Here is a 72,089-nt window from a genome sequence, read left to right as displayed (position 1 = left end):
GTAACTAAATATGTAGGTTCTAAAGTTCATTTGGAAGATCAAACAGGATCAAAAAGCAAAGCAACAACACAGAGGAGACAGCCATGAGAAGGCTTGTTATAAAGATCTGTAAAACAACGTAACACCAGCACGTAGATGGACCCGTGTAAATGTACAAAACATCTTTCAACAGACCCATCTCCAAGCAGAAAATTAGTTTATACAGTCAGGAACTATCTTAAGGGAGAAGGATGTCTTAAACTTTTAAATACTTTTTACCCTGGGGTAACTGGAAATCCATATGGAAAAAAATAAAGTTAAGTCCATTCATCACAGTGCACACCAGATAAGCTCCAAATAGATCAGAATTTACAAATAAACTATAAAACCATGTGGAAATGAGATAAAATGATTTAGGCCAAATTTGCCGAGGCTGGTGAAATGAGTAAATGAGTTAAGGCCCTTGTCATTGAGACTGACCGTCTGAGTTCATTCCCCGGTATACACAAACTGCAAGAAGAGAACCAACTTCTGTGAGCTGTCCTCTGACCTCCAAACTCATGTCATGAAACACACACACACACACACACACACACACACACACACACGATAAATAAAATGTTGTTTAATTTTAAAGTACCCTAAAATGAAAGCTCCCAATGTTGTGAACTACTTTACTAGAAACAAAACTATCACTCACTGCTGTGGTAAATGAAATAGATAATCCCAACAGAAAGAAATTTGCCAATTCTACCAAAATGATAGCTGTACTTACCCTTGAACCCATGCATGACTCTTCTCAAGACCTGTTCTCAAGGCAATTTACAAAACTAAGAAGATGTGCACTGAAGGCAATTCAATGAAGCACTGTCCCTAATAGCTGAGCCAGGAACCACCAGCAAGCAGGGCCTGGCTGGTTTACCCCTATAAAGCAGCACTGAGCAGCTCTTAGGGGAAGAAAACTATATTGCTCTGGCATGTCTGCCGGAGCACATAAATGTAAGGTGAGACAAGAAAGTGTGGAGTCTAGTCTTGTCTCTCAGGTTTGCCATTTGTGAAAACAGAAAACTCAGCCATACACACACTCATCTGTAACAGGACAAACCATAGACCAAGGTAATTGTTTACCTAGAGAGGAGGGAGAGATCAGGACAACGAGACAAGGTTAGAAGCTGGACCTTTTCAGTACCCTTTGTTGTGTAGATTACAGTTGGAATCCTGTAAGAACTTTACACAGTGAAGCACCACTAAACCTGAGAGCAGAAAGGGACCCACAAACGCAAGTGTGTGCATGTTGTGTTCCACAGCATGACGACTCTCCTTTTCAGACAGACTAAACAGCCTCATGGATTACCAGGGATCCTCCTAGTGTCCAGTTCCATGGCAAGGACCCTTGACAGGACTCACAGCTTTCTGGGAGGGCAGCAGCATGCAGCCATGCCCAGGAGACAGTGGATCAGCAACCAGGAGGTGATTCCTAGAGCTGACTGAATCTTGACTCCCAAGGACAGTCCAGATGTTAGGAATGTCTCACCAGGTCTGGGTGCTGGAGGACTCACAGCCAGTCTCCAATCCAGTTTTGCCTGCCCTTGATATGATCCACAGACACTCAAATATATGACATTTACAGTTGCCTAAGGTCAAGTTCATACCTCCTATCTCTTTTACCCTAATCATGGGTCAGTCAGCTACAACAGGGAGAGCAACCAGGTTCAGGGGGCAGAGTCCTGACAAAGCTAGCAAGGACTGGCTAACATCAGGGTCTTGTGTTAGGCAGTGGCATCCACATGAGCCAAGAAGGAGTTAGGGGAGGCAGTGAGAGATGCAGATTAACTAGTCAGTGTATATAAGGAGCAGGGAAGTAATATGGACACATACCCTCAGCTCCGGGGATGGAGCAGCAGTGCTTCCAAAGCATGCGGCACTCCAGCAAGCAGTTCAGATTCCACTTTCTTTGCCTTTGAGACAGGGTCTCATTGTGTTACACAGAATGGTGCAATCTTTCAAGAAGCTAGGTTACAGTCATGTGCTACTCGGCCCAGCTTAAGTCTTTTCTACACAGCATCTTTCACTGAAAGAAGCCTAGACTCTAGGAGGACTTCCTCCAGGACTGTCTCCAGTCCATGATGAGCTTAGACTATCCTGTTATGTAAGGAGATACTCACAAAACAGTGAGGATATGTCCAAAGGACACAAAGCTGGCTTAAAGCAGCTTTATGAGACCAAGTAATCATTGAAGTGAGTAGTGGTGGATGTGACTCCACCTGAACAAATAAGAAACCCTAAGTCTACACTGACAAATAAAACTGGAGATAGGGTATATACATGTGCAAAGTGCCTCCCCACAAAACACTAACTACAGAGAGAAGGGCACCTTTACAGTGCAAACCCTGGCAAACACCACTGTCACCAAAGGGTCAGAGTGAAAATCAGCAGTAACTGGATAAATGAAAGCAAGACTCACTTCTGCCCCCTAGATCCTCGAGTAGGTAGCACAATGGTCTGCCACCTGTGTACTTAACTCTTCTCTGGACCAGGTAGTTCTGTGAAGTCTCACAAACTGTGTCATCACTGGAGTAATTACCTTGAAACAGGAAGTGACGGCACACAGGAAACAATGATGAGGGCATTAAACAAGTGGGGACCTGATAATATTCAGGGATCAGAGAGGATGGACTCACACCATGTCCCTGCCTAGACAACACATGGCAACAGTCTCAGCCAGCAGTCCTGCCTCATAACAATCTCTAGCACTTCAGGTGTCCAGAGGAACTTGAAATCAAAAGTGCTTCCTTTGGACAGCACAGGCCTGAGGACCCCACAAGGCCACTGTCCTTCACTAGCACCTCCCCTCCCTTTGAGACTGTGAGTGAGAGAGCGCTCACAAGCAGAAAACCTGTGCTCCACTTCCCTCCCTGAACTTCTAACTAACAACAGGAAAAGTCCATTTCACACAGGAATTATTCACTCCATCCTCATTGGAGACATGTCTTCCAAACTGTTTATAATCTTAAACAGTATGATAATCTGATACTGACCGAACTGTATGGAAGACAGCTTTTGAAACTCATAAAGAGATCCTAGATGAGATCTGGTCCATTTTAATCATGAATATTCTAAATTTTTGTACTGCTTTTATTATCTCTACAAGGAACCCAAATAGCTCAACAAATCAATATAACCACTGAACACACGGAAACATCACCTCTTACCTTCCATCCTAAAACATCAGCAGGGTAGAGCAGGAGAGTTTATCAACCACGGGAGGGGGGGGGTGTTCCTTACTGGGAGCCAGGGAATTGTAATAATGAGAGATAAGAGGCATATCTACAGGAAATATGAGCCAGGCAGGCAGGCAGTCTAGTGGATGTCATCTAAATATGACACAAAGGGCAGATTTGGGTCATATTTAGATGACATTACCAGTTTAGCAATTTAACAGTATCATTTCCATGTTCCTTCTTTTGTTTTTGGCTTCTCTCTCTTTTTAGACGAGGTCTCACCATGTACCCTGACTGGCTAGAACTTGCTAGTAGACCAGTCTGGCTTCAAACTCACAGAACTCTACCTGCCCCGCCTCTGCAGTGCTAGTAAAAAGCCATGTCTTAAACACATAGAAAATATAGGCACAGAAACAAGGGGAAATGCACATGACCCTGGCAATACTGACCTGATAAGAGCCTTCAGGATGTCATCCCTACCCACACGAGAGGCATGGTACACAGGAGTGCTGCGGTGGTGCCGGCTGCCGTTGGGGTCAGCACCAGCTTCCAAAAGGATCTCAGTACTCTCCAGGTGCCCGTTCACTACAGCCACATACAGGGCAGTCTGCCCCTTGACATCCACCAGGTCCACCTCCGCCCCTTTGCGTATGAGGAAGTCCACACAGTTCCCATGGCCCGCGGTGGCTGCAATTCTCAGTGGTGTGCAGGGGAGCCAGCCACAGCACCAGACAGACTTCTCATTGATGCGGCTATATGGGAACACAGGGAGCTTGTGAGAGTCACCCCAGGCAGACGAGCTGTTCTCCCTCCTCCTGTCTCTCACAGAGGCTCCCAAGAAAGAGAGTCATTTAGGTAGCTAACCCTGAGGTTTAAAATGCCTTCACTGTGTTCTGTTTTCCATATCATGGTGCTGAGGATCAGACCCAGGACCTTGTACATGCTAAATATTCTATTCCTGAGCTACATTTCCAGATGTTTGTGTTCTGTGTCCTGAAGTGTTCACAATTGTCCCTGCTGAGCAGAAATGACAGGCATTCAGGGGCCATTGTCAGAAAAAGAAAAAACAAATAAACAAACAAACAAAAAACCTTGAGGCTTCCACAGAATAATCAGAACTAACACTGAGATTTCTGGTTCTTGGATTCCTAACCCACATTCCACAGACTCTACCAATCACATATAGATCTATTGGAGGCACGTGCCAGGACAGGCAGGATCATGCATGCTCTCTTACTAGTGACTACCTATAAACACCCAAGGCTGGGATCCTCTCCTGATAAAGATGATTAGTAATAATAATCTATGTCCTCCTACCCTGACCCATGATAAGTGAGAGCCTAGGAGATCAGTAAGGTTACAGGGGCTGCATTCTTAGTCAGAAGTGGTGGCAAACTCTCTAGATTCAGCTCTCAGACAGTATGACCACCAGTAACTATCTGTGCTGAGCACTGACCCTTCAGGTCAGCAACCAAAGTATTCTTCACCTCAGCTTCTGCCCTGAGGATGAACCTAAGAGCATGCAATGAGCAGTGTCTCACTAACCAGTCTCTGATGTCCCTCCTCCAGTCACACATGGGCTGATATGGGCCAATAAAGTCCAGACCCACCACCAGAGCGATGAACAGCAGTAGAAAATATTAAAAAAACTATCTATCTATCTATCTATCTATCTATCTATCTTTCTTTCTTTCTTTCTATCTATCTTTCTATCTATCTACCTATCTATCTATCTATCTTTCTATCTATCTATCTATCTATCTATCTTTCTTTCTTTCTATCTATCTATCTACCTTTCTATCTATCTATCTATCTATCTATCTATCTATCTATCTTTCTATCTATCTATCTTTCTGTCTGTCTATCTACCTTTCTATCTATCTATCTATCTATCTATCTTTCTATTTATAAATCCATCTATCTATATCTCCTTTATCATCTATGTATCTCTATCTGTATGTCTGTCTCTCTGTCTATCTCATTTATCTATCTATCTACCTACCAACCTACCTACTTACCTATATCTTGTCAACTTGGCTCAAGCCAGGTTATCCAGAAAAAGGAAACTTCATTTGAGAAAGTGTCATTGTTGTGTTTTATAAAAAGACCAAGATTTGTTTTGTAGAGGGTGCATAAACCTCCAGTTTAAGAAAAAAGGAACTGCCAGGCAGTGGTGGTTTATGCCTTTAATCCTAGCACTAGGGAAGCAGAGGTAGGTAGATCTCCGTAAATTTGAGGTTAGCCTGGTCTTCAGAGCTAGTCCCAGGATAACCAAGGCTACACAAAAAAACCTTGTTTCAAAACAACAAGAAAAGAAGAAAGGAAGGAAGAAAAGATATGAAGAAAGAAGGGAAGGAGGGAGGGAAGGAAGGAAGGAAGGAAGGAAGGAAGGAAGGAAGGAAGGAAGGAAGGAAAAGAAGCTAGTGTGGTAGCATGAGACAATAATCTAGTATTCTCAGGAGATGGAGGCAGCCTGGGTTTCAAAGTTGCATGAGGCCCAAATCTAGAGGAAAAAGTAAGCAAAGGGAGAGGGGAGGAGAAGAGAGAAGAAACAGAGAAGGAAGAGAGAGGAGGGACAGGGAGAAGGAGTGGGGCACAACAGGAACTACACTGAACTCACTCCACTGCTGTGTCCATATGCTTAAGGCTTTTAGGGGCTTGAGTCACATTAAATAAACTAAGGTTTCTGTTTGGTTTTATTGGATTTATTCATTTTGTCTCATGTATGAATGTTTTGCCTGCATGTATGTTTTTGAACCACATGCATGCTTGGTATCTACAGAGAGAGTGTCTCATGTGAGTGCTGGGAGTTGAATCTGGGTCCTCTGTGAGAACAACAAGCACTCTTTAAGGGCTGACTTATGTCTCCGGCCCTATGTTTTGTTTTTTAAATACTGACATGTGCTCTGGGGGGAATACTGCTAAGACACCAGAGTGATAAGAAGGGAACAAACTCCTGCTGGACTCCTGCTGGGAACTGTCTACCCTCTGGTATGGAGCTCATTTCTGCAGAGACCCACAGGCACTTCATCAGTTCACTGTGGCTTCTCCTCAAGCAAAGTAGAAACACAGAAGTATAAAGAAGTACCAGTTCCAGTTGTGTTCAATATTTAATTGGGACTGCAGGGTCATTTATACCAAAGGAACCTCAAGAGAAATAGATGCTCTCCTAGCACCCTGCATAGGGAGACACACACAAGACTTTCTGCTATCAAGGAAGAGTCAGGACTCAATGACCAAAAGGACTTGGCAATCAAGAGGCAAGAAGCTATGAGTAGGAAAACAAAGAGATGGAAGCTACCACATCCCTACAGTGGGAAGTCTGACCACTACAGACCTGAGACATGAGGAAGAGAACATCAAATGACTGTCAATAAAGAGGCTGTAGACAAAGAACTAGGGTAAAGAGTCACAGGCAATGGGCTGGAGAGACGGCTCAGCAGTTAAGAGCAAGTACCACCCTCCTAGGGGACCAGAATACAATTCAAGCACCAACATCAGGTGACTCACAACCACCTGTAACCCCAGTTCCAAGGGGTGACCTCTTCTAGTCTCTGTGGCCTATATTCACATGCTCATACCCACCCGATACCCCATATACACACAACTAAAATAAATAAAATGGCCAGGCATGGTGGAGCACTTTAATCCTAGCACTCAGGAGACAGAGGCAGGAAGACCTCTGTGACTTTGAGGTCAGCCTGGTCTATAGTAATGAGTTCTGGTCCAGCCAAGGCTACATAATGAGACCCTGTTTCAAATAAAATAAATAAGTAAATAAATCTTTTTCAAAGAGTATTGGAGGACTTGGAGCGACCTCTCTAACAACACTGCCTTCAGAACAAACACCGAGGAAACAATTTGCCAGGACAATCCCAGGCCAACTTGGCCTCAAGAACCCCTGCCCACTGTATCTGGCCATCTATAATTCTTCCTTTTGTTCTTCCCCTAAAAGCAGATTGCAGTCCTGCAGCATCAGAGTCCTGCTCTGCAATCCAAAGCACAAACCTCAGCCTCCTGCAGGTCCACTGGCCAACACCTATTACCAGCCCAAGCAGGAATGCTCACCTTAGGTAGCTCTCCTCTTGCAGCAGGTTCCTGAGGGTCTGGAGGTCTCCTACATAGGCTGCATCATGGAGTCTCGTATCCTCACAGTGCTCCAGTGGATGGTCACAGAACTGCTCCCTCAGCCACTCCTTCAGATTAGGACCTGCACTGAAGAGAGGGGCTCCTGTCAGCGTGTGGAAAGATTAGCAAGGCCAACCAAACGGGACGGCTTCTACAGTGGCTCCTTCCTGCTAGCCACACAGGAACTTCAAATTCCCAGGAAATCATTTATAAGAGAAAGCTGGAAAGTTTCCCATTTTAAACTAGCACATTCCTGACACCAAACCCAATAAGACTATTTTCCCCCTAAAAATAGAAAAGAATAAAAGTGTGATGGTCTATTTAACAAAAGAACAAGACAGTAGTACAAACAAAAAGTTTGAGATATTATGCCAAAAAAAAAAAAATCAGCGTAAAATTATTCTAATGTATCCAGTGGATGTAAGATCTTTAAACTGGGGCATTTGAGAGGAGAACGGTAGTCATCTCCTTTACAACAAAGACAGCTGGTCAGCCAAAAGCCAAAGAGCCAAACAAGGGTTGCTTGTCTGGAAGGTGGATGAATTCCATACCATGCTGCTCTGAAAAATAGTCACAAGGGTGTCTTGATAAGAGACAGTTCAGCAGAGCACCCTGACCCCACAGGTGTTCATGAGGTAGAGGTACAGTCCCAGTATGCTGCTGCTGGGACAAGGCTAAGACCTTTAATCAGTGTGGCATCCCAGGCAGCCACATGGTCAGTGGGAAAACATCTTCCTGCAAGACTGAAGAATTTTGCCTAGTACACTGGCTAGTTCTTATCAGAGGGTCATTATAAGAGCAGAGACCAACCCCACCTAGTCTCTGGCTTCCTGTTTAGCCAGGAGGTCACAGCTCCTACTACTTCGGTCAACCTTGAGGAGTCACAAATAAGGTGAGGCCTATATTCGGACCTGCACCATGCATGATATTCCACCTCCAACACTGTGAACTAAATATATCTCTTTCCTTTACACTTAGACTAGCTCATGGATTTTAATGTATCAATGAAAATAAAATAGCGAGAAATAAGCCTCAAATGTACACTTTTTTGGTATGGAAATTACTCTTCAAGCTCAGCTCTCCAACACTCACATAAAAAGCCAAGACCACATTCTTACAAGTCTACTGGGGCCAGGAGAGGCAGACTGGAGGATACTTAGGATTATGGATCCCTGGTCAGGCTGTCAGCTAGTTTAGCTAAATGTAAATACGTAAGCTCCATGTACAGTAATAGATAGCCCTTGATTCAAAAACAAGGTGGAAAAACACTAAATATTGACCTCTGAGCTCCATATATATATATATATATATATATATATATATATATATATATATATATATATACATATGTATATATATATATATATATATATATTCACACAGAGAGAAAGAGAAATCACACCTCAGTATAACAGAAAACTAAAATATGTGTGCATAAATTAAAAATCCAGTCTATATAACAAAAACAAAGAGAAAAGAATAGAAAGACTATACCATGTACTAAGATGAAATTCAATATTAGAGAAATTCTCAGGGTTCCCCATAAATAAAATGTAGCTTAAGAAATTCGATATCAAATATACCGAAATGATTTCAAAATGTATTTGTAGATATACATAAGGGAAAATAGCTTTTGTTGCTTTAGTAAGAATAACATGTGGGAGGAAAACCCCATCATACTAGAAAGAAAACAAAAACTAACTCCAGGAGACTGAAAAAGTTTATAAAATATTTCACCAACAGGTGATATGAAGACAGCACAAATTCTAGCTGCTTAGATTCTCGTCTCCCACCCTATAGTGATATCCTAGCATGTTACCAAGCATAGTGCAAAAGCATATCCCTTCACACACAGGCTTTTTCTAGATGCTAAGGTGTTTCCTGTTCGAACATCCTTTGAGTTCCTACAGACTCTCCTATAGGTACAGGGTGGTAATGACCAAGCATCCTTGCCCTCCAGGGTCTGAAAGCCATTGCCTGGTTTAAACCAAGGCTGGAGGCAGCACCACATTCACAAACACCTATGTGGTTCACTCTGATCCCATAACCAGCTGCACAGCAGACCAACAGACAAGCATCAAGCCTGGAAATAGCTCTGTAAGGCGCTTCCAAGTCCTCCTTCAATCACTGTAACTACAGTGCAGTTACCAACGGGTATAAAAAGATTCAGTTGTGTGGAGTAACTGTCAGAAAGAGGGTGGCACCAGAGGACTTGAGCAAGTCGTTGGACTTCCCTTTGCTCACCTCTCCTCTATTCTCCCAGCCCAGGCCAACGGATCTTCAGAATCTTCCCCAGTCCTAAAGTCAAAGGCCATCTCAAATTCGGACTTCTCTGATCATCTAATCCAACTACCTATAAGACAGCACTCAAGACCTGTACCTCCACCCAAGCTGGAAACACACCAACAAAAAGGCACCAAAAGGATCCTGGGGGTGGGAGCAACACCACTTGTTCTTCCACAGGACCCTGCCATGTGCTAAGAAATAGCTGTCCTTTAACCAACCACTTCTCTCCCATCTTTTCTTCACTGTCAGTCAGTCCACTCTAAGATCGTGTCTATCCCTGAGATCAAATTCAAGGCCAACCAAAGCTCTTGGTGGTAGAGGCCTTGTCTTGCTCTTTCTTCCGAGGCACCCTGATAGGCCCAGGTGAGTCAAGCCTATAGAACATCATCAACAAATGTTTGTTGAACTGAGGGAGGGAGGAATGATAAAAAGCTGTGTCAGCACTGTGGCTTTCTGAGATTTTTGCATACCCAGGAGAGCTCCTTGAATAGTGTTGTTAAAAAAGATGATGTCCTGGGTTTCGGCACCAATGTTAGGAAAAGGATGAAGAGAGTGGGGGGGGGGGGGGGATATGGCCCATGTAGGTGTGGCGAGACCTGGAAGCCAGGGGGATGTCTCTGGGGGACCCATGTTGGGAATCCCTTCCCCCTGAGGGACCACATGACAGTATAGTACAGAATAGAGTTTATTCAGGTCATGGGGGAGTTAAAAGGGTAGTAGAGGGAGAGAGAGAGAAGAGAGAAATAGAGAAGTAGAGGAGTAGAGGCCAGCCGTGAGCACGTAGAGGGAGAGGGGGGAAGGGAAGGGGAAGGGGGGAGGAGAGAGAGAGAGAGAGAGAGAGAGAGAGAGAGAGAGAGAGAGACAGAGAGAGACAGAGAGAGACAGAGAGAGAGTAAGAGAATAAGGGAGAGGAGGGGGCAAGCAGCCCCTTTTATAGTGTCAGGTCACTGGGGCGGAGAATACCTGGCTACTGCCAGGTAACTGAGGGGTGGGGTATAACTGGCTGTTGTTAGGTAACTAAAGGGTGGGGTTTACAGAATCCCAACAAATAGAACAAATGCTTCTCCAAAATCACACACATGCCAGGTTCAGAAAGACCCCAAGGTGGATCTTGTACCAGGAAATTCTCCTGGGAATTGTTAGTCCCATAGTAGCAACACTGCAAAGTGAGGATGCTTTAAGTCAAGTGGCAAGTGTCGCCCTTTCTATGCAGGTGGGACAAGCGCCTCTGTAAGAGCCGTGTCACTGGCAAGCTCTCTGGGAACAGCACTGTCATGGGGTGGGGGGCGGGGCAGGGGAAGTTTGTCCAGTGGCTACCGAGCAGGTATGTGCTGATTGGCGGGATGGGGAAGGGAACCTGTTCGCACGAAGGCTGACTTCTGAAGGCCTTTACTGACCACTGCGTTCATATCTGGAAGAAAATCCGTACCCCATGACACAGCTAGGGTCATCGCAGACTGGGATCAGCTAACAGGGTGGCAGTTACAAGACTAGCTCTACCAGAAAGAAACCCCGTGGGAGGGCTGTCCACGAAAGGCCAGGAACGGGGGTGCGCGCCTGGGACACCGAGAAGCATGACGTCCACACTTACTGAGCCGGGGCGCGACTCCTTGGATCTGGCCGGCGAGGACTGAGGACGCGGGCCCGGCTGCCCGAAGGCCACTCTGACTGACCCCGAAACGCAAACCCGCTCCCCATCACCCCAAGCCGCGCACGTTACCTGCGGGCCCCGGGCCGGCCCGCCCATCGGGGCTCCCGCCCTCCGCCATGCCTACTTGGTCCTCAGCCTCCGCCCCGACCCCGTCGCCGGTCCGCCTCCGCAGCGGTCCTGTCAAAGAGCAACCCTGTCAGAGAGACACCTCGGGCGCTTCCGGCAGGTGGGCGTGTCCGGGGCTCGGCTTCCGCCCAGTATGCGCCTCCCTTCCGTACTTCCTGCTCCGTGCGTAACGGTGCAGGGGTCTCCACTTCCGGCCTGGCTAACGGACTTGATTGCTAATTAGCGAGGTTGGCGAAACTGCGTCTCCAGAGGAAGATGCCGAATCTGGAAAAACACCTTTCCCCTGGGGGCGGAGGCTTATTTGCATGTCTCAGGAACTCCTGGTTGGTAGATTCTGTCACCGCCCACGGGGGGCAGGACGTGGGCAAGGCCTCTACGGCCTAGAGGACTGTGATCGGCTGTCCGCAGTGGAGAAGGTTGTTAAGTGGCGTGGGACTGCTGTCCTTTCCTCGAGACTCCAAACGGTGCCTTCCGAGTCGGTGACTTATAAAGTTGCGTTAGATGAAGGCAGCCCAGAATGTCTCCATGGAGCCAACAGTGTCTGTAACTTGGCCCAAGGCGTGATGACAGAGTGGCTTTCTCCCAGGCACTCCCGATTTTACTTCGGTCACACCGAGCGCATTGCGTTTCGAACAGTTGTTAATCACGGACGCTGACGGGCCCTTTCATTCTCCCCTACACGACTTAAGGAAGGTACTACTTTGCAGGGGGAGGACCCCAGTGGACCGGGGAGGCTGCGCCTTAAGGAGACAGAAGCGCCCCACTGTCTGGTGAGGCGTGGTGAGGCGGAGGCTAGGCTGCAGTCCCCAGCTCCGTGGCTGTGACTTGTCTGCATCTTTGTGTGGTCATGGCACAACATCTGGGAGCTAGCGACTATAGGTGCCGAGCAAATCCTCGTGCCCAGACTGGCTCAGTTGTACAGGTCTGTGGAACTGTGTGAGGCAACCTGGAACAGAGCCACGGACTCTGAGGGTGTTTAGGAGAAAGTGGGGAGATTCCTGCAGTGGTGTTTGGTCTTGATAACACCGCTGGCATGAGGGACAGGTGACACCGATGATGCTGCAAGGCAAAGAGCCAGAGGTGGCCCAGCCTGGTGGCTCTGTTCCACAGCTGCACATCCCTAGCTGGGATACCCCAAGTGTAAAACCACCCGGTGTGCATGAACGGATAAATACACATCAAAATGTGGTGTCATGACCATCCATATAACCTTAAAAAAAACTCTGTCCCAGGTTACTGCCCGGCCAACCCTGGAGGACCCTATGTTCAGTGAAATAAGCCAACAATAAAGAGCAAATAGTTATTGATTCCATTCATAGGAAGTCACTAAAGGAATCAACTTAGTAGAAATAAAGTGGAATAAGTAGGTGCCAGGGGACAGAAATAAAATTTCATGCTGTGACCCTAGTCTGAAATTTTGAGTCACAATCCTTAGCACTAGCTACTATATACAGCATTTTGGCAGCTCTCAACTTAGATCTCAAAAGGTTGCTCAGAAACTGGTGTGTGTGTCTGTGTGTGTGTGCTTGGGACTATGGGGTGTCTTCAGACATACCTTAGATGGAATTATAATCTGATAAAGTCAGGTGCCAATGGCTGCATGAGTTTTGTACATGTTCTTTTCCTTTAAAAGTTTCTAGTGAATGTCCTGGAAAATTGCACGTGTATAAGTGTGGAGGCAGAGGGTTGAGAAGTTACTGGTGCTGGAATTCCTGCTTCTCTGTTGACAAAAGGCTTCAGCCAAATTCCTGAGTAGAGGGCTCCTCTCTCTCCTCACTTATCCACAATTTCCCTTTCTATCCTATCTCAGAAGGAAGGAGGAATAGGAAGAGAGTACTTTGTAAAAGTTTTTTTGGGGGGCGGGGAGCAAATGGAGACAGGCTCTAACTTATGTAGCCCTTGGCTGGCCTGGAGCTCATATGTAAATGAGTCTTGCCTTAACTCAATGAGATCCACCTGCCTTTGGGAAAGGACCACAATAGTCTTGCCACCACACCTGGCAAGAGTGTGTGTGTATACATATGTGTGTGTGTGTGTGTGTGTGTGTGTATGTATGTATGTATGTATGTGTGTATGTATGTGTGTATATATGTGTGTGCAAGCTGGGAGCACCATGTGTGTGCAGGTGTCCTCAAGGCCAGATTATATAGCCTGGAGCTGGGTTGAGTGATGGGCAGTAGTGACCTGGGGGCTGGGAACTGAACTCTGCTCCACCGTGAGTCATCTCTCTAGCCTCAGAAGTTAGTATCTTGATGGAAACTTCCATTTGGAAAGGTTTGGGGTTGATTCACTGTGTTTACTTATAGTCATAACTATAAATTTAAAATGGCTAAACTATAAGGTTAAGGTGGTTAATTTTATATTTTATCAATTCTTTTTCAAGACAAGATTTCACTGTGTAGCTCCAGCTGTTCCAGAACCTATTGTGTAGACCAGGCTAGCATCTAGTGCACAGGGATCATCAGCATGCCCCTGCCTTTCAAGTGCTGGGATTAAAGGTCTGAGCCACTTTATGCTCTCAGCACAATTTGGTTTTGTTGTTTTGTTTTGTTTTTAAAGAGATCCTGGACTGTATTTTTTTGGTGTACTTTTTATTGTTGTTTTGGCTTAAGGTAGAAGAAAGAAGGAAGGGAGGAAAGGGAGAAAGAGAGAGAGAGAGAGAGAGAAGGAAGGAAGGAAGGAAGGAGAGAAGGAAGAAGAGAGAGATAAAAAGGGAAGAGAGAGAATATGAAGTTGGGTGACTAGGAGGTGATCTGGAAAGAGTTGGGGGAGGGGAAATATGATCAAAATACATTGTATGAAAATTTTAGACAAGAGATTTTGATCAGGAGGGCCTGACCTGAGCCAGGCTGTCAGAGTTTCTGGTGACTACAGCAGGCAGTCAGCCTTAGCTGTGTCACCTTCCCTAATCTCAGGAAGCCCAAGTGGCTGCCCTGTTTCTTCACAGCCTTTGCATGGAGATGTCAGGGCTTGCCTGAGAGCCTTCCCTCTACACCTGCACACCAGACATCTGCCTCTGCTTCCCTGGGGATGCCATCTGCTCTTGTAAAGAGTGAAGCAGCCCTTGGTTCACGAAGAGAAGGTGGTCTCCCATTTCCAAATCACATGGCAGCATCCTCAGCGCCCGGCCTGAGGCAAGTGGAAGGCGGAGTTCTCACTGGCCCCCACTTTACCATTTCCCCAAGAGCAGAAGCCTGATAATTGTACCAAAGCCCTACAGCTAGCTGGGTTAGGCCTTTCCTCAAGGACCACGTTGCTCCTAAAGAGTCCCATCTCTTCCAGATTTTCTGAGCTTAAAAGACCTACCCAGAGCAGTGGTGCAAGCCTTTAATCCCAGCTCTCAGGAGGCAGAGACAGGAGGATCTCCAAGTCTGAGGCCCGCCTGGTGGACAGAGCAAGTTGTAGGACAGTCAGGGCTACACCAAAAAAAAAAAAAAAAAAAAAAAAATTCCTCTGGGGTTCGGGACAAAAACCCTACCCAGGAAGGAGCCAGGACACTTCCTATCCCACTGCAAGCAGCTAGAGGCTCTTCACAAAACACAGCAGGGACGTGGGGCTACAAGGCTGAGTCACCGGCAGCGTATAGGGTAGGATGCTGCCTCCTCTCAATCAGGTATGCTGACCCTCCACAGCTTATGCAGTTACCTCTGAGAAGGTAGCAGACCAGGTCCACGGGGGTCCAAAATAGACATCTTCCCTGATCCTGAGCCCTGGGCATTGTTGGAGGTACCTGTTCCAAGGCCACCCTCTGCCCCTTAGCCAGACATTAGAGGTCCTACACTAGGGAAGCCCAGCTTACCCTCCCCCCCATACACACACAAACATGACTTCATTGCCTCCTCACACACTCCCAGAAACTATTTCTCCAGCTCACCATGTGTCCCATCTGAACAGCAGGACCCTGGGCTTCCAGCCCTGCTCCACCCATGAGATCCTAGGCGTTTATCTCTTACTTCACCCCACTTCACAGCTGCCCCAGAAGCTATCTCATGCAGACACTCCGTTCTCGCCCTGCTGCTGTGAGTGTGTGTTTCTCCTGAGAACTTGCCTGGGCTTATGGGGACAAGTGGATCAATGCCACTCAACAGCTAGAGCCAGCAAGATCCAGAAAAACGGGGACTATCAAAATAGAGCACTGTCCCTGGGAACCTGTGGATCAGAGGAAAGTGTTGGAGAGAGGTCTCAGGGAGAACTGGCCCCTGTGAGTGCAAGCCAACTATGCCAAGAGTCTTTGTGAATGTCAGCGAAGATGCTCAGACTGAAGTCACTTGGAGCAGGGTAGATCCCCAGTATAGTTTATTCCTAAAAGACAGATAGATATTAAAGACCTAGACTCCAGTCTGTGGTGCTATTGCAAGTTGGTGGGACCCTCAAGAGGTCCCTCAAGAGGTAGAGCTAATGGCAGAAAATGGGCTGACTAGGAGGGTGACATCACACCGTGAGACTGTTGAGACCCAACCCTTCTCATTTTTTTACTTCCTGGCCATGCAGCGAGTGCTTTTGCTCTGTCACATGCTCCCATAAAGTGTCATCCTGCCACCAGCTCAAGAGCTTTGACAGTCTGCTCTGTGGCCTCACTAGTGGGCCACTCAGCTTCTCACGTTTTCGCATACACCCACACTGTCCCAGAAAGCAACTCTGATCCCCCTGCTGGGCCAAATCTAGTTGGATCACTTACCAGGACAAAGAGGTGCAGGAAAGGCTCCCCCAAAGGATGTGGGAGGCAGGAGAAGACAAAGAAGTCACTGCATGAAACTGCTCTTAGCTGTGATACCCAAAAGCATGGTTTGGGGGACTTTTTCTTTCAGAAGTTTATTATTCTTGTGCTTAGAATTTATTTCTTCATAGGCCCCAAGCCAAAGGACACAGCCCAAAGGTGGGCTGTTATGGAAGCCGAGGCTCTTACAGAGGCCACACTTGGGTCAGAATCAATGGTACTAGCTCAGGCAGGGAACCAGCAGAAGGCTATTTCTGAAACCATAATGGCTCAGAACACCCTGTGCTGCAATTAATAAATATCATTGTTGATAGACAGGAACAAAGCCTGCCTTCACTTCTTGAATTGGTGGCCCGTTTGGTGAAGCACTTAGGAACAGGCTCAGCCAACATACACACATAATGGCTTTAATTACATCCCGTGAATTTATTTTTCCAGGGAGAAATTTTTCTGAGGGGAAATGTCCATAAATGCAGCTTTAGCAGAGTGTGATTGTGTGTGTGTTTCCTACAGGAAATCTGTTTAGTTTAAATCCCAGCTTGAGGGCACAAAGACCAGAACAGCCTGCTGACAGCCCAGAGTGGGTGGAGTGGTGGTCTGGGGCTTTTGCCCTCTCAGACTTAGTCCTGGTTCTGCACCCAGTAACTCTGAATTGTTCTTAGGAACATGAAGGGGCAATGCTTTAACGGCTACATGCTGGGCACTGTCCTCTTCCCAACAGAGACCTCTTCTGTTAGTAGGCAACAAGGACAGGTTTAAGATGGAGTCCCATTTTTTAGTTTTACATGGAATCAAAGCATCAACTCTCATCCTGCAACCCGTCACCACTGAAACCCCTGAAGGCTGACTACCCCTCCCAAACTGTTGTGCTAAAATAACCTTTGAACTTTAGGACTCACAAGTCAACGTTATATTAATATTATATTAGTATGTCATATTAACATTAGTATTATATTATTATATTAACATGTCTTCTTTGTACACTACATTTCTTCTTTTCCATAGCCAATACCAACACCGTAATGGCTATGAACCATTCTTTCTGACCTCTTGTATCTCTGGTTCTCCAGGTTCCAGGACTGGCCTAATATCCAAAGCACTCAACAGACGCTGAACCTGTGTGTATGGAGGGGATTCTTAAAACTAAGTGGCCCCCAGTTCCCTCAGTCACATTACATACCTACAAACCACCAGGGCTGAGGAGACAGCTCAGTGGGTAAAGTGCCTGTTGTACAGGCATGAAGAGCTAAGTTTGGGTCTCCAGAAGCCACAGAAAAAGCCAGGCGCAGCCACACAGAACTGAAACCTCAGTGCTGGGGGATGGAAAGGAGCAAAGACAGGGGAATCATAGACAGGGTCTTGCTGGCCAGCCAGCCTAGCTGGAAAAGAAAAAAAAAGATGAGTTCCAGGTTCTGGGAGACTCTGTCTTAAAGGGTAAGGAGTATAGAACACCCGACATCCTTCTCTGGCCTCTGCACGCAGGCAGGGGAACATGCACACACATGTATATACCACATACACAAGCATACCACACGTAAGTAAACTACTTTGTTCATGTCCTTACAAGCATATAAATTATAAAATTGTGACCTTGGTGGGTAGATATACTCCTTTGTCTTCCTTTGTACTATATGTTAAATTTTATAGATTATTTTATATGTATGAGTGCTTTCCTATATGTATGTGCACAAGTGTGTGCCCAAGGAGTTCAGAAGAAGAGCACAGGTCCCCTGATCCAGATGCTTGTCACCATGTGGTTCTGGGATTTGCAACCAGGTAATGGAAGATGCTCTTAACCACACCCTTGTCTAGCCCTTGTCACTGACCACTGAGCAATCTCTCCAGCCCTTGTCATGAGTTCAGTGCTTCATTTATCTATACAAAATTTGCTCTGACACAGAACACTTCTTATGTCCCAGTGGAGGAAAAAATCAAGATAAAATAAGAAAAGAAGCTATGGTTTAGTTTCCTGAATAAGAGACCTGACTGGTCCTAGGAATGGAAACTGCTAGAATACAGTGTGTGTAAGAAGTGCATAAAAAGAAACTTCTTAAACTCTGTGGTGATACCCATTTTCATAAGTAGGGAGCTAAGCTTCCTCTGTTAGGGGCCACATCACATTAGAGACAGATCAGACACAACAGGCCAGAGGACAGACAGGCCAGTAAGCACAAACCACAGACAGACGGAAGGCAAAGAAAGCAGTGAAGAATTCAAATTTGGGCTCCCTCCTGGTCAAGAAAGTAGCAAATAAGCAGGGTTCAGAGGTGAGTGGAGCCACGCCCACTCTTTCCAGAAGCTTCCTAGCTCTGCAGACATTGTAATTTTCTAGTGTCCAAGTATTTAAACAGCAAGATGTATGCTTTGGTGGGTTCAAAAGGAGAAATAAGGGATAGGCCTTGAGTTTTCCAAGGAGAGCTCTCATGGGCTGGGAAGCAGCAGCCTGTGAGGCTCCTGAAGAAATGCTTCTGTCACAGCAGAACCCACATGGAGGGTTCATAGGAAGTTTCACTAAGACTTGAACCAGTTTAATGCTTGAAACCCACAGCTGAAGCATTTTTCTGTTTGTCTGTTTGGTTGGTTTATTTGTGCACATAAAAAACAGGGGGAACTTGGGTAGTTCAGGACAGTTTGGGGACCAAGTTGGGATCAGAGTCCTTTGCTGACACTGACTACATGCCTGCCCTCAGAACTCTGGCACTGAGTCACAGCAGGGAGGGCGCCTCTGTTCTCACTTAGTGTACTCACTGCTGTCTCTGTAAAGTTGATCACTGAAAGGACAACTGTATAACTCTCAAAGTGTCGGATCTACGTGCTCACCTGCCTGAGCCGCTTTCCACCACGTCTCTGGACATGTGTGAGTGCAGGCGCACATGCGCAAGTCAGGACCACCTGGGCTCTCAGTCCTCACCTTCCACCTTATCTGAGGCAGGATCTTGTTTGCTACAGCACAGACCAAGCTAGCTGGTCTAGTTCCTGGGGGGTTCTCCTGTCTCTGCCTCCCATCTTACGGTAGGAGTTCTGCAACTGCAGATGTGTGCTACCACAGCTGGTTGTTTTATGTGGGTTCTGGGGGTTCCCACTCAGATTCTCACACTTGCACAGTGAACATTTTACTGAGTGGGCCATCTCACACACCACCCCCATGGTACTTCTACACATTTCCTCTAAGCACAGATTAATGCCAGCCAAATCTTTAAGGTCAAATCCCTAACGTGTGACTCTGTACTCCTAGGAAACTTATACACCACAGCCAGAAGACAACTAGAAATTCTGTTTCTGTACGCCCTCAAAATATCAAAATATATTTAATCTGTATATCCCAAAATGCAGAGACATGTACACCTTCAGAAACTTCCCAATCTTAAACCTGTAGCAAAGGATGAGCAGGCTCATGAGATGTCAATTACTACAAGAGAGGCAGTGTGTTGCAGTATGAGCAAGAAGCAATTTTCCCTGTATGCATCTGAAAATTAAAAATCCAAAAGCTTACATTTTTTCTGTATCAACTAAATTCAACAATCCATACGCTTATAGGAAAAATAGGTGATTATTTTAATGATTTACGTATAAAAGAAAAATAAACTTTATGGTACAATCTGATAGACTACAGCATATAAAATTTTACTCACAATGTAATTTTCTCAACATAAAAATTCTATTCATATATACAAATTCATAAAAGGATATATATATATATATATATATATATATATATATATATATATATATATATATATATATACACACACACACACATATATATATATTAACTTGGTATATATAGGGTCCACTTAGGGTTATGGCTAAGTCATTTAATTCAGTAGAAAAGAGACCGTGAATATACAAAAGGCTAGTTGACAAGCAATCCTTTCCACCCCCTAAACTGTTTGGAAGCATCTGTTTGGCAGGGTGGTGTGGTATGCTCCGGACAGGAGAGACTAAGAGGCTGAAGGGCATCTACACACTGTCTAGGCCCCCAGTTGAGAACTGGGCTGCTGCCTTCAACTGACTGAGAAACACTGGCTATGCCACATGTGCTAAGCCTTTAGGCACAAAACATGCTACGTCAATCTTCACACTTCCTAGGGTTCGACATAGCATACATAATAAACACCCAGAAATATAAGGACCACCTCAGACCTAATGCCAGTAAGAACATCTCCAAACACAGAGATCCTTTATGCAATAATTCAAGACCTTGAGTATTTACAGTAGGTGAAAAACTGAATATAAACCATTAAAAAAAAAACTTTACTTTTTTAAAAAGGATCTTTAAAAAAAGGAAAACAAACACAAATTGTAAATTGGTATACTCTGTTTCTCATAGTGTCTCCTCACTCCCAACTCTCAGAGCACGCCTTCATGGAGAAAGACCATGCAGCCTTTCAAGCAACAATGTCCTCTTAAGGAGGTCTGGGGACTGCTTATCCATCAGGAGTAAGCTAGATGCCGCTGGAGGCTGCAGAAGGGAGCGGTGATAGCCCATGACAGGTTCCCATCACACAGTGCCCATAAAGGCTGAATTCTCCGTCTCAGCCTATGAGCTTTAAGGGATAGAGTTGCAGACAGCAGGGTCCTGGTGAGGCTGCAGAAAGAAGCCTGTGCAAAAAGAGGGCAGCAACCCGCAGGGTGACAGGCACCTAACAAGGACACGGGCTGAAATGACACCCTTCAGGTAGAAATGAAAATGGCAATTTAACCATTTCAGGCCTCATTCTATTTATAAAATACCCACACCAAAAAAAAAAAAAAAAAAAAAAAAAAAAGTTGTTCTTTCTCAGTGCCAGTATGAAGTCCTTCTGGGAGATTCAAAAGCAGAAATAAAGGCTGCTGTCTGCCCAGTAGGATGAGACAACTTACCTGTTAGAACTAGGGTACGGGATCAAACAGGCTGCAGCCCAAAAAACAAAGAAATGAGCCCTCCCACACAGGCGAGCTGGAGGCTATCTGTAAGTAGTAAGTACCGCAGCTGAACGGGAGGAAACAGTCTTTTAATAAGTTTAGTGCCTAAACCGAAAGCTCCGACCTTTGCTGGGTCAGGGCACAGCAGGCCATTTTCTCAGCAGACTGGGGCTCAGAGGGGCGGTTTCTGCCCCTTGTCCATCATGAGGAAGACGGTGCCATCTCTGCACTGCTAGCCATTCACCTTCGTGATGACAGGTTGATACTGTGCACCATTTTCTGGATCTTCTCCTCATTCTTCAGGATGTTGGCCTTCACCGCACAGATCTTATCCTGCTGGTCTCTGATCTGTTGCTCCAGCTCAGATAGCTCAGCCTTCAGGGGCTCCACTGCACTGTCTGTGATGCTGGTGGGAGACAACCAGTGTCTCATCAGTTCTGTCCGAGCCTCTCACTCCAGCCCAAAAGCCCTCAGCAGCAAAGGGCTGGCTTCACCCCAAGAGAAGGGTTTAAGTGTCAGACCCCTAAGAACGGTACAGTAGGCACCACTCACAGCTGGCAGGCCTAGAGTATGATCCAGCCTGAGGTGCTGATGGCGTAATCCCCTTACTTCCTACAGAAGCAGGGAGAGAACCCAGGGCTTCCCATGCTAGGCAGGCACTCTACTTGACTGCTTCCCTAGCCCAAGTGAGAGTTCCCTTAGAAAGTAAAGTGAAAGGAGCTAGAATTTCTTCAGTGACAGGCTTAAAGTCCTTAAAGGACACAAAAGAGACACTAGAGCAGCAAGGACGTGGACTGCCAAGGTCCCACAGACACTGAACACAGCCTGGACCAGTGCCTCCTTACCAGGAGACACCCTCCTCAGCATAAGGCTCACAGGGCTTATAAGAACTCCCCTCTGCCCAGGTCCTGGCTCATTTGTTGAGCAGGGACCAGTGACCTCTTTATTGCTGGGAAGAGCACTAGACCCAGCACAATATACCTCAGAATGCTGGAGCCAAACATCACCTCTCCCTTCAGGCTTTTAAAGACCATTAATAGACCATTAATACAACACCAAGAGCCCGCCCCCAACACACACACTGCTGCACGAGAGCAGGACCAGGTTTTACAAGGGAGGCTCTCTCTGAGGTTACTCAGTACATGCTGCCATCAGCACCAATATAAAGTGGCGATTTCCTTCGTTCTATCATGTGGCATATTTTAAAATGTACAGGACTTTTTAATATAACAGACTATTAAGAAAGAGCCCCCAAATTAGTTGTCCAATAAAAATCTGTCGTCCTGAAACCATATACACACAGCAAAAGCGGACTTAGAAGGTGTGTTTATATATTTGTGCATACACATACATAACATGTAGGTACATGTATGCAACAATGATGGTAAAAAATATGCTATTCATTTGAGGTGTTGGAGGAAGGAAGGGTAACAGGAAAAAGGATATAATTCTACTATAAAATTATTTTGAAAAAATGGGGGAAAAAGTACAATTTCAGCTGGGTATGCCCGTACATACCTTTAATCACACTGCTCACAGGGCAGGTGAACTCTGTGAGTTCAAGGCCAACCTAGTGCACAGAGTGAACACCAGGCTAGCCAGGCTAAACTGTGAGACCTTGTCTCAAAAAACAAAACAAAACAAAAGCAAAAATCAAGAGGAAGGAAGGAAGGGGGAGGAGGGAAGGAAAGAGTAGCTTTTCTGTATCATGGACTTACAGATCTATCATTCAGTCAAATCACATGTTCTGAAGAAAAAAAGCCTACAAGTTAATGTCATACAAACACAGGTGCCTCTAATAATCTCTGTGTCCAGGGCTATTCTACCCCTTTCAGTTACAATTCTGACTTGGGCATTATTCCATTCAGCCCCCCCCCACTCCCTTTCCTCCTCCCTTCCTGAAGCCCAGCCCCCCACTCCCTGCCCTGCCACCACCCCCGCCACCTCCCACAGCCCCACCTCTGCTCCTTGCTCAGGGCCTCGGCATGCTGCCTGTTCTCGCTGTGCCATAGCTGCAGCTCATTCTGCATGGCGTCAACATCCTCTTGGATGTAGTCCATGATCTTCCCCAGCGGAAGTGCACTCTTACACAGGGTCTGGATAGACACTCGGAGCTTCTCTATCTCCTTGGAAACAATGTCCTTCTCCTTCTTCCATGCTGACTCAAAGATGAGTGATCTCTCCTTTCATTACGGCAGGGAGGAAGAGAATGTCTTAAAACCAACTTAGACAAGTTAGGGACAGCACCCCAAGCAGGTCCCACAGAAGGGAAACTTGATAAACTTATCAGAAATGACAATGTTTACTCTGCAAAGTCCTTTGAAAGGAGCTCAGATGACAAAGGAAATATTGGCAAAACATAGATTGCATAAAGACATGTAGTAAATAGAATTCAGAGAGAACACAAAAGCTAAGTAGCAGCAAGTAAACAAACCAACCAGAAGAGGGGCAAGAGACACAGAGACACGTCACTGAAGGTGACATTCAGATGGTCATGAGCACATCAAAGTGTGTCCAAGAGCCCCAGTGGCTCCTAGTGCAACTTAGACAGCAATGCCTGGTGCCAAGCAGGAGAAACTGAATCAATGGTAATCGCTAGTGAGACAGTTTGGGATGACTTTAAAGACTACTTGAGGGAGTCTTCAAAGACTTTCCTGGTGCTATAGCTTGAGTCCGAAGACATCTGCGGAAGGTTTTTACTTCATCCTCCAGAACTTCCCAGCTGAAGGACTGTTTACGATGCGGGCCTACCTAAAGGAAGCTCTATCACTGTCACTGGGAGCTGCCTTTGAGGGCGCATCTGACCCTGACCTCTGCTCCTCAGCGGCATGGGTCAGCAGCTGTGCTTTGTGGTCAACACACCCTCTCCATAATGACACTCAGCCTCACCAAGGCCCAGAGCAACAGTGCTGACTAAGCACAGATGGAAACGCCATAAGCTGTGAGCCAAAACACAACTTTCTTCCTTCAAGTTGTTCTTCTCAGGTTTTTTGACACAGTGACAGAAAACTAATGAACACACAATCCAGCAAATGTACATCTCAGTATTTACTTAGAAAACACCTGAAATTTACATTCACACAAAGATCTACAAATAAATGTTGAGACCTTATTCAAACTAGCTACAAGTTTACATGGTGGCATATGCTTGTAACTCTAACACCTGGCAGGCAGAAGCAGGAGGATCAGAAGTCAGAGATTACCTTCAGCTACAGAGCCAGCTGGAGGCCCACTTGAGGTCTGTCTCAATACAAATCAAAATAAAGGAAAAGGTATCAAACAGCCATGAGCTAGAAATAACCAAGACATGTCAAGTAAACTATGGTATCTGTATATCATTGAAGACTACTCAGCCCAAACATACAGAATCACTTAGACAACTCTTGGAGAATTATAAATCACAGTTGAAATTACAGGTCACAATACACACACACACATCCGAGTAGAAATGGAGACAAGCAGGTGGGGTCTGCCACATGTAGTCACGGCACTGCTACTACCTAGTAGAAAGGGTTTGCCAAGCTGGGTACGCACTACTAAGATGCTGGGGTGACAAGCAAACTGGGGTGTGCACCATGGGCAGAAACACACCACAGGCTGCTCATGCCCAGAGACAGATAAGGGCTGGGGAGCAGCAAGTGTCATAGGTGGGACACAGTAGACACAATAAAGGTTTTGGTTTGATCCTGACCAATAACAGCAACAGAAGGCATGTAAGCATCAAAGGAAACTAATAATATCTGCATTTAGAAGCCATTCAGCTCAGACATCAGCATAAAGGCCTTAGTGACAACGGGAAGGCAGGAGCTTGGTATGAAGCATGTGTCAGTCTTTAGTTGGTTGGTCCGTGTTTTGTTTTGTTCTGAGATGGGGTTTCAACTGGCCCCAAATTTGCTATGTAGCCAAGGGCAACCTTGAACTCCCGACCCTTCCGTTTCCACCTCCTGAGTGCTGGGATGAGTACCAGGCACAGCAGGCGATGGCGGGTTCCGTCATGACTTTTTAAACAGCAGTTTTTCATTGCATTGTTGAAACCACACAGACCAGTCACACTCCAGGATCCTGTTTCAGCAACTGGATCTCACAGGCCAGCCTCTGTGCGATCCTTCTCAGAGACACAGGCATCAGCCATTCCAGCCCCTGACCACCACAACTTTGCTTTTTAACTATTATGACTTGTGAATGAAGCAACATCAGTATCACCTTCAACAGGAACCAAGCCAGCTCCCTGGGCCTCAGACACACAACCCGCAACAGCTGTGCTCACCTGATCCCTGCACATGCATTATTTCTGAGGCCCATTCCCTTTCCCCTGAATGACTATGCTGACAAGGTAGAAACCCACAGGTCACAGGGCACTATGACCGTGTTCTGCACTTATTATAAAACAAACAAACCAAATTCGCTCAAACTTACAGACCTCTTCTTTAAGCTTAAGCTTTTGTAAAGGAAATAAATCACGGCAATAATGATAATAATAATAATAATGATTACTAGTATATTATTGCTATTAAGGTCACTGAGGAAACAGCAATAAGGATGTCTGCTACCTCTGCAACCCTCCATGGAATGTCAGTGGAAACAATGTCCCTAACTCATCAACTCAAAGGATATAAGAACAACAGATGAACTGAGCCAAACCAAAGCACCAACAACAAACTTGTGTGTAGGACTGAGCATCATAGATTCTCTTGAGCAGTCCCTGAGTGGAGACATGGCTGGTGACACCACGCCACCTAGTGGCCAAGTAAGACTCTGAGGTGCAACCCCCATCACCAAGAGACCAAAGTCACAGGGAACTCAGTTCAATAGAACTACTGCAGACTGGTTGCCTTAATTAAAACACAACATGAGGTTTATCATGTCATTATTAGTATTATGTCATTAGGAGATGTAGAAACCACAACAGGTGGAAAGTAACGGAGGAAATAAAGAAATAAAGCAAAGAAACTAATACAATCTGACTATAAATTACCAGGCTTTCACTGTTTTTAGTTGTTCTTGTTTATTTGCTTGGTTTTGTTTTTCTTTTAACAAGGTCTCAGTGTGTAGCCCTGGATACTCCAGAATTCACTCTCTAAATCAAGCTGGCCTTAAATTCATAGCGATCTTGGCTAAATTACCCAACTTTTCGGCCTTACCCAGCATGAAGGAAATCTCACTGCAGGGGCTGCACCAATCAGCCCAGGACTCAGGAAGGGCAGAGACAGCACAGAGAATGGGGAAGAGGGAAGGAGAGCGCTGCAATGACATTTCCAGACATAAACCAGACGCACATCAGTATGAAGGACAAAGTCAGAGAACCAGATGGCCACACTCAGTACTGAGTCTGGACTGACCAGTCACCTGAGGGTGAAGCAGATGGCTTCAGCTGTGAGAGAGAAAAACATGACTACTTACAGCAGGTAGAACTAACATCAGACCCACCGTGCTGTGTGCAGAAAAGAGCTAAAGTCTGCATCACAAAAGAGGATTTTCAAAGCAATTTTAAAAATTAAAAATAAGACTCCCTTAGGATTAAAAAAAAAGCCAGGCAAGTAACAGACTGCAAGGATATTTACAAAATAAGACACGAAGCTCCATCCCAAAATATTCTTCATGTATGCATCCGCATACACGGCAGGGCAAGGGTGATGATGGGCAACCACACCAGCAAGTTCAAACCGGAACGCTCTGAGGAGGGAAAGGCTGTTCATAAACATACCATCCAAAATTCCAGTCTCCATCGCAGTGACAAGACGCCATAACAGAGGAAGGTCATTTATTTGGGCTTAAAGATCCAAGGTTAGCGTCCATGATGTGAAGGCATAGCAGCAGGAAGAGGAACCTGAGAGCTCACACTCTGAACCACCAAGAAGGAAGCAAAACCAGCAAACCCACAATGGTGTGAGTCTTTTAAACTCCCAATGTTTGCCTCTAATAACACACATCCTCTGACAAACCCACACCTCCGAAACCTCCCCGGAACAGTACCAACAACTGAGAAACAAGTGTTCAAATGTCAGATCTGACAAGGGACATTCTCACCGAAACCACCACAGACACCACAACTCATCCATCTTGTTTTAATGTCCCATCCTCCTACTAAGTGTGACTTAGCCCTTCTTTTGTGGAAACCTCAAGTGTTTGCCTCTGACTTTGCTGGAGGCTGATGGTAAACAGGATGTACAGCATAACAGTAAAAAAAAAAAATCCACACCAGTAAGAAAGGCCGTAGGAACAAGATACACACAGAGCTCAAAGTAAGATTGAGGCCTACAAATTCCCAGCTCTTAATTCACAATGGCACAGTGTCAGCCTGTCCACTCTACACAGAAGCCAGGAGGATGAGCAGGCCAGGCCAGCAGGAAACGGTACAAGGAAGGCACAGCAGCCTCCTGAGCAGCGGCTGCCCACACAACACCTGGAGAGCCGGGAGCAGGACCCCAGGGACAGAGCGGGGAGCAGGACCCACGGACAGAGCCAGGAGCAGGACCCACAGACATAGCTGGGAGCAGGACCCCACGGACAGAGCGGGGAGCAGGACCCACGGACAGAGCCGCACGCTCTCTAGGCCTCAGCTATGAAGGGGAACAGCAGGGAAGCATGTGAACAGGATTACTGATTTAAAATCAATGAGCACTGTAACATCTAAAGGATTTTTCAAACGTCCATGTCAGGCCTGCTCCTTACCTTCTCACCAGGTTTGGGAGACTGCTGCAGTTTCTCATAATCCTTCTTTGTCTCCAAGATCTTTTTCACAAGCCCACCTGTGAGAAACCAGGACTTTTCAGCTACGGCTTGTTATCTGCCCCAAGAGACTACTCATTATTCTTGGATCTCATCTCAAGATGAGAGAGATGCTGAATCCTCATCCTTTCTTTTTCACATCAAAATGCCTTCCCACAGAAAAGACAAACCATAGTGCCACCTACTGTTACCAGAGGCTTGTCTCAAAGTGTCCCAGATAGGAGTTTTGGAAATAAACAGATTTTTCTGCTAAAAAGAAATGTGGATTAATACCCCAAAATGTAACTACTCCCTGCAAACAGCGATTATGATGGTTTCATAGAATTGGTGCTTCTTATAGATTGTGCAGGAATATTACATTTCTCTTAGAATTCTCTGTCGTGTCCACAGCTTATGAAAAATCCTCTTCTTAAAAGTACCATTTTACACTGCAGTGTAGGCTGCTAGGGGCAGTGTCATCGCCAGTGTAGCCAAGCTGTGACCCCGTGAACCACACTTGTGCAAGGACAAGTGTGGCATGATGCCCACAGGTGCTACGGTGGCACCAGTGTTATGCAGGCAGGCAGCCACTTTCCACTTGAATCTGAGACCCATTCCACAAAAGCAAAGACTTATGTTTTCAGAGCTCAGCAGCCCCAGGAGAAAACGTCTATTCTACTAAATGGTCATAGCGTCCAACTACCCACTACATTTGTTTCTCTGTACATACAGGTTAGTGCTGCCCTCAGACCTCATCAGGGAAGGGTCTTTGTTCAGTGGATGGTGGTTAATGTGAAAGCTCACAAATGATCAAAGAACAGACAATAAATGTCAATAGCAAGCTCAGCCACAAATGGGACATCTACACTGCTCCCCTCACCTGCCCTCCAAGGCTTAGAAACTTCACTGGAGAGGGGTGAGGACAACTGTAAGAGCCAGATAATAGGGAGGAATGGAGAGAAACAGTGTCAGCATGTCAGTCAACATTCTAACGTGAGCTGCCTTCTCTCATGAGCCCTCACCCATAACTAAGAAGCGATGGACAGTAGATGGCTCTGAGGGAGGTAGAGACCCTGTTTTTAGGGGTGTGGCTTATGCTAGGTCACTCATGCCCTAGTGGATGGCCTTAGCCTATACTCAGGAGGATATAGCAGTAAACTCAAGTGGATAGACTTTTGGGTTTCTTTTTTTGCTTTGTTTTGGTTTGGTTTTTGATTTTTTTTTTTTTTTAAGGACACAAAATTGAGAGAAAGTGGGGGAGAAATTGGGTGGATCTGAGAGAAGCAAAGAGGAGAAGTTGGGGAGGGCACAAGTATTATCAAAATATATTTCATGACATTTTCAAAAAATAAAATATTACACTTAAAAGTGTCTTCCATACAAAATGCCTCAGGGAGACTACATGGATAAAGGATGACATATTATGTACATGGTGTACAACATGCTACTATGAAGGGAGGCTAAGACTGCCTCTGCTGGAATGTAAGCAGCTGACTATCAAATTCACACGCACGCACACTTTTTAAATGGAATCACTATCCATATTTTCACCTGCACTATCAGCAGGGGAACAGAGGGAGAAAGAACAAAGGAGCAGTATCACACCGCAGTGCACCCCGCCTAGCACTGCGGTGTGCCACACACTTGTAATTTCCCCATCTCCAAGACAGAAGCAAGACAATGGTCACAGTGGGTCTCCACAGTGAAGGCTAGGACAGCCAGAGCCAATAATGGAGCCTGCCTCCAACAACAACAAACCAGAGCAAAACAAATGTACACCTCTTAGTGTAGTTGGCTGTGTACATTCAGCCTTAAAGCCACAGGAATTTACATGAATAAAAACCAAACTGAGTTGGATGTGGCATATGCCTATAATTCTAGTGTTTAGGAAGCCGAGGCTTCAGGCAGCCTGGGATATATAACAATTCTATTTCATGTTCATATGTGTACAGGCATGCATATACACAATGTCTTGGGCAGATAAGACAGGGCGTCACAATGACTAGAGCCCATTCTAATCTCAGGTCCCGTGGCTCCTCCAGGCCCACACGGCAGCAGTGCTGTCCCTCCTAGAACCCAGCCGGTGTAGCTAGGCACAGGACGGCCACTTGCATGTCCTGAGCACTCAGAGTCCACACGTGCACACACATGTCTATACTCACCGTGCTTCTCCTCACCCTCCAGGTCCCCTGACGGCACCTGAGCAAAGAGCAGAAGGATCAGGGAGGCTCAACTTTCAATGCTTTTGCTACCTCTAAATAAATAACATAAGCATAAAGAAACTGCACAGCTTACTGAAAAATTAGAAAAACTGTGTCTACATAAACTGAAAGGCTGAAGTCCTCGTTTTTAAACTTATTACTAAAACCCGGACCCTCTGGTGAACTAACCATTTCCATTTCTGGGATTTCTGACAGCTGAGGAGCAGCTTCCACCACAAACTGCTCGTCATCCTCATTGTCAGAGTTCTGGGAGTCAATGATCACACTGGAGACGGTTTTACCACTTCCCGACCTGAGCAACGAGAGTCATTGCATTAGAAGTACCACCAGCCACCAGTTGTCATCAACCCCTTGCATCTGGAAACCCCACAGTTCTCAGGAGCAGAACTGCCATTGCCCGGGACAGGTGAAAGGAGATCTCAGGGAACATTAGGAACATCGAGAATACACCTCCCTCACAACACCCTCCATGCTGCCCAGAGCTCCAGGCCACCCCAGTCCTCTACCCCAGCCTTGCTGGCCCTGCTGCTCCACAAAGGCTCCCTGTTCACTGGCATTGGCTCCAAGATAGAGCAAGAGTGGCACATAGGCCACGGGGCCCATGGTCTCATCCTTTCACAGGGCAGCTCCTCTAGGCCCAGCTGACATATCCAATACCTCTGCAGTGCCTTCAGCTTTGGGATAACCAGCTACTTAACGTTTCTACAATCACACCTTCAACTCGTTTCCTTTTTATCTAGAGGTCAGGGAAACACATCCCAGTAATGGCCCACACATCCTATACACGAACACACATATTTCTCCCCTTGCCAGCCTGGAATGCATGCTGCTCTGTGGTTTAAGGCAGGGACCTAACCCTATCTTTCTTCAAAGTAAGTTTTCTCAGCACTGAGTACTACACCCTCCCAAGTTTCTCTGCACAAGCCCAAGACCCTGGCATCCCACAGCCCACGCACTAGAGAACGTGGCTCCAGTGTGACTAGAAACTCCTGGTCAGGCAGCCTCACCTGTCTCCCACCAGTGTCTCTGTGCTCTCTTGTCGTTTGACCCTGGGAGGTGCTGGCCGTGCACTCCCAGGCCGAGGTATTCTTCTAAATAAATATTGGAAGGAAAAAGCACAATATAAAACACCAGTCTCAAAGTGGACAGAACAAACAGCCAGGCCAACACCAGTGTTCACTCCCATGGCGCTGTCGGCATGACAGTCAAGACTCCACAGAGGAACACCAGCACCATCAGCCGAGCACAGTCGCCATTCATCAGCGCACAGCAGACCTTCCATTACTGGAAACTTCCCCACACTGTACAATGCCCCAACCACAGTCCTGTAACTCAGATACAAGAAAACTACACAGGTAGTTTTTGCTTACTTTGTACAAATACTTCCTTATGCCTCAGCACAAGTGGGCAGCAGATGCTATGGTGGAAGCCCCACAGCTTGTCCTGTGTATGACCACACTCCCAAACCCCAAGAGAGCACATACCTGAGGCTGGAGGGAAGCTCACTGGGGACTTCTGCATTCTCCGTCACCTCCAGCTTATCTTGGCCAGTAGGTCCAGCCTCTCCTTCTGAACAGGTGACAATCCAAACAGCAATTCAAAAAGAATCCAATTGTAACAAAAATAAATTTACTCAAATATAAATATTCAAAAAGGCATCAATCAAATAATTGGAAACTTAAATGAACTCTTTTCATCCATCACTGATGAAGCTAAAACTAACAGATGTCAAACATCTAAAGGTGGACATCTGGGGACACAGTCAAGCTCTGCTAATGCAAACTGGCTGACCAACAAAGGAATAAAGGGTGCTGAACTGAACCTGAGGAAAGGAACACCACTTAGCAAGCTATAGCCCACTCACAGGCTGCATTCCTCCACACAGTGCAGTGAGCGATCTCAGTCACTCACACATGGTGGCCCCAGAAGTGTGTGTGCTTCAGTTATAAAAACAATTCGATGATCAAATGCCTTTCACCTTCTCACACTGGGCTCCATTTCTAAATTGTCTATACTTATTCTGGGTGCTATATTCTTTTTATAGCCAGTATATAATTTTGTAATTTAAGACAAATTCTTGCTATGTAGCCCTGAATGGCCTGGATCTCACTCACAGAAGTCTCCCTATCTCTGCCTCTCAAGTGCTGAGATTAGAAATGTGCAGGATCACCTGGCTAAAACACAGTTTTTTCATTTTAATAAAAAGGCGAAGCCAGTAAGTCACAAATAAAAATTACTAAGACAATGAAATTTATTCTATTTAAAGTAAAATAAATTTATACTTCAGAAAAAAGTGGAGATAAATTGGAATTTGAACATTACAAATAAACATTATGTACTAGAAAGAACCCTGAAATGTGACCTTCTCAAAATTCAAACACAGAAACGTGTATAACCCACATACAAGACTGAAACTTAAAACACACAAATTAACACAGAGGCATCAGGTATGTTTCTTTACAGTGAAAGACTTTCACTAGAGCATTTTTTAAGCACAGAGCTGAGACCCCGTTTGGCATGTGCACATGCATGACAACAGCAAACACGTCAGAACCGCTCTTACCTGCATCACTGGGGGAGTCCCCTAGAAGAGAAGAGAGTATCAGGAAATTAGCTTTTATGTAAGGGAACCACAGCACAGTGACTTGAAGAGCAACCAGGGAAAATACAGCTGCAGGGACAGGGGTCCTCTGGGTGTTTCTCTAGCATCTCACCACCAGTCTGTTATGGTCAACCAGAACCATAAACACTAAATATTAAAGCAAGACTGGCCTGGTCACGGAGGCCCACACCAGCATTCAGGAGGTAGAGGCAGGCTGATCTCTGACAGCCAGGGCTACCAACAGAGAAACCTGTCTCCAAAAAATAAAACGAACGAAAGAAAGAAAAAGTAAAGGGTTGTGAAGGACTATCTATGCCACAGAGCTAAGTGAAGTGAATACTCAAGTCACAAAGCCACGAGAAGCATGCTGGAACAGCAGGACCAGCACGCTCAGCTCACCACATCTCCACCTCCCACAGCTCTACATCACAGCTTCCCACAGCCTGGACTACACCTTCACCCAGGGTCCTTTCCCTTCAAGTGCTGCACTCTGCACACAAACGTGGCCCACTCAGTCCAAAGTGCCACAGGGTGGATTCGAGGCAGGGATGTAGAAATAGCACAGCCTTCCAAACATCCAAACATCCTTTGGGTTCTGACTCCAGCACTCCCAGACAACAAAACAGAAGGCACATAATCTTTATGACACACTTAACATCCAGGAACATGATTACAAAAGGGCAACATGATGGGGGTGGGGCACCTTGCTGGAGAGAGCAGTACACATTCAGGTCTCCATATGAGAGCAGCCTTGCACCACATGGGGACACAAGGATGTTGGCCCCTAGGAGCAGACTCCCACAGGACATCTTCTCATGAGCACCAAGCAGAGCTCCTAGACAGAGTAATCTGAAGGAGGCAGGAATTCTTGAGGCCATGGAAAAGAAAAATGATCTAGGATCCTTTTTCTGCAAGCCCCAGGAAACCCCAATGTCACAATGCAGAGTGGGTTAATTGGTCAGAGACAATAAGTCAGTATGAAACTTCAGAGGCAGCAGTAGGGACCCAGAACAGTGTTCTAGGCAACAGGCATGAGGGACTCCACTCAATGCAGGAAGAAGGCACATGGGCATCCTCAGGTCCTTGCTTGTCCACAGACCTGTTGTTTGGGGTCTGCTCACCTCTGCTCTGATTGTCAAGGCTAACTGAACACAGACCTTCTGAAATCTAACATGTCACCATTACATTACTGCTCTGACACACTGAAACCTCCTTTAGATGACCACATGAAGTCTCCAAGGCCCTGGCTGGGCCCTCCCCCCATTCCCCTGGCCACATCTCACTTTTCATGCTTCTACTACACCGTGCCAGCCAATGCAACTCTTCCTACCCATGAACTGCACTGGGGACACCCTCCGATTTCCCAGGTCCCCCTTGATCCTCCACCCCTCTCCTCCAGTATCTCCTGTCGAATGGTTTTTCTCCATGTCTGCAGCTCACCTCGGCTTCTGTACCACCTCCAGGGTTGGCAACCCCTGTCACCCTACTTTCCCATGCATTCCCTGACACATAGTAACTGCCAAGCACTGTTTTTAAACTAGTTGGCAAATATCATCCCTCACCTGGCTGCACCCAGCAGCACAAGGCCAGCCTGCGGGAGACTCCCAGGCTTTGGGAGTACCTGGGGAGTATCCTACCATAGTCCTCTGTAACGTAAAAAGAGGCTGAAGAAATGTTCATCCAGAGACTGGAGCCACCACACATGCAGCAGTCACATTTTTGCAGGAGTGGCCTGGGGGCTCTGAACAGTAGCCCTGGAACCTGTTTCAGAGATCATTTGTGACACCTCTAAGGTCACAACTGCCACCACTTCATACCAGGGCACAATAGTCTTCGTGGGAAAGGCAGGAGTCTGCACCCTGAGAGGACACTAGTGCCTGGCAGCTGGCTTCCTCTCTTGCAGCCCAGTCTCCTCCCACCAGGAGGTGTGAAGGGGCCATTCTTACCTTTCTGCTTTACTGTTGGCTCTGGCTCAGTGCTCTCCCGCCACAGACTAGCTGAGTTATCATCTGAAATACTAGCTCAGTTAGTATTGGGTTCTCAGATCCTGGCATACAGAGTTCAAAGCTGAGCACGAGACTACGCCCTGAAGGGCTTGTGACTAAAAGGGCTGCTCACTACTGTCTGTCTGTGGGAAGCCGCCACATTATCTGTCTGCCTGGCTTTCGTAATTTATTGATTTGAGGGAGTGGTGCTTGGCATGAACTAGCCCAGCATCCTACCTCTAAGCTGCACCTCTGAACAGATATTGCACACAACTTTACTCTTCTCAAGCCCTACTGGGTTTGTTCATTCTATTGAGTTTTGTTTGAGTTTTGGGGGGTTTTTTTGGGGGGGGGCTTTGGGAGGCATTATTTTGTTTTGTTTATAAGACAGTTTGTCCCTAAACGCACATGCAGCCAAAGTTGGCACTGAACCCCACCCAGATCCTCCTGCAGGCCCCCATGATGAGATAGATGCCCAGCATTCCCCATGTTTTTAGTTTGGCTTTGTTTGTTATTGGGTGAAGGGATGTGATCCATGACTGTGGGCAAGCACGTGGAAGTCAGAGACAAGGCTGTGGACCAGTTGTCCACCTATACACAGGCTCTGAGGACCGACTTCCAGTCAGGGTCCCACGGCTAACCCTTCATCCCTGAGTACACTGTCCCATATTCTGAAACAGTCTTTACCACTCTAGTGCTGTGTCAGAGCCTCACACAGATGTCAGCTAGTAAGGTAGAGATGCTGTTAGATCTGATTGCATAACCACATTTTCAAACAGTGGAAAGGTTTTAATTAGAACACAGCTTGGATTTCAAATAATAAACAGAATGATTCCATCCAATGTGGCTATTGTTAGAGAATGTCTATGCTGGTGTACTTGGTGTGGGAGCTGCCTGCTGAAGTGTTTACAGAAAATTATCAGATGTCTTTACTACATGTTGTAATCATTCCTAAAACTCCGCAGCTAAGGTAAAGCAGCACAGAGAGCCAAAGCACCGGGAACTACACTGGTGTATTTTTTTCTGTACTATTGTACAACGCTGTTGTACACTGTTCAGCATTTTTTATGACAACAACTAAAAATAATGAGTGAAGTAAAGTGAGCAAATGAAAAGATGGCCAGGAAATGTCCAACTACAGGCAGCACACAACACATGGTCCACGCTCGCATTACAGCACAACACGCAAGGAGAAGGTGCTCACGGCTCAGGAGCCATGGGTGGACTCCTGTTGAGCTGTCACCCCTGAGACGGAAACAAACCCACACAGTCTCCTCTGGGGAACACACAGTAGCACCTATCATGTGCAGGACTGGCCAGCCAGCAGATGGCTGCTTTCTCTGAAAACACAGACCAGGCATGATGGTGCACACCTGCCACCTCAGGCCCCAAGACAGAGGCAGGACTCACAGTGAGACCTATGTCAAAAGAAAATGAAAAGAAAGATGGATGGATGGATGGATGGATGGATGGACGGGTGGATGGGTTGGTGGGTGGGTGGATGAATGGATGGAAGATGGATGAATGGATGGAAGATGGATGGATGGATGGATGGATGGATGGATGGATGGATGGATGATGGGTTCCTCTCTGAAGAACTCGAACTAAAAATCAAAGGCTGTCACAAGGAAAGGACACTTCCGCTGACACCAGCACACTGAATCTGGAAACCATACTCATGTAAGTTACTGAAGAACTGACAGTTGATGGTAAATTCTCAGTTCCAAAACTGCTGTAAGACAGTGCTCATGATCATGAGAGTGGCCAGGCAGGTACAGGGCTAGTTCCTGGCTGAGACCTAAACAGTATCAGGACTCGATGACAGAAGGGTCAGGCAAGAGATGCCTGGGGCACTCTGGAGCCCAGACTCTGCTCCTCACCACAGTTACCTAAATCCACAGCATCAGCCCTATGACTCAGGAGCCGCATAGGAGCCTAAGCCTAATCACCCCACTAGGGGGCAATATGGGAACAACAGTCTGCTCACCCTCCTAGGGGCATCAGGTTTCATTCTCATGTATTGAACACTCAACAGTATAGTATACACTTCTTAAGGACAAAACTTAAGTTTTCACACCTGTAGATAAGGTTTATAGACTGTTCAACATAAGCCTAAGAGTGATTTCAATTTATTTTATATGAATGGTTCCACTAAGCTGTCAGCTAGATAATTACATCTTGCTCACTCTCGGAGCAGGCATGTCCATGCCCCTGTGCAAAGAGGAACACAAGGGCTTGAGAACGTGGCTCAGGGATCCATCCACTTGAAAGACTGTTCCAGGCCATGAGGTGGGTCAGCAGAAGTGGGGCTCACCCACTGGTCTTGGATGAGGAGTCACAAGTAAACAAATGGGAGCTCTCCCCAGAATAAAACACTACAGGAGTCACTGCCTTCCTCATGCACTCATGTGCACAGACATAGACCATGCACACCAAAAGAAAACAAACTCTACAAAATCTGGTAGACACAAGGCAAGTTAAGCCCAGAAAAGTTTTACTTTCTCCTAAAATCAAAGTTGGCATCATGTTTTTCCTTGAGCACAACTCAAGCTTCTGTTCTACAGAGTGTGGTTAAAGCCGAAGCACACTGTAGTGCCCGGCAGTGAGCGTGAGCCTGCACACTTCTCTTCCTCTCCAGCCTTAACTGTGCTGAGTGTCACAAGCCATGGACATCCTTTAAGGCCTTAAAGGATGTTTTGTATTCATAGTTCGGTGTGTGCACATGTGTGTCTGTGTAGGCCATGGCACACATATCGAGACCAGACTGACTTCTGAAAGTCTGTTTTCTCTCTCTACAATGTGGGTTCCAGGGATCAACCTCAGATTGCCAGGACTGGCCAAAGGTATTTCAACCTAGTAAGATCGCAATGGCCCACTTCTAAAGCCTTAATGGTAGAAAGTTCATAATGAAACAAAGTAGAGCCCCTGGTGACGTAAAAATGTAACCCAACCACATTATCTTAGTGAATGTCAGTATCAAGATGAGCAAGGTGTCTTGGCTTATCCCTTATATGTTATGCACATACATTGTACCCATCAAACACATGTAATATATTTATTTTGTACACACACAATAAATACAGAAAGGCAAGCTAGGCATGGCATACACCTGTAATCAATCTCAGTATCTGAGATGCTGAGGCAGGAGGATCACTGTAAGTTTGAGACCAGCTTGGACTATAGAATGAGATGCTGTCTCAAAAAAAGAAAAGAAAAGAAAGAAGAAAAAAATGGGGTGGGGAGGTACTTAAAAAGATTCACTTCAAGCTGACTTAGTAAAATTATCACATAACTTAGCAAACTAAATCAAACTGAATGGGAAGTAATATCTGACCCTCAGTATATAGGAAAAAATATGACAAGCATTAAAAAGGTGCTTGAATACAAACGATCCGTTGCTATACAGACATGTAAATATTATGTATCAAAAGGTGACAAATTTACACTGAAGACCAGTTTCTGTCTTAGCATCTACACGACACGGACAGTTAAGAATCGTACCCGAGAGGAATCAAACTGAAGGACGCATTTCTCTTACCTATTTCTGGAGTTGTCGTTTCCTGATCTGGTTCGTCATTTAGTCCCGACACTATGGAGTCTAAAATCTTAGCTGAAATATTATCCTCTTTCCTTCCTGACATAAAACAGTTAACAGCAGATTAAAATGCTGTAGGAGTTGTATATCTGGGCTGCTTTAGTTAGGATGCTAACAAGGCCCACTACCAGGGTCACCAACAAGCTGCCTGTCCTCTCAGTGCCCAACTCTCAGCCGCCCAAGATGCCCCTCAGAAGGCCAGACAAGGTCCCTTCTCCTCGCCAACATGCCCTCTTCAATTTTTCTCTTGTCTCCCACCTTCCATTCTGAGTCTTGGCAGGTCCTCTGCTCCTCCAGGCATCTGGGTTTACAACCATCTAAAGGCCACACTGTGACCAGACTGAGAGTGTTCATCTGTGGTCACACCTTCTGTTTCCATGACTTTCTCTGACATGCATACATATGGGCACACCTCCGCTTGCTTCACTTGTCTCAAACTTGACTGTCCCAGAGTTCTTGGCACTAACACCTAACCCTCCAATCAGCACCTCCACCCCAAGTCTCCCAGAAGGTTCTTCCCTTTGAGTCCCTTCTTTCCTAACTGGTGGCATCCAATCCACCATCTGTAAAAGCAAATCTACCTAACTCTCCCCTGTTCCCATTGCGGCTCAGTTATTCCTCTATTCAGTCACCGTCACCTCTCCATGCTACAGCTCCTCAAAGTCTTCCAGCCTCCGTATACCCCCAGAGCCAAATCTCATCTCTACCCTGTGAAAATTCCACCAAGGCCTTCCACTCATGCCTGCTGTCCACACAGCCAAGAAGTTTCTTGGGGCCCTGGCAGCTGTCCAACCACTGTCCCTTCCTCCACTCTCCACAGCGGGGCTCTTGCCATGCATACAGGCAAGCCTACAGCCGCTCACGGTCTCCTCAGGGTCTGCTCCAGGGCCTCTTTCTTCCCAGGCAGCTAAGCAGACGCCTGGCTCAGTGAGGCTCTTGTTGCCCGAGTCTCTCATTCCCACTTCTCTTGGTTTTATTTTCCTTCAATAGAATTATCACAGACACAGGCTTACATGCCAGCAGTCTCTTTATACTTTGAATTCTGCCCAGTAATGAGAGGAAGGTTCAAATGGGCAACCTCAGTCCATGACTAACTTAGAGCAGCAGCTCACTGGGGTAGCCCTGATAAAAGCCCACAGTCCTACCCTATCTACTGTAGCCTCAGGAGACACTCTGGGGCTGAGGCCTGAGGTCATGAAGGGGCAAGCCCTGAGTGGCCACCCTCCATAGTCAGAGATCACCCAAAGCAAAGGATCAGGCAGTGACTAGTTAGCTCCATTCTCAGACACTCACTCCCCAGCCTCACTACGTAGCTCATGAGATCTTACCAAGCTGCTTCATGCTATGGTCCTTCTTAGCTTTACGGGAGGAAGACTTATGTTCCTTTTCAGGGGAAAGGTTATTTTCACTGGCTCTAGAGTCCCTTCTTCCTGACATGAAATTGCACAACGGAAATAAGTGTTAAACTTACAAATGCTGCACTTAGCAAAAGTGAACTAAGATGAAGTCAGTAAGTTCTGACATAATGAACTGCTTCTGAGTACATTAGTATCATATTCTCCTGCTTCATCGTCTTCTAAGTGCTACAGTGATTCCAGAAGGACCTAGGAGGCTATTCATGGCAAACATGTGTACCCAAGTCCCTTGTTCTTTATAGTGGTGGTAAGGCTCATGATGTGAACCAAACACCCAAAGTCAGGATATTTGCTCAAGAAAGGCAGACTGGTGCAGTGCCAGCCTTGCAGATAGAAGGACTTCTGGTGAGCCAGTGGCTGGCTAGTGAGACTAGGAAGATAAATCCACTAATCTGCTCCCTAGCTCAGTGAAGCTTATAGTCATAAATCTTCCAAGTCCCTGATGGTGAATTCACTTGGGGATCACAGAGAAGGGAGAGGAAGAGGTAAAAGACAGTCTCTCTCTCTCTCTCTCTCTCTCTCTCTCTCACAAACACACACACACACACACACACACACACACACACAAAGCATCTAAGCTAGCAAATATTAGAAAGCAAGAGCATGATAATGTACACATGTAATCCCAGCTCTCAGGAGGTTGAGGAGGCTGAACTACAAAGTATGTTTGAAGCTGGTTACATAGGAAGACCCTGTTTCAGACAAAGCAACCAAGAAAAAGCAGGGTGAGAAAGGACAATAAAATTAACACAACACAAGGTATCAATAATCACCTCAACTAAAAGACACTAGCACATCACACACACACACACACACAAACACATGAGACCAACTTCCCAAATTACAGAAGACATAGATAACTCAGGTCAAGACCTGACAAGTCATCCTGCTTACTTTATGAGAAAGAGCAAGTGTGAGTGATAAAGTGAATTAAAAAAAAAATACTGGGAAGAAAAAGAAAACAAAACAAAAACTCCAGGCACAACTTCAATGTGTACACATTTAATCCCAGCACTCAGGAGACAGAGGTATCTCTGAGTTCAAGGCAGCCAGGGCTACACAGAAAGACCTTGTCTCTAAAAACAAAATAAACAAAAAATCAGTTTATATAAAATTTCTTTTAAAAGAACAGTGGAAGGAGATAGGAGTTAACACATAGCACAGGGTCCTTGAGACCCGAAAAAGGCAGTTACCCAGGATGCCATCCTGAACAATCTAGAACCTCAACTACACCATAAATTAAAATAAGGAACTAATTTAAAAGATTAAATAATACAAATGCCTGATAAAACCAATTTTCATGTCTCAGACTGCTAGATATAACAGCAAACCCACAAGCAGCTAGAATATCGAGCCCTCAGAGAAGTCAGAAACCATACCCAGTGAGGCAGAGGAAACCAGAGGAGAGGAGAATGCTTAAATGCTGCAGGCATCCTAAAGATGGCTGCATGAAAACAAAACCCTGCACCATACTCCACAGAGGTCAGGCCAGTGGAACAGGTACTTCACAGGGAAGCACCATCTTCTTACCAGGAATCACATTCCTGAGGCTCTTCTGTCCTGAGAGCTCAGCCCCTCAACTGGGTTCCTTCTTTAAATGCAACAACACCTGGGGGGGGGGGGTCCCGTGTCTGATCTGCAACAGGGTTAAACTCTACCAGAGTGGAAAAGCCAATGAGACCAAGATGACTGACAAGCAATTCTGAAAAGAAAGTTCAATCCACCCTTTTGATTTCAACAAGTTCTCCTGCACTGGGTGCTGTAGGTTTGCACACATCCGCACATGCCCCTCTGTGAGCATGGGCAAAAGCCACCATCTCCAGCTGCATAGTTGACTCCTCCCCAGATGTGGCAGTGCTGTGCTCCCCAGGGTTTCCATTTACTACACTCTGGCCAGACACGGAGAGGCCGGCCTACATGTGAGCTACGTGCACAAGTAACTTTGCAATACCTTCCAGTGAATTCTTGGATCGACGTTTTGTTGCTTTTAATGTTGAGGACCTGGATGCTCCCACAGAAATGTCAGCCTTAAAGAAGAGAAGAAAAAGTATTAGTTGGCCCACTGCACATCAGTTCTAACAGAACTTACTTCCCATGCTCTGCTGGAAGAGTCCTTTATGACTGTAGCAGATGTGACCACACACTCACCTGAGGTGGCAGCTAGAAGATACCATCCCTCCTTGCCCTGCAATGAGACCTGTCTACACCACTTCCTGTGAGAAACAGTGATAGGGCTGTGCGGGGCCTGCTTCTGTCCCTACACAGTCCTACGGCTCCAGGACAAGACGCTTGCGGAACTGTGCTAGGTGGCAGGTAATTTTCTCACTGGCTCAACTCCTCAGGGTGTGTAGTATTTGCACAGACTGAAATACCACAGTGTTAATTAGCAACATAGCCCTAGAGGGCCACCAACTTAGATGAAGCCCATCACTGACCAAAATGAGAGAGAGAGAGAGAGAGAGAGAGAGAGAGAGAGAGAGAGAGAACACAGTCCTCTCCCTTAATCCCTTCCTCCTCCACCTCCTCCTCCTCCCAAGCATTCCCTCCTCTTTGTCCTTCACTCTCCTCTCCCAACCATCCACCTTGCCTGGCACAATCCCAGACTCCCACGCCCAAGTAGCTCCATGGCTCCTAGGTCCTGCTCCAGCCACCTGCAGCAGATGGTTCTGAATAGTTCAAGATGAACTGCAGAAGTTGGTGCCGACCCATCAATGGTGTTTGAGTGCAGCCTCCCCAGGATAGCCATAAGCATAGCAGCTAGGAGACAGACTGCAGGGTCCCAGACCCACCTGGCTCTCCACAGAAGCCACCCCACCTGCCCAGCGGGTGATAGACAGATGTATCATAGCTTTTATAACAGAGCATGAGTGAGACAGCTCTCCTCCCAGCAGACCAGAAAGGATAAAGCACTCAAAGCTACAATGCAAGTTTAAACGGAAATCTCTTAAAATGGTTCTTCAGTAGCTAGGAAGATGTCTCAGTGGGTAACAGTGCTGGTTGCAAATGGGAAATGAATTTCTGGGTATATCTGTGGAATCAGTTAGATCAATGAGATGGAAAGACACCCCTATCCCCACTATTCATAGAGCCATTTCACTTGGCTGAATTCTATGATCAGTTCCTTCAAGTGTCTGTGGCTGTCTCCCCTGCTGATGGACTATAAGCAGAACTAAATCCTTTCCTTCTTACAGGATTTTTATCAAACAGAAAAGTAACTAAAACACCACTCAAACTTAAGGACCTGAGCTGGAACTCCAGAATCCACATAAGAGCTAGAAGCGTAGCTCAGGTATCTACAGCTCCACTGTTCCTACAGAGTTGGGAGGTGAAGACAAGAGAACTCCAGGAAACTTGAACCAGTTAGCCTGGGGTACACAGCAGAAAAACAACGAAGACCCTGCCTCAAATAAGCTGGAAGTGAAAGACTGATACCAAGGATGTCTTCCAATCTACACACAAACATCATGGCAGACAATGGCTACATTTACACACATATGCGTGTGCACACACATATCACACACATATGCGTGTGCACACACATATCACACACATGCATTCATTTGTACACACATACACACACACACACACACACACACACACGATGCTGACTTTTATTGTCAACTTGACACAAACTACAGAAACGAGAAAAGAGGAAGCCTCTATTTAAGAACTGCCTCTGTCAAGAGGCAGGCGTGATGACGCACACCTCTAATCCCAGCACTCAGGAAGCAGAGATGGGCAGGTCTCTGAGACTGAGATTAAACTGGTCTGCAGAGCAAGTTCCGGGAAAGCCAGGGCTACATAGAGAAACCCTGTCTCAAAAAAGGGAGGGAGGGAGGGAGAGAGGGAGGAAGGAAGGAAACTGCCTCCATCAGATGGCCTGCGGGCATGTCTATGGGCACTTTCTAGAATGGAGTTTGATGTGGGCAGTGCCGTGCCTGGCAGGTAGGCGGAGACTATAGAAAACCAGCTGACTGAGAGCCTGAGAACAGGGCAGGAGTCAGTGTTCCTTTACACTCTGTTTCGGGTCCTATCTCCAGGCTTCCTTGACAGACTGTGACGTGGAAGTATAAGCCATTAATAAGCCTTTGCCCCACCCTCCCTCAGGTTGGTTTGGTCAGTGTTTTATCATGGCAATAGAAAAGTAAACAGAGACAGATGGACAGACAGACAGACAAATGGACAAACAAACATACCAACCGTTTTTTAAAACTTTACCTCCATCTCTGCTTTGACATCTTTGAAAGATCCATCAGGCAACTTTTTAGATATCTCCCCTGAGCTTGCTGACTATAAAAAGAAGAATCCTTTTTACACTTCAGAATTGTTAAAAATCTATAATATTAACAATGGAAAAACACTACCAAGATACTGTACATATAACTGAAGAACAAACAAGATAATCTCTCACAAAGGAGCACATCACACTCCAGGTCTGACAGCCATGTTATTCTGCTGAAAAGTCCCGAGGGAACTCCAAGAAAGTTGCAGGAGATCTAGAAATACTCTCAAGTAGGTAGGGCCAGGTTACCCAAGATCAGAAGTGAGAGGTGGTGTGACTGTAAGCTCACTCCTGTCTTCTCAGTGTCTCCTGATAAAGGAGCAACTTCAAAGGATTCTTCATAGCAAAAGTGCAAACACTGTCAGGAACCGTATGAGTGCTGTTAATACCATCTTATTCCTTAAATCAGTTCTCTGAAGATCTGGACAAAAGGAGGCAGGCTGTCATCACTAAGTTCATGATGAGGTTATGGAGGGGTCACTATGGTTGCTGGGTTCAGGCCACCCTCAAAGCCCCACAGAGGGGCAACGAGGAGGCGGCCAGGCCCCAGCAAAGTCTACGGCTAGGCTCTAAGGTCACCCTGGAACTCTGCTGACCACACACACGCTTGCACCTGTCTTCTCAACAGGCAGCTTGAGGCCATCCCCACCTCCTCCTAGACAGCAAGAGAGCAGGGCTGGAAACTGACAAGAGCTGGAGTGACAGCAGCAAACACTAGGGAGGTCCTTTGTGAGGAGTTTCCAAGTAGTTCACCTCTACACGCACTTCTGGCCAAAGTAAACTTCATCGTTGTTTTCCTGGACCCACAAGAGCTCAATAAAGGTACCTCAGGATCAACAACAGAAGAATCAGACAGACAAAACCACAAGACCCCAAAACTAAATTTCACTTGACTGTGGTGGCCTATCCTTTGAAACAAAACCATCACTTGTACTTGGTTCTTATCCAAACACCCCTCTCTGGGACTACCTTTCTCTGTTAGCCACTCACAGCATCAGCAGCTCCACTGAGCATGACATGGAGATGCTTGTTCTGGAGTCAGACCTGAGGAAGGCTGTCCGTATGAGGGACTGCCTCACACACTTAAAATACACCAGAATACACTAGTGCCTCTAAAAACACAGATCAATAAACACTATTTTCTTAGGCCACTAAAAGGAGGCAAAGATAAGATATAGATGACTTCCAAAACTCATGAAGGAAACCAGGTCACTGTGACACAGGTACACTATGACACCGAGTACATTACTCCGGGATGTGTGTGAGGTTAAAATGTGACATAAATAGCAAACGCCCAAGTGCCCGGCAGAATGCTCAACTACCAATGAGACCTCAGCAATCTCACTGCACCATACCTCAAGAAGGGAACATGCTGCCAGCCAGACAGGCAGTGCCAGGACACCCTCATGGCTATCCCTACAGAGCCCACTCCTCCCACTAACAGCCACACTGAGATGCAACACAGACCAAGAGACTGTCACAGGCGGGTTTAGAACCAGCCCAGATCTCAACTGCACTCTGGCCAGCAGCTGCAGAGCAGGTAGCTCTCAGGCCCTCTAGGATGCTTTGTACATACTGGACCACCAGGTCATCTGGAAAAGGAGTCCAGACCTAGGATGATCTCCACTGGGCTCTAAAATAACCTGGGAGAAGAATCCCTGGACATGCAGTCAAGGATTATCTAGATTTAACTGAGCTGGGAAGCCATGCTGACTATGGTGAGCACTGTTTCATGGGCTGGGGTCCCAGAAAAAGTACAAAGGAAAAGGCTATCTGCTTCTCAACCTTGGAACTACAAGCCAGAGGAAACCTTCCTGAAAACTGATTGTCAGGTACTTGTCACAGCTATGGGAAAAGTGACTGGTGTGCATGGGGCCAGTCCCAAAGTCACCTGACCCAGGAAGCAGTAAGAAGCCAAAGGAATCCCCGGCCAACCTTAATTATACCTGAAATGCCACTGAACAAGAATTACAGGAAAATGAAAGTCTTCTGACACTTAGAATGTGTGAAGACCTTTGAAACTAGCTCTAATCCTTAATAAGCTCAGTCATGTCCATGTTCAGAAGAGGCCATACAGTGTTCCCAGCTGTGTATGTGGAATCTGACAGGATGCACAAACAGCAGCAAGCAAAGGGCCTTTGAATAATCTGCAAGACAAAGCAAGGCCTCAGCAAACAGCTCCTGCTTTCAGCTGCTGCTTCCTCCACAGGCTTGGCAGGGCACTGTCAAGCTCTGAGGACAGAAGACATCTGACAGCAGTGTCTCGCTGGCCTCCTCTCCGGATTCACTTTCCAGTACACTAAACACTTCACAGCCCCTACCAACTGCTCACACCACCCCAACACCCAAGACCTGAAACACCACCATCCCTTGCCTGGGTGCTTGATTCTCTGCTTCACCTAATGTCCACTGCATACCTACTACGTGTCAGTTCTCTATTAGGCCAGGTTTTCAATAGTGAACATATATATCACCCAGAATATGTACCTAAGGATGTTTTAAATATGCCTGAAAACTTGCTGAAGAATACTGAGTTAATAAGTGATAAAAAAACATTTAAAGTTTTTAAGAACTGGGCCAATAAGATGGTTCAGCGAGTACAAGCATTTTTCATGCAAACCCAGCAGCTGAAGTTTGATGTCCAGAGCCCAGTCTAAAGGTTAGGAGAAAACCAACTCTGCAAAGCTGTCCTCTGGACCCCAAACTGTAGCATGCACACACCCGCATCTACACACACTTTGTACACCCACATATAACAACAATTTTGAGAATAAATAAATAAATTTCTTCAAAAAAAAAAAAAAAAAAAAAACACCTGGCAAGAAACTGGTATCTTTGAATTACTTCAAGGAATCAAACACAGCCACAATTTTTCAAAGCCTATTATAAGGATGACAGATATCCTGGCTGGTTTTGTGTGTCAAGTTGTAGAGTCATCAGAGAGGAATGAGTCTCAATTGAGAAAATGCTTCCATGAGATCCAGCTGTAAGGCACGTTCTCAATTAGTGATCAGTGGGAAAGGGTCCACACCACTGTAGGTGGTGCCATCCCTGGGCTGGTGGTCCTGGGTTCTATAAGAAAGCAGGCTGAGCAAACCATAGGAAGCAAGCCAGTAAGCAGTTCTCCTCCAAGGTCTCTGCATCACTCCTGCCTCCAGGTTCCTGCCCTGCTTGAGTTCCTGTCCTGACTTCCCCCAATGATAGACTATGATCTGGAAATGTAAATGGAATACATTCTTTTGTTCTCAACTTGCATTTTGGTCATGGTGTTTCATCACAGCAACAGAAACTCTAGGTAAGACATCGGGAGCTGAAGAGAGGGTGCTGTGATTAAGAGTCCCTGCTAACTCTTGTAAAGCAGAGTTCAGTTCTCAGCACCCACACACCAGGCAGCTCATAATTATCCATGTGTCTCTAACATGCATGACAGACATTCACACATACAAACAAATAGAAAAATAAAATAAAAAGCAAAGGTAGAGCAGATGCTGTTTTACAGAGCACAGCATGCTCTCCATGAACGGGCCTCAGAGCTGAAGGGATGGCTCAGGGACAGCAGTACTGGCTGCTCCTGCAGAGGACCTGAGTCCAGTTCCCAACATCCACACAGTAGCTCAAAACCTCTAACTCCAGCACTAGGGGATGTGATGCCCTCTTCTGGCCTCCAGGGCCACCTGCATATACATGGAGCACATATATTCATTCAAGTACACATAAACATAAAAATAATGAATAAATAAATCTGAAAGAGAAAAGGAAGTCTTGATCGTGACCATGCCTTTTTCTCTGGTTTGTCTGCATCTCTGCTTTTCTCCCTGTCAGGATCCCGGGCATGTTCTCCATTCTTCGATTTCCGCCGTTCCCGGTCTTTTCCCCTGTCGCGGTCTCGGTCCTTCAGCCTCTCTTTCTCTTTCCCACCCTCACTCCTCCTGTCCCTCTCCCTGTCCCTTTCAGCCTCTCTGTCCCGGTCTTTGTTGTTTCTGTCCCTGTCCTGCTTGGCCCGTGCTCTGGCTTTCTCTCGCTCTCCGTCTCTGTTTCTGTCCCTGTCGGGGTCTCTGTGTCTGTCTCTGTCAGCCTCCTTTGCTTTCTCCTTGTCCCTCTCCTTCTCCTGAGGCTTGCTGTCTTCCTTCAGTTCCTCCTTCTGTTTGTGCTCTGCACTGGCGCTTCTCTCCTTGGCCTCAGAGCTTCGCTTCTCCTGCAGGAAAGCATATGGGCATGGCCGTCATTCTTAATATTTAACTTTAGTTAATACAGACTTGTGTCAAAGACATGTGCCAACAGCTCACCTCTCTGTGTGCCCTGGACTCTTCCTCCTTCACACTCTTGTTGTCGGGCTCTTGTGCTTTTGACGTCCGCAGGGCCCGCCCTTTCGAATCCCCCTTCTCCCCAGCTAAGACTCTCTTCACTGCCTCTTCACTGGAGAGCTGGTTGGCCAGGCCAGGGAAGGGAAAATGATGTCAATGAGTACAAGCACGGAGAACGGAGCACTCAAGGACCGCTCATTAAACAGGTTTCTTCCTACCATAACGGACATTTGGAGATAAACTCTTAAGCAAAAATGTTAGTGACAAAGCACCAAGTTTGAGAGCCATTACTAATGACACCCAAGCTAATGATCCTGTCACCCCTCTATCCAAATGTCAGTGTGGACATGCATGTGGCTCTAGTAACACACATCGCACTGAAAATGTCACCAAAACAGAATCCCAAGATCTAGTGAGCACATATCAGTTCTACAGCTATTACAAAAATTGCAGGTATAATGAGGGAGCAGTGGAGCCTATGAACTGCTGGGGATGCAGAGTGTGCCGTGCTCCAGAACAGTGGGGTGCTCCTCCCAATATCACACACACAATAATCAGCATGACCCAGCCACAGCACTCCTAGGTTTACACCAAAAGAACTAAAAGCTGGTCTAAAGGGACAGTGGCACTCTGGGCTCAGACAGCCAGAATGTGGAAGCAACACAGATGTCCCTTAACAAAGGGATAAACAATATGTCTATAGACACAGCAGAGTATTGCTGATCAAGTGGGGAGAAAACTGACCCATGACACACTGTGGATGAACTCTGAGGACACCATGCTAGTGTCCTACTGCCACATACATGGACCGTCAGTCAGACTCCCAGCAACAGAGAGGGGAAGGTTGTTCCTCGGGTGGGAGGGACAGGAGGTGATGGGTACAGAAAGTGTGTTTTGCAAACAAAGAGTGGACCACAGTGGGTCACACATCACTAATGATTCAAACTACAAAACTTAAGCCAACTGAGATAACTTACCTGGATTTACACAACAGAAAACTACCTCAAGCCCCAGCAAAAACAGATCCTGGCTCCCACATCCCTCACAGCCACCCATGGGACCGAGCAGCTCTCAGCAGCGGCCTTCCCACTTACACCCCTGCTTCACGGGCTTCGCAAGCATGAACTACGAAGCGCTCCACACCAGCTCCACCAGCAGAGGACAAGCTGCCTACCAGGAAGGGCTTCAGGGCAGACTTCCACCTACCTTGTTGAGGCAGCACTTGCCAATCAACTGAAGCAGCTCATTGGTTCTTTCCGGTTCGTGCCCAGCCACGATTCTCGCTGGTTTTGCTGCCAAGGGTTCTCCTGACACCATCATGACCACATCTATGGCCTTCTGTAAGAAGCTAATCTTTGCATCTTTATCCTGAAATATTTCCACGGAAAAGACAAACATGAGAATAAATACTTTGGGGCTGGATAAATGGCTCTTACAGAAGACCCAGGTTCCAGTTTCTGGCCACTTCAGGTGGCTCATGAGCACCTATGACTCTAGCTCTGGAGGATCTGACATCCTGTTCCGGACTCCACAGACACTGCGCTCACACATTAATAAACACATGGACATACACACATAGTTTTGTTTTGTTCTTATAAAGGAAGCCAAGTACTCAGGAGGGAGACAATATAGAAAATACCAGAAGAGCTGGGGGGAAGCAGTAGTGGATGGATATGATCAAATACACTGCATAAATGTGTAATATTTTCAAAAAATAAAAATGTCTTAAAATAAAATTTGATTTTAAATACTTTACGGAGTTCGTATATTCAATATATTCAGTAGGCTCAGTATATTTACTAGGCCCAGAATGATGCCTTTTTATATGAAAAACTATTTTTAGATGTATGAAAAATTCAGAATTTCTGACTTTTCATAACCTTTATGAACTTTCATTGTTTACAACAAAATCTAATCATTCAATCTCTCAGTGAAACAAATGGAATAGCATTAACTTATAAAACAATCTGGTTTGGGCTTTTTGTTTCTGAGACATGGTCTGTGTGGCCTAGGCTGGCTTCAAACTCATGACTCTCATGTCTCAGCCTCCTAAGCTCTAGTGCATCTCCATTCCTGGGCATTGCTCCTGATTTACTTTTGCTTTCTGAGTACAGTCTTGCAGCCTTGACTGGCTGGGCACTCACAGTGTAGTCCACACTGGCCTTGAACTTGCAGTTCACTTAGTCACCTGACTTAGTCACCTGAGTGTTGGGCTTATAGCTATGCAGCTCCACATCTGGTTGTAATATTGCTTTTTTTTTTATCATTTCTATAAGTATATGTATATAGATAGATATATATACATGCATATACATGTGGCTGTAAAGGTGGGGACTGTTGCACGCACAGGCACACACATACATGTGCCTGTTCATATGAAGGCCAGAGATTCACCTCAGGTATCAATCTTTCATAGGGACACCATCTGTTTGGTGTTTTGAGACAAGGTCTCTGGGCCCTAAAGCTCACCTATTTCCTTAGGCTACCTGGTCAACAAGTAGCTGTCCAGCTCTGGGATTACAGTATGCACTGCCAGCCAGCTTTTCCCATGGGCGCTGGGGACCACACAGGTCTGCAGGTCTACATGGCAAGTACTTGACCAGCTTCTTCTCCAGCCCTCAAGTCTGGTTTTCAGGAGATAAATCTATCATAGCATGCAATCGCCACAAATGAGAAAAATGAAACCAGAGAGGGCACACAGAACTCAGGAATCAACCAGCCTTGCATTCCACCATCTATCAGTGCAGACATGACACCCAGCAGTGTGAGCCTGTAAAATGTGCTCTATTCTGCAAGGCAAGAGTGTGGAGAAAGGGAACGCACAGCAGCACCTACCTTGACATTATCTGACTTCATCTCAGCATCTGTGTAGAGGCCCTTCATGAAGCCAGTTATCCTAATCACCTGCCAAACACAGAGAGGGACCATCATACACATGTCACTTGGCAGCCCCTCCACTGACTGCATCCACTGAAGCCCACTCAGGAGAGGTCAGGACCCAGTCACACCTCCAGCTCTAATCTTCATCCCTTTCCTCAACAAAGGTCTGATGCCCAGAGGACAACCAGCTTCACAGTGGGGGGGGAGGGAAAGCAATGCTGGAACAGCATCCCACTGAGGCCAGAGACTGGCAGGGAAGAGCTGGGAAGCACACCAAACAAAAGAAAACAACCACCAAGTTCAGGCCAGCAGGCTCCATCAGAGGGATGAAAGCCACACAGTGTGGCAGAAGCCTGAACCTGACGCCAGGATCAGTCACACCAGGCCTGACTCCAGTCCCTTTGCAGCAACTTGGGTCCGGAAACCAAAGCACTCCAAGGAGACACAAACAATGTTTATCTAGCAGAGGACCTGCCCACACAACCCTTCCCCAGTGCACTCAGACCAAGCCAGGGGAATAGACTCCAGAAAGAAAAGGACCTACTTAGCCTGGGTATCTGAAATCAGAAGTTCCAGAAGAGTCCCTCACTTCTTCCATAATAAAGTATTCCCCCACCCAATCATATGTGTTCTCTTCCCATAGGGCCTCTTCCTGTAGCCCTAGTTACCCCTACAGAGGGACAATAATTTTCTGTTCCTCCATGCCCCTACATCCAGCCGGAGTCCTGGATTCTCAAAAGTGCAGGTTACTAAAAAATCAGTAGACAGATAACAGAAAAAAAAAAAAAAAAGACATCAAGAATGTGAAATGTGGTGTTTAGTGAGGACTGGTATGACCAGACTCATGGTACATAGTAACATGTTACCATGGGTACAGGAGGCGGGCTTTAAAAACATCAGCAGCAAGACATCCCCACATGAATGCCACCTCCTCTGGGATGGGGCTAGCTACTTTGGCTGCACTGTTCTAGTTATTAGGAGAGTCCATGTCACAACAAACTACAGAGGAGACACATGGCTGGCTGGACTTATGCTGGGTCATTGTGAGGAGACAGCTGGCTGGCACACGGACCACCAGAGCATCCAGATCTAACATTCCTGAAATTGACTTTGCTCAGGTTTTCCCAGGACGCTGACAGTTTAAATTGTGAGCAGCAGCTGTGACAAGAGACATCCACGTCTGAATGGAGATTTAATGAAGAAGCAGCTGTGGCGAACTCATGAAAGAGACTTAAATGCAATATTCAGGGAGAGTAAAGAAACTTCAAGAAGGCTCTCTACCTTTGCTCTGAAAAATACTTCCTATGTCAACTCCGACACCCTTATCAAAGATGTGACAGTTAATGACGTATCTTCACACCAGAACAGACTGGCTTCACCACTGGATTCAGTAAAGTCTAGAAGAAAAGCAGCTCTCACTCCTCACCTGTCTACCTGGTCAACAGTCAGCTCCCACTTCATTCTTCTTCCCTCCCACAAGCCCCACTCCATTCCTGAGTGATTTGAGGATGAGGCGCACTCCCTGTAAGCCAAGGGCTGCTGGTGCTGACAGAAAAGAAGCACAGGCTTAGCAATCTCTACTGGAATAGGCCAGCGTCATGATGGCCAACTCTTCTTCACTCCTCCATTGTTGAAGAGTGGCAACTGCCTGCTTCACAGGGTTCTCCACACGACCAGCCCCTTCCTTGGACCTTCCAGGACAGGCTACAGATGCCTCAGAGTCCAGGAGGGGAAACTACCAGGCAGCTGAGCCCCTCAGGATGTGGGTGGATTCTAGAGCATTTCTGGACACACCTAAGATTAACTGACAGGGCCCTGTTTCGAGACAGTACCCATTACAAGCTAAGGTAAGAGGCCAAAATGAGTAAAGAAAAGGGTAGACTACAGTGCTCAACCAGCTGAGACAAGAAAGTCTGAGGGTCAACACCAGGGGAGACCTTAAGCTCTGGAGACTGGCTTCTAAGTCCCAACTACACCCCCACAGTTTCACAGCACCCTCTGGAGTACCACGCCAATTGTGTGCACCTCCTGCAGGGATACTCTGGGGTTACCAAGAGCCCTAACAGACTCCACACAATTGTGACTGTTGCACAATCTTATGTACCTCATACAATGTAGTGCCCTGGAGATTCACTAACAAATGGAAGACATGCTCTAAAGAGACACAGTGGTAAGTGTGGAGGGGAGGGGGGATGAGTGTTTCTTGAAGAGACCCAGAAGCCTCGTTCTGGTGGTAAAGTAAGGCAGGCCCCAAAACCTAGTGGGCCTGGGAACCTAACATGAAAGGCACCTTTGAGAGCTCTTACCCAGGCCCCAGACAAGGACCTACACCCCACCCAGGCCTCAAGTATAAGCACATCCAATTTTAGAACTCCGACACTCCAGCTCCGAGCAGCAGCTTGACCCTGGGCCTAGACCCTGTCCCAGGGCTCTCCTTCACATAACAATGTCCACCTCCACCCAGCCTCAGTCAGCTTCTGGCTCAAGCCCCTAACCCTGACCCAGGCCTTATATCTCCACCCAAACCACTTGACCAACACCCGCTACTCTACCCTGACTCCAACTGGAACCTAAACCTGACCCTCACCTAGACCTGAACCTCCTCCCCTCACCATACTCACAATCCAATCAGCACTCGTAGTCTGATTGTCACACAGACCTCACCGCTGACCCTGATTCTCACCTCAATCTGAGATTAAACCTCATTCCGACCCGAACCCCGATTGTCACCCTACAACGCCCCTCACACTATCTGTTCCTTCAACGCGACTCTCACGCTACCTGGTCACTCACCTTGACCCGACCCTAATTCTGAGTCTTACCACAATACGAATCCTACTCAGACGCCCATCCTACCTCGACCCTCACCCTACTCGGACCCTCAGCAGACAGACACTCACTCGGTCCCGCACCTAACCCTAACCTTCTACACCGACCCTTACCCCGTCCCATACCCTACACCAGTCCTCAACCCGTCCCGCCCCTACTCCGACCCTTAGCCCGCCCCGCACCCTAACCCTACCCTCACCCCAGACCAACCGGACCCTGACCTGACCCGTACCAACCCGCGCCTACCTCGGTGATGATGTCGTGCAGGTAGCGGAACGGTGGCTTGTTGAGCAGTTTCTCGGTGAGTGGCGGCCTCCGGATCACCTTGCCCAGAGACTCCTGCGTCCGCCGCACCACTGCCGCGTTCATGGCGCTGCCGCCCGCGACCGCTCGCGCCCCTCCTCGCGCGCCGCACCTCTGCCCGGTGCCCCGAGACGCCCGCCGTCCCGGCGCGCCGGTCTCCCATCCCACAGTGCACCGCAGCTCGCCACTACGCCTGCGCGCGTGCCACCAGCACTCGGTCTCTAGGGCCGCGCGGCCTTGGCAACGGACGCGCGCCTGGCCCCGCCCATCCCCTCCGGCCTCTCTAGCTGCACGGGAGGACACGCGCGCTCCAACTCTGTGGCTGCTTGAACCAGAACCTGCTCCGCCCGCTCCGCGCACCGCAGAGCGCTGCACAGCACTGCCCAGAGACCTGGCCATTCTGTGTGAGAAAAGAGCGATCATTTGTTTGTAAAGAGAAGCGTTTACAGTAACACCCACTGTTAAAATAACACTTCACATAAACTTAAAAAACGGACTTGACTCCTTTCATCCTTTCATTCTGGGCAGGGGCCCAGCACCCCCTTGGGTAATCTTGAAAATGATGCCAAAGGGAAGGACTGTGTCATTTCACATTTTCTGTGCTCTTAGTTTACCAGGGCGGGCACAGCGGTGTGAGGTAGCTAAATCCATAGGCTAGGATGCTGCAGCCTTTCGTTCCACACACACCCCACCTCCACCTCCACGGTCACCCGATTCTATCTATGTAGGAGATGCCACTTCAGGATCAGGTGCTGCTGCGGTGCCTGAGGTCTGGAGCTCCTCCGTCCAAACTGGTGGTACCCCAATGCCCAAATTGGTGGGACTAGGACGTTGTCCCTGATCTGCCAACCATGGCCACACCGGGAGAGCCAGAAACTTCTTTAAGAGCCCTCTCACTCTGAGCTCCAGCTGGAGTTGGTCTCTGGGTGGGCAAAATTCAGAGAGCAGAGGTCCTGTCTCTAAACACTGCCACCTAGACCCTACCCTAGAAAGTTCACTCTGGGCAAGTGTGGCGTGAAAGTTGAGTCCAGAAACTGGCTTGTCTGCGATGCTGGACCACATGCTAGAACACAGGTATCACTTGGAAAATACTTCTGACCCTGGAAATTCTACTGAGAGCCTAGGCCATACAACAAAGGGAAGAAGAGTCTTTATCCTCTCAGCCTGTGGAGGGCAAGACAGTAAATGGACCCCTGTGCAGGCCCAGAGTATATGTTTTGGCTGCTCTTTGGGCTTGCTAGCCACCAGAAGGCCTCCAGCCTATCTGGGTATCAAAGTCTCTGAGAAGATCCAGGACAGGAAGTATTGTCAACCAACCCCTCTGAGGCAACTTTGAAGAGTACAGTACCAACTCTGAGAGCCTCTCCCTTGCCTCTGGCCCAGCCTGCCCCTCCATACTGAAGAAAGAGTGGACAACATTCTGGTCACCAAGAAAGCAAGTCCCAGAAGATGTAACCAATTCTGGCTTCAAGAAGGATATCTGGAACTGGGAACCTCCCCAGGGAAAGGACACAGAGGCCGGCATAAAGCCATCAGTCTTGTGGGGTCAGCAGAATAGGGGCTACTAGCCTAAATCACTCCCTGAGATGAAGCAGAGAACAGTAAAGAGTCATTCATGAAAGAAGTTTACTGGTTAAGAATGGAAGAGGGTTTCTAACTCAAAAGCCTGGCAGGGGAGGCTTTCAATGCCAGCAGCTTCTGAGTGAATGAAGGAAATAGGGGTGGCTGTGACTCACCCCAGGAAACAAGCCACAAAGCAAAGTGGCTTCCAGGCCCTACCTCCCCAGAGACAAAGACCTGGGGATGCTGAACCTCTCATCTGCTGAGAGCCCAGAATGTGGGTCAGGCTTGGGCAAGAGCCTGGATTTGGGTAGCAGGGAAGGGAGGAGTCATGCAGAGAAGATAAGTGTAGCCTAGAGACAGACTACTATCTGGCTACTAGTCTACCAGCCTACAGGGTGTCTACTCCATCTGAATTTCAGATAAAACAGTTTAGCATAATGGTAGACAGGTTTTTTTCTTTCTTTCTTTTATTTGAAATTCAACACTGAGTGCCCTGCAGCTTTTGTTCTCTAAGCCTACAAGTCCCGGTTGTGGCAACCAAAGTGTGTCCACAGAGCAGAGCATGCAACAGAAGCAGGCATCTCCCACAAGTGGGAAGCCTGTCATTGTAGCTCCTGCTTCCCGGGTTAGAAATACAAAGCAAGGTCCCCACTACTAACGAATCCTCCCAGATATTGGCACCTCCATTGCTGACCTTCATGCCAGTCTTGTGGAAACTGGAGGGAGGCAGAGAGAGGTGGGGAGGAGCATTAGGAAGAACCACGTCTCTCTCACAAAGTCTCCCTAGACATTTCAGGACTTTGGGCTCTAGATCCCCTCACCCCCAAAAGGCCCCTGAGCTGCTCATACCAACATCTGTAAGCTCTGCTGACCACAGCTTCTCTTCAGTGAAAGAGGAAAACTCCCCTTTTTGGGCCAGGGTCAAGGGCTCAGCTAGAAAAGTTCATCTAAGGGTGCCGCATGCCCTCCCCACTTTTGAGGGGGTGGGTGGGTAGGGGCAAGCTTCCAGCCTTCCTAGAAGGGCTGAAGTGTAGGGATGGCCAGCCACTTTTCTCTTGATGTAAGTCATATTTTGTGTGTTTGTTTTATTTCTTACTATGTCATCCATACGGTTTTTATTTTCCTTTTGTTTACTAGGGCAGATCTCACGAATGAAAGCCATATAGTTTTGTAAAGTACGATACCGATACCGCAGTTTGTTTCCTGTGTACATGGTAACATGTTTCAATTCGGATAATTACCATGTCACTGCCTCCCACGGGTGTCATTTTTATGATGAGGCTATTTAAGATCCAGTCCCTCTGCGATAATTTGGTACCCAATGTGTCGTTATGATCCATAGGCACTTTGCTGTAAGATAAACATGGCCTCTTTTCACCTTATGCAACGGAAAGTCAGAATTCTCCTATAGCCTCTACCAACACCCATTTACTCTCTGGTTCTGCAAGTTCAATCTTAAAGTTCATATGTAAGTGAGACCGTGTAACATTCGCCCTCAGAGCCTGGCTTATTTCACTTCATGTTTTCTAGGCTCAGGCTCATTGCTGATTTCCTTGTTCTATGGCAGAATAATATTCCTCTGAATCATAGTATCTGTCGGTAGTTACTTAGACTGACTTCTGGCCAGCTTTAGTTGTAAAGTTAATGCAGCCTATAATGACCGAGAAAGGAATCTCAGCCTCCGTTCCCTAAATCACATTGACCTGTGGGCAAATGAGAGGTGGCTTCGTGGTTAAGGGTAGTTACTGCTCTTCTAGATGACCCAAGCTTGGCACTGAGGTATTGCGGTGCTTTAGGGGATTGTGCTTGAAATATGAAAATTAAAATATGGAGACATCTACATGATTTAAAGCTCGGAAGGTGACTCGGTTTGGAGACAGGAACTTTAAAGAGTTGATGATAATTAAATGGTCACTAGAGTAGACCTGAATCCAAATCCAGTCTGATTGGTGTCTTCTTAAGATTAGGACATGGATACAGACATACGGACACACAAATACAGACACACACACACATATACACACACGCATACTGTCATAGGGAGAAGGTAAAGATAGATAGATAGATAGATTGATTGATTGATTGATTGATTGAAATTGATAGATAAAGATATATAGATGGATGTATAGATAGATAGATAAGATATAGAGATATGTTGATTAGATAGATAAGATATAGAGATATGTGGATTAGATAGATAGATAGATATGTAGATAGATAGATAGAGGTATATAGACTGTCCTCATAATAATAACAACCCCATCAACACTTTGACTTTAGATGCCTGGCTTGCAAAACTGAACCCCCAAACATGTGGTTATAGCAGCTCTTCAGGTTGTCATACTCTGCAGGTTAGAGCATCCATCCCAATAGGCTCTGTGTGGCCCATGGTCTCTGGTCTACAGCTAGCCCATGGAACACATTTTCACTGGGTAGAAGTGGAAAGTTGTGTTCAGCAAAGCGAAGCCAACCTCCCCCAGGACACAGAGAGAGACTATACCAGGACCCTGGCCAAAGGCAGCACTTCAAACAACAAGACCCAGCCCTTAAGAAACCCAGAGGTTAGGACAGGGCACATTGCCCATGCTTTAGAAACTCGGCAAATATTTGTGGTATGCTTCATGCATGAATGAATACCACATCATAAATACTCGATGCTTATTTGGCCCTTGCTGGGTGTCAGGGCCCATGCAGAGTTAGTTGGTCTCTGAGACTTGCCCAAACCTGCCAGTAGAGGAATCACTCTTTCTACTTTCTAGATCATGTTACAAGGTCACAGTGGCTGTTTCTATTCACGTGTTCATTGTAGAAGCCAGACAGGGAGATGGGTGGTGAATAAACAGCTCATGGGTTGATCAACAAAAGTAAACAACTATCTACAACCTGGGAGACACAGGTCTGTTGGCACAGCAACCCAGGCTGTGCCCGTTCTTCCACTGGTCTCTGGTCCTGAGTCAACCTTAACCACCAGGAGCCCAGGCTTTTTGTATTCTTGATCTTCATATAGATACATCCTTGCCATTTTTTGAGCATCAAAAGTAGACAGTGTTTGGACTGAAGAGATGGCTCCAGGGTTTAAGGATTGTGAAGGTTTGTATGTATATGTTGTGGCACTTTTGAAAGATGTGGCCTTGTTGGAGTAGGTGTGGCCTTGTGGGTGTGGGCTTTAAGACCCTTGTTCTGGCTGCCTGGGAGCCAGTCTTTCACTAGCAACCTTCAGATGAAGATGTAAAACTCTCAGCTCTTCCTACACCTTGCCTGCCTAGATGCTGCCATGTTTCAACCTTGATGTTGATAGACTAAATCTCTGAACCTGTAAGCCAGTCCAATTAAATGTTGTCCTTTATAAGACTTGCTTTGGTCGTGGTGTCTATTCACAGCAGTAAAATCCTAAGACAAGAATATTTGTTGCATTTCCAGTTCCTAGCACTCCAGTTAGGAAGCTTATAATAGCCTGTAATTTCAGATCTGGGGGATCCAATGCCCCTGGCTTTCATAAGTACCTGTGCTCACACACATCTACCAAAATTAAAAATAATAAAAATAAATTTTGTCTAAAAGTAGACCACATTTGGACCCTCCAGCCTTACATCAAAGTACATGTCTTATTAAATAATGCAAGACAATACTCTCCACATTTGCTTTTTGTCTTCCTCAGTGGCCCTTGAAAAGTGACACATTGCATGGACACAGAGACCCACTTGCTTCATTCAATCTGCACTTCAACACTTGAGACACACGCAGGCGCTTTAGATGCTTCTGGTTGTTGCCATAAAACATGTTACAAAAGCAACTTAAGAAAGTGAGAATTCCTTTGGGCTCACTCTTTCAGGGTGCAGTTCCTCATGGCAAGGATGGCACAGTCCCAGAGGCAACTGCTCACACTGTGTCCACAGTGAGGATGCAGGGAGGGATGCACGCTGCTGTTCCACTGCCGTTCCCCTTATTCCATCTGGGATCTCAGGCCATGGGTGCTGCTGCCCACATTCAGGGGGGTCTTCTGATCTAGAAACTCCCTCATAGGTATGCCCACACGTTTAACTCCAAAGTGGTTTAGAGCTTGCCCTAGTTTGCTTTCTATTGCTGTGATAAAGGCCATGACCAAAAGCAACCTGGAGAGGAAGTCCCTCACTGAGGAAAGGCGAGGCAGGGTCTCAAGGCAGGAACCTGAAGGCAGGAACCTGAAGGCAGGAACCTGAAGGCAGGAACCTGAAGCAGAGCCATGGAGAAATGCTGCTTACTGCCTTGATCCCTGTGGCTGGCTCATTCACTTTTTCATATACTACCTGCCCAGGGGTGCCACCGCCCATAATGGGCTGGGCCCTTTCATATCAACTATTGATTAAGAAAAGGCCCCCACAAACTTGCCTACAGACCAATCTGATAAAGGCATTTCCTCAGTTGAGGTTTGCTCTTAGGTGACTCTAATTTGGGTCAAGTTGACAAACACAAACAAAAGAACCTCACAAAACTAAACAGCATGCTGACATTAACCTTCACTGGCACATGGTAACTATGTGTTGAATAGTGGTTAGATTATTGTTAGAGATGTGCTATCAAAGGGTTCTTAAAAAATCTGGCTATAATTTAGAAGTATAGCATGGTTTTAATAAAAAGGGAAAGTTATAATGTTCCTTATACAATGTGACCTCAGGGGCTGGAGAAATGACTTAGTGTTTAAGAGCACTGACTGCTCTTCCAGAGGTCCTGAGTTCAATTCCCAGCAACCACATGGTGATTCACAACCATCTGTAATAGGATCTGATGCCCTCTTCTGGTGTGTCTGAAGATAGCTACTGTGTACATATGTATAATAAATAAATAAATCCTTTAAAAAAATAATGTGGTCTCAGTAATGTCCCCCCCCCAGTATGTGTGTGTGTGTGTGTGAGAGAGAGAGAGAGAGAGAGAGAGAGACAGAGAGAGAGAGAGAGAGAGAGAGACAGAGACAGAGACAGAGAGAGACAGAGAGAGACAGAGACAGAGACAGACAGACATACAGATGGACAGATAGACTGGATGGATGGATGGATGGATGGATGGATGGATGGATGGATGGATGGATGAAAAACTCAGTCCAGTGGTTTCAGATTCTTGGAGATTATTTCCCAGTGTTGTGGTTGTTGGACAGTTGTTCTAATTCCTTATACTTTATTATATTTTTAGTTTATTTCTCAATAAATATTAACTATTAATGTTTTTAAGTTTGAAATTGTCAGAGAGGGCCAAGAGATAAGGATGTCTTTGAGGAAACAGATCACAAATGCTCTGATTTCTCACTGTGGGATGACTGTCTTTTTCCACTTACATTCTGGGACTGAAGTGTATCCAACATGGAGAGAGCCTGGAATTATGGAGACAATTGTCACCAGAAATACCTTCCTTTAGCTGTGCAGCTGAAAACAAGTCTGGCTTCTGAAGTCCTCAGTCACCTCACTAGGTAGTGAAGAATTTGCACTTACGATGCTTGCGAGAGCCCTGCAACCTCAATACATGTAGAAGCCTGAAAGGAACCTCCCACCCCTGCGGCTCCTCAAGGCAGGGTCAAGGTCCAATGAAACTCCATCTGAGTCTTTCATACTAGGAGCCCTAGGCTGGGGATTGGATGGAGTAGCTTAAACCCTTGGAGACACCTACAGAATCATTTGTTTTGGCACATGCCTGGGTTTCTTTTTCTGTTGCTATGCTAAAATACTCAGGCAAAAGCAAGATATGAGTGAAAGGGTTCGCTTGGCTCACAGTTCCAGGTGATGGCGAGGCGATGAGATTGTAGTGACAGGAGATTGAGGGAACTGTTTGTACATCTGCGACCTGTCCACAGTCAAGTGCAAAGAGCAAGGATTAGTACACACAGACTCGTGCTCAAATCATTTCTCTACCCTTATACAGCATCTCTTGCCTATGGAATGGTGCCACGCACAGTGGGCTGGATCTTCCTATATCAATTAATGTAATCAATATAGTTCCCCATAGACTAACCTGATCTAAACAATTCCCCATTAACACTCTCTTCCTAGGTAATTCTAGATTGTGTCAGGTAACGATTAAAACTAATGATCACAGGGCACTTTGCTCTGTGGGAGATAGGGACAAAGACACGTTGTCCTATTTCTCAGATAAAGTGTCAAAACACTTCTGCTGCTTATGTCCTAAGCCAACACTTACCAGTCCGGTGTCCAAAGTCAGGTTAACTAAGTGCTATTTGCCCTTCCAAAAAATTATTAAGGACAAGGCACATGGGTCAGTCAGGGCACAGTGAACTTGAAGGTTTCTGATGTCGTTACGACAGCAGAAATCTTGGCAAGCAGCAAGAATTAGAAGATGCACCTCAGGCCAATACCAAGACCTGAGGAACCTCAGGCACCATGGGGAGCTCCTAGTCTTCCTGTCTTTTCATGTACTCCACCTGAACCTTGGTTACCCACGCCCACAGGACATGAGCAGCATGTGACCCCTTAAGGCCTAGAAAGTTACAGAGTGAGAAGCGGGTGAGCCTGCTGGAAATCTCTGCCTTCTATTTTTGTTGAGTGGTGTTTGCCATGAAGGTAGTTTCAGATCTTACTGGTTCTACCCAGAAACACAAGCCCTCCATGCCCCTAAGCTTGTGATTCAGCCCTGCTGACCTCATGGCCCCACCTAAACAGCCTTGACCAGATGCTTCAGTAGCTGCCTTGGCTATCTTCCGACCTGTACTGCCCCATCTGTCCAGAATGCAAGCTCCCAGAAGGTAGCTGGGACCCTGGCTGCCTTGTCAGGACATCCTAGACCTGTCAGCTGGCTAGATGGGTGAGGGGCTGAAAGAAAATGTCTTGACCAGTGGCCTGGCAGATGTTTACATGTCACCAGATGTTCCATCAGATCACAGCTCTTGCTCCCATGGCTGTCAAGAGTGTGGGATTCTAGTCTCTCCTCTCTGGGGAGACCTGGTCAAATTTCTTTTCCTCAGTTCCACTGCCCCAGGCACCCTGAATTCAAGAAATTGGTTGAACTAAAGCCTACTTTGCAGAAGTTTCTAATGACAGTGGTCTTGGAAAGCAGACCCTAAAATGAGGCTAGAGAGCAGACTTAGCAAGGGTGCAAGAAGGGGAGACCTGACAGTTTCCCAGTGGTGTAAAGACCCGGGGGGCAACCTTCATGGTGGTGAGGTTAGGTTGGCTTACCAGCAGGGGGCACTATCTCCACTAGTTGGAAGGTCTTTGAAATCTTTCATTCTGTTGAGGATGCCTGCAGAGAGGCTGGGGACCTTCATGACTCTTGCAACCAAAGAACAAACTGGCTGAGGATCCGATACGAAATTAATTCCCAGGGAATGGAGTTCCAGCAAGGTTTAATTCTCACCTCCAATAATGCCACATTCCCAATTGAGACCCAATATGGCCCTTTGACTGGAAAGGTAATATCCAGGCAAATGTCCCTAATTATTCTCCCAAATAGGCCAGGCCTCTGGAGGAGTCCCACCCCTATGTAGTCTTCCTCCCTCTCAAAGACAGTGAGCAATGGATGGTTATTCCAGAATCCAGACCAATCTCCTACTGCACCAGATGACTAGGGTTAAGTCCCAGGAGAACCTCTCTGAGACCTTTCTAGCCCAGAGAATAGGTGAAGCAGTACATGGTTTGCTGGTAATCCAGCTGGTATTATACAGACAGCAGGAACCAGGCAAGTGACACCCGGGACCACACAGAATACAAAGGGGATCTGGATGTGAATTTAGACCAAAGTAGGATCCTTTGAGACCTGAAAGTTCAGGGACAGACCTTGGCCATGGTGACAGAACATTCTCACATGGTCACCAGCTACAAAAATGATGTAACTCTAGCTTCCTTCCCACATAAAGAGCACTGGCGTCACGTTGGCATAGAATACTACAGGGGTCATTTTCTGCATCTCTGCCAATGTTGCTTCTGCTCCCCAATGATATTGATTTGATTCCAAGGAAAGAGAGGATGTAGAAAGGGTGTTTAGAGCATGGTTCAGGACTGTCAAGCAGAGTTATTTGGGAAGCTCAGAGCCAAGCCCATGTGAAAAGGAAAAGGAGGAGTTGTAGGTAGTCCAGAGCAGGGAGGCCAGGGACAGTTGGCAGCTCCAGAAAGCAGGGGGTAGGGATGAGGACAGTCCCCATCTGAAAGGAGTCATCAAAAATTTTTCTCCGGATAAGTGGCCTTCCAGAGACAGATGATATGTGAGTCACCATGAGCCTCCCTCCTGGGACAAGCAACTCGGGAATTCTTTAGTTTTCTTTCTTTCTTTTTCTTATCAAATGTGTATACTGTGCTGAGTAGAGGAATAGGTTGAAGTATTCTTAGACTATTTATAAAGTTTAACCATGTTTTCAAGAGTTCCCATGTGTTCTATCTCTGGTAAATCAGACCTTAAACTAACTCTCCATGATCCCTCCCTGTGACCCAGTTATACGCTGAGGCCAAGCTACTTAGTGCTAACCCAAACCCCAACAAATAGGAAATGTCACATGAGTAGCATGTGACCCCTTAAGGCCTGGAAAGGCACAGAGTGGGGGGGGGGGACCTGCTGGAAATGTCTATCTTCCATTTTTGTCGAGTGGTATTTGCCATGAAGGTAGTTTTAAATCTAGAGACTAGGGAAGTGCAATTCAAGGAGCCGGGAGATGATTCGGTAGGTAAACCATGCACAAGCCTCACAACCTGAGTTTGATTCCCAGGAACCTCATAAAAAGCTAGATGTGGTAGCATGCATCCCAGCACTCCCAGGACTCGATGGGAAGCAGAGACAGAGAACCTCCCCAAACCTAATAGGCCAGCTAGTCTGGAGTAGACAGCACAGCAGCAGCAAGAAAGACAGACTCTGCCTCAATGAGGAAGGACAGACCTGGCTCTCAAAAGTTGACCTCTGACCTCCATATGTGCCCTGTGGCAAGTGCTCACCCACACTTGCACACTCGCATAAACATGTAAAAAGCAAGTGAAAGCATAATGAGATTCCACTTCCCATCCCTTAGGATGGTGGTGCAGTCTGAGTGTGGGCGGTCCTGACAAGCTGAAACTGTTAGCAGTTGGTCCCCAGCTAACAAATCTGAAACCAAATTTTATCTGTGCAAAACACTCTGCTTAAAAGTAGAAGAGATGTTCAATGCTATGCTATATGTTTTACCATAACAACTTTTTTTTTCTTTCTTTCTTTCTTCCTTCCTTCCTTTCTTTCTTTCTTTCTTTCTTTCTTTTTCCCCCCAGACAGGGTTTCTTTGTGTAGCTCTGGATGTCCTGGAACTAGACCAGGTTGGCTTTGAACTCACAGAGATCTGTTTACCTTTGCCTCTGAAATGCTGGGATTAAAGGCACATGCCACTGCCTGGCTTGGAGATTTTTTTTTTTTTAATTAAAAAAAAAATCAAGGTTGGAAAGATGATCAGTGGATGAAGCTCTTGCCATACAGGTATAAGGACCAGAAGTTTGGATCCTCAGCATCCACATCAAGGAAAAGTAGAAGTGGTGGTCCTTCTGTGGGGGATCCTCTGAGCAAACCAGCTAGCTACGCTAGCTGAACTCATGCAAACACACACGTACATGCACCATACACACAAACCCTCAAAGGAGCTGCCAGCATCAATTCCGTTTTGTGGAGAACAGTGAGAGCTGATAGCAGGTCTCGTCTGGGACTGGACAGGTATGGTCCAGAGCCTGTGCTTTCCAGAAGTTACTGACTTCTGGCCAGCTGGAACATCACTCTTAAGATGACCCCATAATGGGGGAGGAAATGCCCAAATATGGTCTTTCCTGAGACAGAGATCCAGACGTGTTTTCTCAATATTCATTTAGCAATATAAGCCATTCTCTTTGTTCAATCCAAATAGATAAGATTTTATACGTGCTTTGCAATTGTTATAAATTTAGGACAAATGCTACTGGGCATAATGCTGGCATTGAAGGAAAAACAAAACAAAACAAAACAGGTCTGCACCATGCAAGAAGCTGCTGAATGAGGCCAGGCTTGTTTTGGGAACTCTTGAGGGTCCTCATGAAGGAGAAGCACGGAATGGCTGTTTTATTGAGTGCAGTGAAATGTTATAAGCAAACAAACACAAAAAAAAGCTAAAGCATTCAACTTGCTGAGACTTACAAGGTTCTCCACAAACACTTAGTCCCTTTGTAGTCCATGTGGGCTATGCTGGGCTTGAGAGTGAGCCTGCTGTCTGCATGGGGATAGGGTAGAGACAGGAGCTGGTTCCCAACTGGCCAGAATGAACCCATTAGCAGCTGGAGGCCTGGCTTTCAGGGTATTCCCATTGTCCACTGTTGACTTTGTGCCTGCAGAGATGTTGAAATCTGCAAAAAAAGAAACCACAGTCTACAAAATTTTCCAGAAAGATAAAAGGTGAGATGTCACTGGAGAGACACACCAAAGCTTTCTTCCACACCTTTCTTCCGATCTGCAAAGACTCCTCCTGGGGCTAAAACACACCCAGAACAGCTGGAGACCAGCCACAGGGCTCCTATGCAAACCAAACAAAGGGCTGAATTGCTACAAAAAAATGTTGTTACAGAAAGTGGGTCAGTCTTTTAATGATAGTGGATGATTTTGGAGATTGGAGCCCTTTCCTTAGCTAGCTCTCCCTGCCCCCTCCCCCGACATACAGACACACACACACACACACACACACACACACACACTCTCTCTCTCTCTCTCTCTCTCTCTCTCTCTCTCTCTCTCTCTCTCTGACATACACTCTCTCTCTCTCTCTCTCTCTCTCTCTCTCACACACACACACACACACACTCTCTCTCTCTTTCTCTCTCTCTCTCTTTCTCTCTCTCTTTCTCTCTCTCTCTCTGACATACTCTCTCTCTCTCTCTCTCTCTCTCTTTCTCTCTCTCTCTCTCTCTCTCACACACACACACACACACACAGGGCAATACATCTGAAAGGCTATGGTATCTAGGGATAGACACACACATGGCTCTTGTAGGTATGAAAAAGAAAGGAGATAAAACCCACTTTGGATAGAATGGTTCTGTGGTTTGGCTATGGTCTGAGCATGCTTCCCAAGCTTCATTGTGAGAAGGTTGGCCCTCTGTGTAGTGGTACTGGGAGGGGGTGGTGATTCAGATGTGGGACCCAGAAGGTAGAGAGATGGCTAAATGGTTAAGAACACTTGCTATTCTTGTACAGGATTCACATTCAATTCCCTGTACCCACAAGGCAGCCTACAATTGTAACTCCAATCCCATTAGATCCAATGCCCTCTTCTGGCCTCCAAGGGCATTGCATACACATTGCACATAGACACACATACAAGGCAAACACACACACACACACACACACACACACACACACACACACACACACAAAACCTTAAAAAAAAAACAAAACAAAATAAAATAAAACCGAAGCCTAGAGGTTAGCACTTAAGTCACATTTAATTCTGTCCTTGAAATGAATTAAAAGAACCCCGTTAGTCTCTACAGAACTATTTTATTTTAAAGAGTGATCTCTCTACCTCCTCTAGCTTCCTGTCTCAGCACGTGCTCTCCTTCACGTGTTCTGCCATAACACCAACTACCATGACACAATAGTGCAGGGTGGCCCCATCCGAGCTGGCAGGACCTTTAGACGCCAAAATTGTGAAATGGAACAAAGCTGACCTTTGAGGAAACGGGGAAATAGTTTTTATTTTAAGTGAGCTTCGAATTGACGAGAACACTGAAAACTACAGGTGACTTAAGGTTAAGGCAGGAAAATGAGGGGAAACCCGGGGTCCCCTTGACTGGAGCTGTATCTGCACCCCTTTTAAAATTGTACACTGCCCCATCTGGAACCTCCTGTTAGCATCAAACTGCGCGTGCACACACACACACACACACACACACACACACACACTATCCAAACAGTGCAATAGGTCTCCCCTCCCTTAGTAACATCTTGGTCATTTCTCTCCCATTGTTATTCTCCTTTCAAACATGACCCAGGACACATGGGGACTTAAGAGAAGGAATGATCCAGCATGAGCCAGTTATAGGTGTATGTACAGTAAAGCAAGCTGTATCTTCTGAATGAACTTTGAGGAGAAAACTCCTGCTTACTGCTTTGTGCCTATGCATAATTCAATGTGCATGTGATTACAACCATATGCATGTGGGGAAGAAGTATCATAAAAACTTACATAATCTAAGCCTGTCAATCAATGCAGAGAACCACCTACACTACAAGCTTTAGACATCAACTCTTCCTCTTGTTCCTCTTCCTCCTCTTCTTGTCCTCCTCCTCCTAGGCCCTATAAAAGAAGTCTGGGACAATAGCCAGTGCTCTTGGGCATTTTAGCTCCTGCATAGATACTTTCTACTGTCTCTTTAAATACAACTTCTTGGTACTTTATTCTGTCTGTGCTTTTATAATTGTCTGGATAAGACACTAAGAACCTGGAGACACCTGGCCCAGTCTAAACAAAGCCACTGGCAACATGGTGATATAACTTAATTACTATGGTGATAACTGACAGCTCTCTAATTGGCCTTAAGACTCACTCCATGAGAAGGAAGCCAGGCCTGGAAACCTAGCCAACTCCCCGGGGCTAGTGAAGTCACAGATCTTGAAGGAAAACCTATGGCCACTGCTTTCCTAAGCCAGCATAATCCTTCACTACATTCTGAATAGTTGTCCTTATGCCCACAGAGGGGTGTGGCCCTCAGCCCTCACCAAGGAACTTCTCTTTGCAATAGACAGACCATTCTAGAAAGTATGTGTTTTCACAGGGGCAGAGGGGACGAAGAGCAATGTCTTCCTTACTGTTTTCCAAGACCTTCATGTAGTTTTCCTGGTTTTCTTTACAGTTGTCTCTCTTACCTGAGACTTTGATTTCCTAACCCATGCCCATCATTCATCGTTCACCAATTCTAGAGGGGTTTTGGGTTTGGGTTTGGATGTTTTGGTGGTGGTAGTGGGTTTTTTTGGTTTTGTTTGTTGGTTGGTTTGTTGGTTGGTTTTGAGACAGGGATTCTCTCCATAACCTTGGCTGTCCTGGAATTCCCTCTGTAGACCAGACTGGCCTCAAACTCAGAGATCCACCTGCCTCTACATCCTGAGTGCTGGGATTAAAGGCTTGTGCAGGTGGGCTTGAAAATTTTTAAAAAACAGGACTGTGGTAAGTCTGAGTGTTTAATGTCATGAGTCCCACAGCTCCCATTTTATCTGTGTTGCTGCTGTCCCAGTTCTGTGAATGTGCACCTGTGTGTGTGTGTGTGTGTGTGAGTGTGTGAGTGCATATTTGTGTGAGTGTGTATGTGTGTATGAGTGTGTGTGAGAGTGTCTGAGTGTCTGTGTGTGAGTGAGTGTGTGAATGTGTGTATGAGTGTGTGTGAGAGTGTGTGAGTGAGTGTGTGAATGTGTGAGTGTGTGTGTGTAAGTGTATGTGAGTGTGTGAATGTGTATGTATGTGTGTATGTGTGTGTGTGTGAGTGTGTATGCCTCTCTGCGTGTGTATGTGTGTGTGAGAGTGTATATGTGAGTGTGTGTATGTGTGAGTGTGTGTTTTCTTTGTTTTTAATCATCCAGCATTCAATCTGTAGACTGTTTATAATGCCTGCATAGGTTTGGACCCAGAGTATAAATTTAGTAATCTCTTGCACCTGGTTGTTTAAGATAGCATGAAGTTCATATTTACCTAATTATTACAAATAAATTCTGGGAAATGGATGAAAGTCAAATAAAAGCTCCACCACGTGAAGACCTCAGTTTCACTGCTGGTCACATGACTAGAGTCATCATATAAGCCATCCTAAGCCTGCACCAAATGTCTACTTAAAATAATGTTTTATTTTATACTTAAGAGCTGGTAACTTTTAAAAAAGATATTTTTCAAATTATAACCATACTTACAATATATAAACATATTATTTACATCATTTATATGTACAAAGTTATATGTGGTTTTACAATTATTTATTTGCATGTGTGCATGTATGACTACATCTGCACTCATGTGCCCATGTGTGCCACCAAATCTAGAGGCCATGGGATATCCTTTGGAAATCAACTCTTCTTCCATCAGGTGGATCCTGGGGATGGACCTCAGGTGGTTAGACTTGATAGCACATGCATTTACCCACTGAGCCATCTCACGGGCCCTATGTATAATAAATTATTGCAGGATATATATATATATATATATATATATATATATATATATATATATATATATATATATATATATATAAAAAATCCAGAAAATGTAAAGAAGAAATCATGTTTTCTTATATTTCTCAGAGGAAGGATGTAAAACTGGGGTGTCTCTTTCTGGTTTGCTTTGTAAGTATATACTCACTCACACAGAGATAGGGGACTTACACACCTCACTGGAAGGTAATTGCTTGCAATCCTGGGTTTCTCAGCCAGTGTTTAGCTTCAGTGTGGGCATTTCGGGTGGAAGCATTCCACAAGCTGTGCTCCCTTGGCATCTAGAACTGAGAACAAAGACGCTCCATGACTCTAAGGTCAACCATCTGAGGCCGGAATGGCCATGCTGCACCAGGTTTGTGACTCTGAGTGCTCAGCTCGGGAAGTGGAGAAAGGAAACACCCAGTGACTTCCCTCAAAACCAACCACCCCCAGACCCCACCGGAGTAGCACTGCCCTGAGACAGGGGCTCCATCAGCCTCTGTTGCACGGAGAGGATATGTGGTATACACCAAGAACAGAAGTGGTATCCAAAGCTATCAGTCTGTAGCTGTGCCTGCTTTCCAGGGGAGCCTGCGTCTGAGGAGCAAAGGTCTCCATGACCTTGAGAGATGGCTGGTGAAGAGCACTTGATGTACTTCATGACAATGGGTCCACTTTCATTCTTTTTAATAGAACTTGGGAAGATTGCTTTCTGGCTAACGAATCTCAGAAGCTGGCTCCTCATTGCAACTGAGCAGAGACAACTCTTAATTGCTAGGAACCAGCTCTAGTGGCCATGCAGATCTAAACCAGGGCTGGGGACTGAGTGTCTCTCTCTACATGACCTTGGTTGGCACCAGTTTGCTAGTGGGTCATAGTGGCAGCTTAGATTTGGCCACAGTGGATCTTTCTTTCACCATAGAAATAGGTACATGCTGTAATGCTTCGGCTTTATTTTTCTGTCTCCCCTCTTTAGCAAACCAGTTGTTAAACACTTACTACCGCTCTGTTGGAGTCACTATCAAAAGTGAGTGGAACTAGTTCCTGGTGCGTCTGCCAGACACTGCAGATACCACACTCTATCCCAGAGGAGAGCCAGCCGAATGTCAGCCAAGCCCTGCCCTCCATCCCCCATGGCTCGGTGAAGACCCATTTGTCCTACATGTGCCTGCAGGGCCTCCCAGCACAGGACGGCCAGCTCTGCAGCACTGTGGCTGGTGGACAAGTTCCTGCCAGAGCAGAGTTTAGGCTCCTGTAGGCTCTGAACTGCTCCTGGCTGGAGGCCTGTAACTTGAGAGGTGAGGGAAGGTTAGAGGCTTAAGTCAAATGCCCCACAGGAGGGATCAGGCAAGGGCATTATCCTCCAGGGAAGTAGTGACTCTTGCTGGATTGAGGCTTCTGGAGTTCACAGGTTCATATTTGGACACTAGATGCCTGTCAGGGCTGGGATTTGGATCCGTGGTGATCCCAGTCCCCTGGTTCTAGGTCTGATTTTCAATAATCTACCCAGTACTATAGGAGATTAAAATGTCCTAAGCTGCTTTAAGAGCCCCCAAGGTTTTCAAACTGTGTCTTAAATGGGAGATTAACTCTCCTAAGCCTGTTACCTTTCTGTTCCCGTTTGTGCAGCAAACACAAGCCCCTTCTTTACTTCCTTTTCATTGCCATTGTCACTGCTGTCACCCAGTGCCTCTAAGTTGTTAGCAGGGGTCAGAAAACCGTTTCTGCAAACCGTTTCAGCTAATAGGCTTTCTTTGTAGGGTTGCAGTCGTACCCTGAGCCTTTCTTCCCTCCATCCTTTCCCTTTAACTCACAGGCTATGCCAAAGCTGGCCTTGAGCCAGATTTGACTGGCAAGACATAGTTTAATGATCCCTGGTGATTACGATCCCACAAGGACGGGTGTGCTTTGGATATGCTCTGTGTCTTACATCTGTCCCTCAAAGTTCCATGCATAGGGAGCTTGGTCCTCCAAGTGGTGACATGAGAAGGCACTGTGCACCTTTTTAAGGGGTGGGGACAGCAGGAGGTTTTTAGATCATGGAGGCTGCTGAGGACCGAGGCAGAGTGCCTGGAACATCTTTGGTTAGTTCTGAAGCTAGGACCATGACCTTTTATTGTCTCCCTGTCTTTTCTGACGATGCCATCTCTCCTTCTGGGTGTGCTTCTGCTCCTGTGCCATCCAATACAAGGTCCTCACCAAAGCCATCATCTAAGGGCCACCTTATCTTGGACTTTCAGCCTCCAAATCTGTGGATTACA

The 72,089-nt window shown here is 46.3% G+C and overlaps 2 protein-coding genes across 3 annotated transcripts in view; both read right to left on the bottom strand.

The window, feature by feature from the left end:
- ASB1 (ankyrin repeat and SOCS box containing 1) overlaps window positions 1–11,472 on the bottom strand; it is a 20,887-nt gene extending 9,415 nt beyond the window's left edge. The window contains exons 1-3 of the mRNA XM_080933290.1: window positions 11,335–11,472; window positions 7,269–7,410; window positions 3,650–3,952 (exon numbers count right to left, since the gene is read on the bottom strand). Coding sequence (XP_080789416.1) covers window positions 3,650–3,952; window positions 7,269–7,410; window positions 11,335–11,383 — 494 coding nt within the window. The 5' untranslated portion in view covers window positions 11,384–11,472. The remainder of the gene's footprint in view (window positions 1–3,649; window positions 3,953–7,268; window positions 7,411–11,334) is intronic.
- An 8,439-nt stretch (window positions 11,473–19,911) lies between these two features.
- On the bottom strand, window positions 19,912–54,204 carry TRAF3IP1 (TRAF3 interacting protein 1; the record flags this gene model as incomplete). 2 transcript variants are annotated; one of them, XM_080932662.1, is made up of 17 exons in its annotated part: window positions 19,912–21,419; window positions 22,973–23,196; window positions 27,686–27,762; window positions 29,884–29,920; window positions 30,112–30,235; window positions 30,951–31,034; window positions 31,428–31,512; window positions 32,507–32,527; window positions 34,492–34,562; window positions 38,032–38,164; window positions 41,492–41,567; window positions 43,759–43,830; window positions 47,601–48,017; window positions 48,109–48,246; window positions 49,333–49,494; window positions 50,962–51,030; window positions 54,082–54,204. In XM_080932662.1, 17 exons carry the CDS (start codon window positions 54,202–54,204, stop codon window positions 21,254–21,256), a joined length of 2,079 nt encoding a protein of 692 aa, XP_080788788.1. In that variant the 3' UTR covers window positions 19,912–21,253. The 2 variants fall into 2 exon arrangements, with proteins under 2 accessions (XP_080788788.1, XP_080788789.1); XM_080932663.1 differs by lacking the exons at window positions 34,492–34,562; window positions 38,032–38,164.
- Window positions 54,205–72,089: the final 17,885 nt, after the last annotated feature.

Source organism: Micromys minutus (assembly GCF_963924665.1).
Source record: "Micromys minutus genome assembly, chromosome: 19".
NCBI classification, from domain to species: domain Eukaryota; kingdom Metazoa; phylum Chordata; class Mammalia; order Rodentia; family Muridae; genus Micromys; species Micromys minutus.
The sequence above is the reverse complement of the archived record's forward strand: the minus strand, read 5'-3'. Positions and strand labels throughout refer to the sequence as shown.